Raw genomic sequence first — 72,089 nt, 5'->3', positions numbered from 1 at the left:
TACCATTCTAGGCACTGGAGATATACAGTCACAACCCAAACCAGCTAAAAATCCCTACCCATGGAAGCCTACAGTCCAGGACTGAGGGGTGGGGCATAGATGAAAAGCAAGCAAACAAGCGAGTATATTATACAACATACCAGTAGGCAATAAGAGCCATAAATAAAATTAAAAAGGGAAAGAAAATACGGAATGTTGAGGTTTCAGTTTTTTATAGGGTGCTCAGAAGGTGGTATTTGAGTAAAGATTTGAAGAACGTGAGGGAAGAAATATTTTGGGAAAGAGCGGTCCAGACAAAGGTACCAACAAGGGAAAAATCTTGAGCGTGCCTGGTGTGTTTACAGGCAAGTCATAGGAAAAGATGTCATAGAGGTGATGGGAGACAAGGCTGTGTGGCCCTGTGGGCCATTGCAAGGGCTTTGGTTTGTGTGACTGGAAACCGTCGAATGATTTGAACAGGGTAGTTACATCATCACATCTAAGTGCTAGCAGAATCGTTCTGGTTACAGAGTGAGAGTGGTCTGAAGGGGAGGTGAAGGCGGGGCGGGGGGGGGGGGAAACAGGGAGACAGTGGGAGGCTTTTGTGCTAATCCAGTCGAGAGATTGCAAGGCTACTAGGCGGTAGCAGTGGAGGGGGCCAGAAATAGTTCTAGCCCAGATATACATTGAAGTCTCTCTGTCATCTCTGCCTGTACTGTCATTATCTCAGACTTGGCTCTTTATCTCCCTCCTTGCCTCCTACTCCAGCTCCCTGCTTGCAGCCCCAGCTGTCTTTTTGTCCCTTCCTCACATGGATCTTCACTGGTCCTTGTGCAATTCTGATTTTCTTCACTACTTGACTCCCCGTTTCCAATAGGATAAAGCCCCAGTTCTTAGTATGGCACATAAAGGCTTTTCCTGCTCTCAATCTTTCCCTCCTAGCAGCGTGCCACATGTTCTGGGCAACCCAAATTGCACTCACATCCCCACACTGGCCATAACCTCCTCTCTGCCTTTTCACATTCTGTCCTCTCTCTCTAGGATTTTGTAGAACTTTAGTTTTGAACACTTCAATAGTTCCAGAAGTCTTCTCTGACCCCTCTCCACCCAGGTTTTTTGCCCCTCCTCTGACTAATTATTGCACACATTGTTCTCTTAGACACACATATATCCACACATGCACCATATTGTTAAAGCCTGTCTCCCCCTCCCCCCACCCCCCACCGCTAGACCGAGAACTCTTTGAAAACAGTATAATGTGGTTTTCATCTCTAGATTCACACTTAAAGTACTTAAACATTATGGAGTGAATAAACTAATGTAGTAAATGAGAGTTAAGGGTTATTCCCTCTAAGACTGATGCCCCACACACAGGCTTCTAGAAAGTGACTGTGCCCCAGCGAAGTTCCGTGGAAGTCATGTAAGGGCCAGAGCTAAATCAAGGTGGGTCAGCTCCAAGACCTAGATCTCTGCATGAGGATTCAAGCAAGAAAAAATGAGGGAGAAGAGTCGTTTCCTGGAAATGACAAATTCTGCCAACAGCTTGGTACATTGTATGGCTGTAACCTAGAGGTTTGTACCCCAGACTCTTGATCAAGACAAAAGTGAGATTTGTTCTCCCCCTACAAGAAAGTGCTGAGCTAGCAGATGAGACAGGAGCCGATGCTATATTATATGCCATGACATATTGTCATTTTATCCCAGCCCCGGGCATATCAGAGGAGGGGAGCTGGTGCTTCGCTATTCGTATAGTATGAGGGCCTCACTCACCCAAGCTGAGCTCCTTTCCCAGGCTCTGAGGTCACACACATATACCTTCTAGATCTCTTCTGGATCTAGCTCTTCTAGATCTCTTGCACTGATATGGAAAGCAGCGGATCGTGGGGCCACCCTCTTATCTGCTACAGCTCCCATCTCCACTGGTCTTGGAGGAAGACTGCTGGGCAATGTGTCCCTTTTTGCATGATATTAAGTTCATTAACAAACAGAAATCATCTAAACTTCTGATTTAATTTGAATAAGATAAACAAAAATTTCCAGTTGCTTTCTGTTGTGGAGATCAGACTATTCTTCCTTGCATGTCATTTAATTTTATTTGAGACTTATTGAGATAGGTAGGCCAGGACACCAGATACGTTATAAAGACCCCAGGGAAAGCCTTTAATCCATTATGGAGGAGTTATTGCGCAAAATTTTAGTTATTCCTAAAAAGCTCAGTTTGAGCCATGAATATGCTGCTAAACATTTGGTTGGAGTTCCCTAACATGACTATTTCTCCCCTTTAAGTCTTAGACTACCCACACAGATTTTGACTTATGGCTTTACACGGTCGCCTTCCTTAGCATTCAGTCTCCCATTAGTGTTGGAAACTGCAGGCCAAAGTGGTGGGAGCATGTGACAGAGCACCAGATTCCATCCATAGCTCAATGTGGGAGCCCAGGTAGACAGCAAGGTTCGCAAAGGGAGTCTGCATGAGGCTAAGCCACATGTTATTCCAGTAGGAATACCCAGGACAGGGGTGAAACTGGCTTGGGATGAGAAATTTGAGTTGACCCTGCCAGCTTCTTATAAAATGCCTTGTTGCTATTGAAGCTGCCTTTCCAATGGCTCAGGGTTGTAAGGCTGTGGTAGCTCTAGCCCTGGGAGTATCTTCTTCTGAAATAATTTAAATTAAAAAAAATGTTTTTAAAAATGTTTCTTTATTTTTGAGAGAGGGAGTCAGAGCACGAGCAGGGGAGGGGCAGAGGGAGAGGAAGACACAGAATCCGAAGCAGGCTCCAGGCTCTAAGCTGTCAGCACAGAGCCCAATGTGGGGCTCAAACAGAGGAACGGTGAGACCATGACCTGAGCTGAAGTCAGATGCTTAACTGACTGAGCCACCCAGGTGCCCCTGAAATAATTTAAATTTTGATCCAAGAAATACAAAAAAGAATCAGATACTGAACGAGCTAGAAGGTTTATGAACGTAGTAATCTTTACCCTTAGCTCCTCACCTCTGGTCTACTCTCCAAAGGCAAATTCCTTATGGTCGTTTAGTAGCTTCCTCTTGCATTTATCTTCATATTTTGTATACTATGTCTTGATTTGCCAATTTTAGACATTGTTTTATAACTTTTGACTAAGGAATATTAGGATTTAGACCTTTACGTGGATCTGCCAGCCAGCCTTCACACTCTCTACTTATGCTGAGACTCCTCTATATCACAACGTGGGGTAATCGAGGTTCAGAGTTTACATTTTTATGACCAGAAAAATTGTTCAAGTAGCATAGTATAATTTCATTTCTTTGCTTGAACAAATGTTTGTTTTCCTGGAGTTAATCATTGCCTTGTTTTTTCATTTGTTAAGTTTTTCTTTGCACCTATTGCTGAGTAGTTTCATAATCTTCCACAGCCTCTCAATGCAGTTTTCCATGTTTCAAATGAATCAGGTCACTCATCAAATTCCTGTTTTCCCTTAAAGATGTCCCTGTTGGAGCCTTTCTACTTTTTGCTTCAGTCTAGATGGTGTTCCTAGTCTGCTTCATAGCTGGTATCCTGGGATTTATCTTTGAGTGTTTTCATTGGATTCCTGCTTCCCATATCTTCTATCTTTTCCTTTCTTCATTTTTTTTCACTTATTTCAGTAAAGCCCTATCCTTCAGTGTTTTTTGAGAGAAGTATGTGGGAAATAAATTTATGAGATATTGCATGTGTGAAAGTGTGTTTATGTTCACATCTAATTTTTAATTTCATTAAATTTACCCCTAATTGCATTAGGGGTAAAATTTGGGATTTAAAATAACTTTCTTTCAGATATTTGAAGAATTTATTCCATTGCTTTCTTCCAATATTGTTAACAGTTGGTCATTCTTTCTCTGATTTTTTTGTATGTGATTTATTTTTTTCTCTCTGGAAACTTTTATGATTTCATTATTTCACATTTCAAAATGATGTGCCTTGGGGTTGGGCCATTTTTTATTCAATGAGCTAGATAGTGGGTGGGTCCTTTAAATTTGCAGACTTCTGTATTTAGTTAAGTGAAAATTTCTGGTAGTTGTTCTTTGACCATCCTTCCCCACTCTTTTATTATTTTCTCTCTAGAACCTCTATTAGTAGAGTTTTGGACCTCTTGAATTCCCATATCTCTTCTGATTTTGCCCAGCATTTAGTCCTCTCACTTCATTCTATGAAATCTGTTGGCTTTACCTTCAAACTATTCCACTGAGTTATTATTCTAACTGTTGTATTTTTAATCTCAAGAATGTTTCTTTCCTTTGTAATTGTTCTTTTTCTATCTCTAACTTATTCTGGGATGAGGAAGGGAGATGGTCCAACCGTTCCTTAGACGATTCTCAACCGCTTTCTGAATTTTCACCACAACACGTCACAACTTCTTTGAGTTGTACCTGACGCTCACGTGTCCAGGCTTTCTGTGGGTGAACAGCACTGTTTACTATTAGGGCTACAAATCTGTGGTCACTCATGTTCCACTCTCTTTTACCCTCAGCTATTTGCCACTCATCTCCGTTTGCTTTTGATTTTCAATTTATTGTGGTTTAGCTGTCTCCTGGTTTTACCAAAGATGAAGGTTGTGTTTTGACTCTTACTGCTTTATGCTATAATTTCTCAGAGAAGAAGGGGCCTGAACTATCTATTTTGCCATCATATAACCAAAAATCCTTGGAATATATATTAAAGGCATGATGCCCTTTTTTACCTAACAAATATCAGACTGAAGAAACTGCCCGTGACTCCGTTTGTTTGTTGAGTCTAATATAGAACTACTAACTTTCTGTTTATTTCTTTTTATAAAGAAGCATCAGCTTTATTATTTCTAAGATTGCATTAGAGAAATGGTTGATACTGTTGGGTCTAGGGGAAAAAATATACAGGATGAGCTCAGAATATCTTGTCATACTAAACAGCAAGACCATTTTGGCCACTCTGCCCTACCAACTCATCACTTTTCGGTAGCAAGTAATATGTCTGAAATTCAAAATGAGCAACAAAGTGGAAGGAAATCTTTCCAACATACATAATATGCAAAGAATTTATAGCAATAGAATAGGAAGAGTTTCTAAAAATCAGTAAGAAGAACATAAGCAGCCCAATAGAAAAAGAAGAGATGATAAAAGAAAGAATTCAATGAATTGTCTATAAATATAAATATATGGAAATAAATATATGGAAAGATGTTTAACTTTGCTAAGTATCAGAAGATTCCAAGCTAAATACAAATTACAACAAAAATAAGATTGACTTTTTAATCCCCAAATTTAAAAGACTGATATTTAGTATGGGCAGGAGTGTGAGCAAATGGGTACTATCATATCCAGTAGTGGAGATGCAAATTACTGTAGCCTTTTTGGAGGGTCATAAGACAGTATCCTCTAAAATTTTAAAGGTGCTTGGGGCGCCTGGGTGGCGCTGTCGGTTGGGCGTCCGACTTCAGCCAGGTCACGATCTCGCGGTCCGGGAGTTCGAGCCCCGCGTCAGGCTCTGGGCTGATGGCTCGGAGCCTGGAGCCTGTTTCTGATTCTGTGTCTCCCTCTCTCTCTGCCCCTCCCCCGTTCATGCTCTGTCTCTCTCTGTCCCAAAAATAAATTAAAAAAAATAAATAAATAAAAAATAAAAATAAAAATAAAATTTTAAAGGTGCTACCATTTGACCATTTCAAATGAAGTGCCACTTCAAGGTATCCATTCTTTTTTAAAATTTTTAATTAATTAATTAATTTTATTTCATTTTATTTTTTTATTAATTTATTTTTAATTTACTTCCAGGTTAGTTAGCATATAGTGCAACAATGATTTCAGGAGTAGATTCCTTAATGCCCCTTGCCCGTTTAGCCCATCCCCCCTCCTCCAATCCCTCCAGCAACCTTCTGTTTGTTCTCTATATTTGAGTTTCTTAATATATTTTGTCTCCCTCCCTGTTTTTATATTATTTTTGCTTCCCTTCCCTTGTGTTCATCTGTTCTGTGTCTTAAAGTCCTCATATAAGGGAAGTCATTTGATACTTGTTTTTCTCTGACTGACTTATTTTGCTTAGCATAATACCTTCTAGTTCCATCCACGTAGTTGCAAATGGCAAGATTTCATTCTTTTTGATTGCTGAGTAATACTCCATTGTGTGTGTATCCATCACATTTTCTTTATCCATTCATCCATCGATGGACATTTGGGCTCATTCCATACTTTGGCCATTGTTGATAGCACTGCTATAAACATTGGGATGCATGTGCCCCTTCGAAACAACACACCTGTATCCCTTGGATAAATGCCTAGTAGTGCAATTGCTGGGTCGTAGGGTAGTTCTATTTTAGTTTTTTGAGGAACCTCCATACTGTTTTCCAGAGTGGCTGCACCAGCTTGCATTCCCACCAACAATGCAAAAGAGATCCTCTTTCTCTGCATCCTCGCCAACATCTATTATTGCCTGAGTTGTTAACTTTTTCCTTATATATGTGTAGCCTGATATTTATTTATACAATAAAGAAAAATTGTAGCAACACAAGCTTGCCTCAACTTAAGGGATGAAATTGCAGCTTGTTAAATCAAGATATCTGCTTATCTGAATCTACCCATTTCTGCAAAACTGGAGAAGCTTTGTTCTTATCTTGTACCTAAGCTTAGGCTCTTGACCAGGTGTTTTCCACAGCAAGAGACTAATAATTGGACACTGGACAAGAACTTCTCTGTTTACTCACTATTGCTTCATGTCATGTGCAATCTAAGCCTTTTCTTTTTCTTCTTCTTCTTTTTTAAATATAAGCACACTAGGGGTGCCTGGGTGGCTCAGTCAGTTGAGTGACTGACTTCGGCTCAGGTCATGATCTCACTGCTTGAGCCCCGTGTCGGGCTCTGTGCTGACAGCTCAGAGCCTGGAGCCTACTTTGGATTCTGAGTCTCCCTCTCTCTCTCTGTCCCTCCCCCACTCATGATCTGTCTCTCTCTGACTGTCAAAAATGAATAAATGTTTAAAAACCTTTTTTAAAAAAGAAATCTTTTGATAAAATGCAATGGGAACTAGGGCCGGATGAGGTAATACTTTGCCATGAGTTCTTATGAGAAAACTTAATTCAACATGTATTTTCAGTTTCTTTTTGCTCAATCCTTTATGTTTTTTGAAGAGCAACAAAATACTGACTTCAAGTATAAACAATTTCTTGCTGCTTTGTAGATGCAGTTCAGGAGGTTAGGAGGGTCCTCTAGTCTCCAAACAAATGGTGAGCACTAAGGAATTGCAATCTACTGCTTGTGCCAGGGGAGGTACAAACTACCTGATTATTTTACGCCAGCCAGTGACTCAACCCTGTCACCAAGACTTTGTCTCTGCTGTGAAATTGAGCCATTGCCTGTGATTCCCACCTTTTGCTCTGCAGTTCTGAGCCTTGAGGAAAATCCCTCACTTTTTTTGCTCCTTGGGACTCCTTGGAGGTAGCCAGTCAGAACTGATTATAAGGGGTACATATTTGGGGCACCTGGGTGGCTCAGTCAGTTAAGCATTTGACTTCAGCTCAGGTCATGATCTCACGGTTTGTGGGTTCAAATCCCACACTGGGCTCTGTGCAAAGAGCTCAGAGCCTGGAGTCTGCTTCGGATTCTCCCTCACTCTCTGTCCCTCCCCTGCTCACACTCTGTCTCCCTCTCTCTCAAAAATAAACATAAAATTTTTTTTTAATTAAAAAAATAAGCAGTATGTATTTTCTTTAGTTCTGTATTATAACTCAGGGTAAAAGTATCTGAACACAGCAACCCAGGAATGCAGCGAATGTTCTGATGACTGTTTGCATTGCATTTGTAGCGTATTTTAAAACCAGTGGTCTCTAAAATTTTCTAATTGCTTCTTAAACATGTATCTTCAATATGTGTATAGTATTATGTATAAACTTTATGGATTTGCTTTTTACAATGCATTATATGTATATATATATAATGTATACAAAAAGAAGTAAAAAACAGGTTACATTAAAATTAATATAAATAGAAATTTTAGCCTTTTCTTCTTCTTCCCTGATGGATTGTCTTATGTGTCACTTGGGAGCTATGCATCCAGCTTTGGAGATGGCTGTGCTCATCTACATGTGGACAGGGGAAACAGGAAATGAGAGGTCTGAACATCTCTCAAGGAAACATCCTAGTTTCAAAAGGGTGACTGGTTTGGATATGCTTCATTCAACAAGGATAAGTTTTTTGACCTTGTACTTGCCTTACCATACTTACCATACCGATCTTACATGGATTCCTCCTATTACGAGGGAAGTGGAACAGCAGAATGGAAAAAGAGTTGATAAGGCTCTTGAAATTACAGCTTTGCCATTAATTAACCTGGAGATTTTGTACAAATAACCTGACCTATTTTAGCCTTGGTTTTCTCTGATGAAGAGGGCTCAAGCTGGAAGAATCTATGATGGGTTCATGAAACACATTCTTTTCCTGACAGTGTACAGTACTGTCAGATCTCTGATGAGAAGTTGGTGGATAAAGAGAGATATTCCTTGGTTGGGAAGAAGGTAGTGTTGGAACGAGGAGACTCCACTGAGCTGCAGACACCTGTGAGTGACTCTTCTGCACAAGTCACTATGTCGATGCCAGAATATCATCTACTACATTCCTGACAGAGGGTCATCTAACTTCCAGCCCTTGCTATGGAAAACTCATTTGTTCTTAGAGGTAGACCATTCATTCAATTAAAAACTTAATTGAAATGAAAGATTAATTGAAAGATTTGAACTGAGACTACATATTTAATGCTTGAAATCCATGAAACCATACGTAAATGTAGCCTAAAATAATTTATGTTTATAGATGCACAAGGCAACCCTCCAAAACATCTAAAGACACCTGCTATAGTCCTCTTAGTCTCTTTACCCTTAAGATATACATGCTTGATAATTGAACAAGTCCTTACATGCAATGATTTGTAGACCCTTTGTTATCCTCTACTACTCTGGGAATGCTCTGGAATAGGTTTGGGGGTTACTGATGCTCAAAAAGTAACTCCCGGAGTTGGTTTTTCTGAGCATGCACAGGCTCCTGGAGAGCACTGATTTAGGGTGGGAAGCATCCATTCCTACTCCTTCCAAACTACTCACTCCAAGGAGTGTGTTTGAAAGCAGGCAAGGCTTTGAGCCTTTGGAATGGAACCTCATTCTTCACTTGTTTCTAGATGGCTGGCTTGAAGACTAAAATCGTAGTACTGGATATATCTTTAGATTTAACTCCCACTGTGTTTTCTGCCTGACTGGGATCTCTAAAAGCCATATCTTGTCAGTTCTCTTGGATACTGAAAATCATGTTATTCAGTTTGCCCTGATAACCTGGATTCTGACCTCATCTTTGCCCTCAGGACACCCAAGAACATTCTGCTCCGTGTGCCCAAATTCCAGGCCAAATTTCTTAGAATTGCTTGTCTTATGGTCATCTCAGGACTGGAAACAGGCTCTCCTTCTTCCCACTCCCTCCACCTCTAAATGGCTGCACAATTGATTTCACATTTAAAATACACAGGCTTGAGGGGCAACTGGGTGGCTCAGTCGGTTACGCGTCTGACTTTGGTTCAGGTCATGATCTCACTGTTCGTGGGTTCAAGCCCCGCATTGGGCTCTGTGCTGACAGCTCAAAGCCTGGAGCCTGTTTCAGATTCTGTGTTACCCTCTCTCTCTGCCACTCTCCGGCTTGTGCTCTGTCTCTGTCTCTCTCTCAAAAATAAATAAACCTATAAAAAAAAATAAAACACACAGGCTTGAATTGTCAGTTTCCCTTATAAGCACACACCTTATTTACTCGCCTGGATGATATATATATTCTGTAGGTAGGAACTAGAGTTTTTTGCATCTTGCTATTGTATATAATGCCTAGTGCAAATCCTTGAACATATTATATGCTTACAGTTATTTGTTGAGCTAAAACAATGGCAAGGTATTACTTCTACTTCAAGGGACTTTGGAGTAATTATTATTACTCCAAATTTTTGGAAAATTATTCGATTTGTTGGATCCATCGCTATATTTATACCTTGAAGAATTTGCATGTTTCCTCTTTGCTGACTCTGTAAGTTGTATGACAGATTAGGTATCCCTTTTAGTTTTGGCTGTCAAGAAAATTATAGCTAAGTTCACTTACCATGTTGGCTCCCTGATCTATTTATCCTCCTCAATGCTAATTTCCCATTTCTGTTTCTATACTATTTTTGTCTTATGCTTTTCTCTCTTACTTTTTAGTATAACATCTTAAATCCTTTTTTGAGCAGGAAGAATACTATAAATACACTTGTATAAAGCTATTTTTAATAGAAATCAAATTATTTATATTTCTTTTCCATTTTGACATTGAGAATGTATTAAATGAAGTGAACTGAAGTTATAAGAGGCAGAGAAGGTCTAGATGCCTACCCACTAAAGAAATATCCATCTTTTCTACAAAACAAACTAATTGTCACGCTTTTTTTCTTTTGAAAAGCCGTGTAATCTAAGATGAGCTGAATAACTGGAACTGAAAATGGGAAAGAGACTTAAAGATTCATGTATTTCAAAAAACACTACCATTTTTTCAGAATAGAGCCATCTGGACAAAGTCCATGTTAATATATGAAAGAAAGACAAGTAATTTCCTTGAAGCATACCTGCATGAAATACCTTCCAAAATAGAGAAAATATGAATTTGGTGACCAATGAGAAATACTGAACTTAATGTTAAATGACTCTAAGGAACATGGAGTAACTATAAAATAATCAGAAGTTTGGAGAGCTGTTTTTGAAGTTGTTCTCATTGGAGTCCCATCTCCATATTACTGTAATGCCACGACAAGGTGAAAATGGCAAGCTACATATAATCAGTGCCAGAAATGAGAATATATTTCTTACCCAGGTTTCATAGGAGTTTATTTTATACTACTTATTTGGGGACTTTAGTCTGACATTGTTCTCTAATTGACTCAATGGCATGTTTACATACAGGAGACACAAGTGGGAAAGACCTAGTCATTACCCTGTAATAGGGGAGCTCATGGCCTGTAATCTAATTATACTAGTTGTATTCCCCTCACCTATTCAAATATCTGATGTGCGGCCCAAGAGAAGTATGGTCATGAGCTATGAACCATCATCACAGATCCCAGTAGATCAGACGTTTTGGTTGTCATTCCAGTCTTGGTGCCTGTTGCAATAATTATATTCATCTTGCTTCTGACAGTTAAGTGCTGCCGTTTTCCCCCTGCATTCTAGGATCCCACCATCCCCACTGATATACGGAATCCAAATCCACGTAGCATCCACACCATCATCTCCGGACTACAGAAGTCATCTAGAACAGGATTTCTCAAAGATGCAGCTGCCCTTTTCAAATGATTATAGTAACCATCGTTGTGAAGAGTATGTCCTACAGACCCTGTCCTGGAAAAGATCTAGATGGAGGCCCTTAAACCATATACAATAATTCCATTTTAACATTTTTACCTCCCTGAGCTCTTTTCTTCAATACCATGCCAAAGATGTCCTATCACTCCTATTTCATTTACTGTAGGACATAATTAAGTGTGCACTTCAAAGAACTTCCCTATGAAACCATGTAGAACTCTTCCATATGTTCTTGCCAAAATATTGAATCTTGAGTCAAGGGTTAGTGGTCCCTTGTTAGTAAATTCTCCCCTATCTTGTCCTATATTCTGTGCCCCCATCCCACTCCTCATTGTTGAAATCCACTTCTACACATGTTCCCCTAATTTCTGCCAGGAAATATTTGTGGGTTCTGCAATTCCTTTGATGTACAGGCTATTTTCTTTGGAGCTTACACTTCTCTGCTCAAGCTATGTTAAGACCTGACTCAGCTTGTAGCCAGGAGGCAATGAGGAAGAGGCAAATTTTGTGGAGAACCAGACAAATTTCTGCTGTCATGCTGTTTTGCTTATTCCCTAGTAAAAAGTTCACTTAATATACACTCACAACATGCTCATATTTTATGTCAAATTGTAAAGATATCAACTTGGTAATATTTCGGATATATACTTTTGGCCATGAGAAAGTTTTTGCAGTGGTAATTGTGGAAAATTGATCACAAAACATATGATTCCTAAATAGTAATCCCTTCCAGAAAGTTAAACTAATGATTGTTTAGTAAAAGAATATACTGACAAAACAAAATGATATTATCACTTTCCTAGTCTTTTCAGTGCAATTTTATTCAGAGACTATATTCCTATTGATCAAACGGAAGAAGAAGACAAAGATACTCATTTGGGATTGTTTTCAGCTGTGTTTCCCCAGAGGTGGAACCTAACAGAAGGAATGAAGTAAAACTGGCTTGTTTGGGACCTGTGTTCAGAAACACAGACTATAAGTGAGACTGGCAAGGGAAAAATGCTGATTCAGAGGTACATTGATGAGCAGTAGCCCGGGGCGGGGGGGGGAGGGGCGGCAACTGGCACCTAATCCCTGTGGGATCTCTGGGAGATGATGTGCATATGGAACCCCTCAGAATGACCTAACCCAAGGAGCAAGGGAGTTGAGGCACTATTCTGCAATTCTCAACTGTCACTGAAGGCTGCCTCTAAGGGCCTTGAGTCCCTAGCACTTCAGGCCATCCCAGGTCACCTTCAAAATGTCCTTAGGTGGAGAGTTAGTTACAAGTGCCTACAGTTCGGCACTGTTGCCTGGATGAAAACGAGTACCAGGGGTTTGAGGCAAGATCTCAATAAATTTCACTTGGACAAATAAGTGATTCCCACGTTGTTTAGCATTTAGCTCTCAAAATCACAATTTAACGATATTGGTTGCTCTTTTATCAGTGAAGCACAGAGAAGTGAATAGAAGGATACTTTAATACCGACATGCAAACTCTTCCCCTACCAGATTACAAGTACCAAGAGAGAAAGGAATTTGTTTCCTTTGGTCACTGTGATAGTCCCAGGAGTCAGTAGAACACCCAATTAATATTTTTGACAGCATTCTAATGTCCACTAACATTACTGAAATGGAAAGTTTCTCTCTCTTTTTTTAATTTTCAAAATTATGGTTTAATATTTAAATAAATACTTTCTACAAAGTATTAAGCAGCTAACCAGAGCTTGGTAAAAAGTAAGCACCCAGTAAATGTTAGTAAAATGAATACATAGACCAAAAGATGTCATTTTTAGTTCTGCTATATTTATTTTAATTAATTCTAATATTTAGCAATTATAAATATTATTATATTAAATTTTAATGGGAACTGGGGTACTTGATCTGCTGATAAATACCAGCAGATACAATTCTTTTATAAATGATACATGAGTATTTAATCTGCATATACTTTCTATTATTTTTAGTATATTTAGAATTTCAGATTATCCAGGTTCGGTCTACACTACTGAGTATTTTGGCTTCAGAAATGCAAATACACACACACACACACACACACACACACACGCACGCACACACACACACACCCTTAGCCATTTTCCTTTATTCTCTCCATAGAGATGTAGAAAATTCTGAGTTCAGAATAATTTATGTTTGTCACTGAATTGTATTAAATAATTTTTTCTTGCAAAACTTTTTCTTAAAGCTTTTCCCCGTAGGTTCTGCAAGTTGGCTTGTATGTAGTGAACATGTATCAGTTGAAAGTGGAGGGGAGTCTAACCCAGAAAAATTTGGGGTAGAGAGGAGAAGTCAACCTGAAATTAAACATGGACTTCACGTGATCCACAAAATACAGATCCACGAAAGCTATATTTTCTTTGTTTTGCACCTATTTTAGAGCTTCTGGTATCTTCTTCATCTTAATTCCTCCCCCCACCCTTTGGCCAAGACTATATCTGTCTGTGCACAGTTTTATTGGCCTGTGACCTGGCTAATTCCCCTGATTCTTTCCAAATAGGAAAGTAATGAAGCTAATTCGATGTCTGTTACCCTGTTGAAAGGGGGTTCTCTGCGGGATAAGGGTACATAGATTTTTCTCTACTGTTTCCACCCCCCCCAAGTATCTAAAAATAATTAGCAGATTTAACACTGGCACCTTGAGCTCAAGATTGTTTCCAATTACAAATTAGCTACCTAAAATTATTGATAAATAACACTTCTAGTGGCACATTTATTGCAAATGTTTGTGGCTGTATTATGCATATATATATATATATATATATAGCTTTATAACAAGTTGTTATGTGAAAAATAACTATAAGTTCAACACAGGATGAATCTCTGTTTCGTGGAGCCCAAAGATTATAATTTTGAGTGCCCTCCCCCGCTCTGTTAGAATACACTGTTATAAATACAAAATTAGGTACAAAAGCAAGTATTTATTTAGAATGAGAAATTACAATGTATTATAAATTTATCAAAAGTAAAAAATCCTACCTAACCACAAAATTTGGAGAAATAGCATAACCTGTTACTATTAACTACTTGACACATATGTATACTATTTTTTCCTACATTTTTGACTACACACTTTTGCAAGTCTCATCTCACTATAGCTATATGATTTAATTTTTAAATTCCTTATTCCTTGGTTGTATTATCAGTTACCTTTATATTTCTTCAAACCATAATATTGATAGTTACTCGATATTCTGTTCTCATCACCCCAATACCTGAATTTTTTGCAGTATGATTCTGTTCACTATCGATTTTGTTGCTTTCTGTGTGGTGCCATATCACTTGTGTGTTTTGGTTTTGACTATAAGCTCGCATTTTCTGGAACTTTATCTAGGGGAATATTTTAAGACCTCCATTGAAGGTGCATAGATTCAGAGAAAATTTTTGTTTGCTTCAGCATAGTCATCAGAAAACTTAGGACTACTGTAAATTTAATTCTCAGTTCAAGGTTTGATTATTTTTATTTTTACTTTCTTTTTCTCACAAGTAATGTGAGTTTGCATAGATGGCAGCTTGTGTTTCTGACTTCTTAGGGAGGAATTCCCCCCTTGACTTAGCACTAAAGTTAGGACAAGTATGTTATCCCGAGATCCCCTTCAGCATGTGGGCTCCTTTCTAGTTCTCTCTCATATTAAAGGTGAATTTCATTGACATCCTATGTTGTGGGGGCTCCTTATTGGACTCCGCATCTTGCATTGGCCCAGCACTGGGTCTTCTTTGCCTCATTCCCAGGGCTGTCAAAACTCAAGCTCAAGTTCACCAGGGCTCAGCTGATACTGTCAGCATGAAGTGTGTCAGTGGTCTGCTTACCCTTCGCAAATTTCCCTTTCACTGGGTTTTCTACCCTCTGAGCATCACTTATTTCGTTTCCAGAACGGCAATACTTTAAACATGATGTTAAAAATGTCCAGTGTATTTATTGTTCTCAGCTAGAGAGAGTTTTTCAGTACTGTGTAAACAGCCATCTCTTTGTGTTTAAAATATGAAGGCTGTGGAACTAGGATGGGTTTTGGGTTCCCCCAGCCCTGTGTTTGGATCCCAATTTCACTAGTTACTTTGCACCGGTCACGTCTCCTCTGAATCTGTGTCCTCAAGTTTGAACCAGAGACAGTAATATCATCTATTCCACCTGATTGTGACAATCCTTATTGATAATGTAAAGTACCTAACTCAGTGTCTAACATATTGAAGATATTCAACAAATGGTAGCTATCACCCTCATCATCCTGATATTACTATGTACGTAATTCCTTACAAGACTTACTGTTACGATCTTATTGTGTGTTTGTACATATAGAAAACATTTTAACATTTTATTGTAAAAATAGTATCCGTACTATTTTATATAGTTTATATATAATATATAATGTATGTAATCTCCATACAAGCATGCATACATACATATATAAATTTATCTTAAATGTCTTTGGTTTATGACATACAATCATAGACAATAACTCTGTAAAACAACACTTCCCCAAGTAATATTCCACTACCATTGCCCTAGTCCAAGCCACCTTCAGCCCTCTTCTTTATTATTACTACAGCCTCTTACATCACTGTTTCTACATCCACTCTTGGCCACTCTCAATCCATGTTGTATACCTCAATGATAATTACCCTTCTGAAATGGAAGCCTGTTCATTTGACCCCTCTGCTTAATGGCTGTCACTGCCCTTGGGACAACATTAAATTCCTTTACGTGGCTGATGAGGCCCTTTGAGACGTGCCCCCACTCCTCCTCTCCAGGCTCCCCTGGTGCCCTGTTTCACCTTCGATGCTTCAACCACAGTGAAGTCTTTCTGGTCCTCAGGCTTCCTTTCACTTCCAGGTCTTGGCACAAGGTTTACTCCTCTTGTCTGGAATATCCTTCCCCCTCATTTGCTTTATGTGGATAATTCCTATTCATTGTATAGGTATCCTCTTAAAGGTTCCATTCTCCAAGAAGCGTTCCCTGAATTCTTGTCCACTGAGTTAAAATTGGGTGCTCCTGCTTCCTATTTCCACGAAACTCCACTCTTCTCATCCCATGACATTGTGTGAGCTTCGTGGGAGCAGAGCCATGTGTATTTTGTGGAACACCAATGCTAGCAAAGAGCCTTCTACAGTGTGGGTGCTCAAAATCTCAAAATGCATGAAGCACTGAAGCAAAAATCATCACGGCTCTCTGCCTCCAGCCTCATTTCCCACCCCTTCCCACCTCCCACTGCTCTCCCAAACTACACATAGGTTCGTTCCTCAATGGGGCCATGTGCTCTTTCTCTCCCCGGCTTGGCATAGGCTGTTCCCCGGGACAACACTCTTCTTCTTCCTCCTTGCTAAGTCCTCCTCAGCCTGCAGCTGTGGGCTTACACGCCCCCTCCTCCGGGACGCCTCGCTCGCCCTCTGCTGCTCTTCGGTTGGATGTTGTGCTTTTACCTCCTAACACTACCCACAGGTTTATCAACACTTGTTGAGATACTTCTTCCTGTTCCCTCTTGTACCTCTACTGCCCATCCCTGTGACTGCCACAGACTCTGTGCACCGTCAATTTTGGTGGAATGAATAAATGAGCGAGTGACTCAGTCTTCTCCTAAACACTTTGTGGAAGAAAACCCTTTAGAAATAGTGGCCTCGGGGTATTTATTTCCTGCGTTTTGAATTCGTGGGCAAACAAAACCATAAACAAAACCTATTTATTTCCTGCATTTTGAATTCGTGGGCAAACAAAACCTAAAAGGAATTTAAATTTGATTTACAGGACATAATATTTCATTCGGAGTGTGAAGTAGTAAATCATAAAAAGATTCCTAAAAACTTTGGATTGGGTATCTTGCTTGTAAAACAATTTTGAGCATGTGTCATGTTTTTATATGCATGTGTTTATACAAAAACAGGCATTTAAAAAATTATTTATTTATTTTGAGAGAGACAGAGACAGTGTAAGTGGGGAACGGACAGAGAGAGAATCCCAAGCTGGCTCCGTGCTGTCAGCACAGAGCCCAAAGCAGAGCTCGAACTCATGAAACTGTGAGACCGTGACCTACCAAACCCAAGAGTCAGACACAACCTACTGAGCCACCCAGGTGCCCCCAAACACAGGCATTTTTATATACATATGCATACAATATAAAACACAAAAACAAGAATAGGATAAACTATTAAGATAAATACAAATAGAAGTTATAATTTTCCCCTGCACTCCATCTCGAATACAGGCTAGAGATGAACTTAAGGATACTAATGAGACCTTGGCTCTATCAGTAGGTACATAATTCATAAATTCACAAGAAGAATGACTTAGGTCAGAAACTCTAGGCCTCAATTCAGTATGTGTAAAATCGGAATAATAGATATTATGTGTGGGTTTTCAGTGATTAAAGAAGGTATTGTATGAGAACATGTTTGGTAGCATGCTAGGCACACAGCAAGTGCTAAATATTATCTGACTTAAAATATTCCTTCTGACAAATTATTGTTAGATAATTTCAGGTATTCTCAACTTATTTCAGAGGTAACGTGTGTCCATGTACTGCAATGCTCATTTTCAGTTAGTGAAATATTATATCATGAAGTGGAAATACAACTATTTCATTAGCCAATCTTATTATGCTATCAGGAAATAATTGGAATAGTGCAATAATCTTAATTGTGTGACATGAAACATTTTAATTCTTTTGATATGAACTACAAAAATAGAGTACAATGTATGCATTTCCTAAACATATAGATATGAAAATACAGAACTATATTTTATTAGTATATGCAAATATCTGCCTTTTTAAAAAGAATATGGCAATGGAAAAGTTCTTTGGTAAAACTATAATAATATTTTATTTTTAGTCAATGGATGATCTACAAAACTCCTTCTGAGCTAATGGAAAATTAAACTACATTGCAGGCTTATCTATAGATTTTAATATTCCATGGAAAAACCTGTGTAGATAAAATAGAATTTTTAATGCCATCAATTTTTCATTTAGATATAATTTGGTCATGTGGAAGTTTTTTGGAAACACAGCAAAAATATCTGTGTGTATGCAGAAGATACAGGACTTGATTACTCGATTAAAGAGAAAATTTTAATTTGGACATCATGACAACATTGCCTAGTGTTTTATGGTCATCATACTTCTGTATATTAGTCTTGAAAAATTTAAATTGCATTAAAAATGGAAACCTCTCTACAAAAGGTTGCAGGAAAGTTTACAGACATGTGGAACAGAATGTGTGACATAAACACTTATTTATTTATCATTTTTTAATTCAAAAGACTTTTTGTGAATATCAGTGGGTCCCAGGCACTGTTCTAGGCCCTGGTGGTACAGCAATGACCATAGAAAATCATAGAGCTCACATGAAGAGGCAACTGGTTTCAAATAGTTAACAACACTCAGACAAACATACCATAGTGTCATGTAGTGAAATATACTTTGCAGAAAACTGTATCAGGTAAATGGATAGAGAATCAGGGGTGATGGAGGAAGCTGTTATTACAGGCAGGTTGGTCAGAGAATACATCTTTGACGAGGAGAAATTTGAGCTGAGACCTAAAGGAAGTGAAGGAACAAGCCATGCAATAACCCAGGCAATGGGGAGAGCAAATGCAAATGTACCTGAGGTGTGAAAGCTCACCTGATAATGTTGAAGGAATAGTAGAGAAATCAGAGTGGCTGGAAGCAAATAAGTGAGCGAAGACTGGTACATGATGTTGCAGAGGTATCTAGGGACTAAATTATGTCAGGCCTTGTAGTCCACGGCTAAGCACTTTACACCTTACTTTAAATGTGATGGGAGATCACCCTTAGGTGATTTTGAGTAAGGGCAGGAAGAAATAAGATGCAGGCTTTAAAAGGATTTCTCTAGGTGTTGCTTGGCCAATATACCAGGGAGGGGGAGAGGAGGAGTAGAAGCAGGGAGACAGCAAGCAGGGAGATAGCATAAGGATTCAGGTAGGAGATATGGTGGCTTGGATTGGGAGGGTGGGGCTGCAGTGGTGGGAAATCTCTGCAGCCACTCTATGCGTCCAATGCGTGAGTGTCTTTTAGTGGCACAGCCATCAGAATTTGCTTTTGGATTGAACACGAAGTGCAGGAGAAAGGGAAGTCAGACATGTCTCCAATATTCTTGGCCTAAGAGACTGAGTGAATGGCGGGATCATTTGCTGAAATAGCACTATGAGGTTAAAAATTTGGTTTTGGGTATTTTAATATGAGACGTTTCTTAGGCAAAAAAGTGGATAGGTCAGTAAGACAGTTGGATACATGTGTCATGGAATTTCAGAGCCATCCATGACTTGTTAGTGTTAAAAAACTGGAGACTGTGAGATACCACAAGACTTCCTTTTCTATCACGTTCTTCTTGTAAACACTAAGTAATAATTCACATGATGTGAAAACATATGAAAAGGAAACTTGTACCACTTCTACCATAGAAGAGATAATCACCATTAAAATGTTGATGTTTTTATTTCAAGGCTTTTTTTTTTCTGTGCATGTACATGAAAACACACATACACATACACAAACTTTTTTTTTAATGTTTATTTATTTTTGAGAGGTACAGAGACAGAATGCAAGTGGGTTAGGGGCAGAGAGAGAGGGAGACACAGATTCCGAAGCATGCTCCAGGCTCTGCGCTGTCAGCACAGAGCCTGACTTGGGGCTCTAACTCACAAGCTGTGAGATCATGACCTGAGCTGAAGTCTGACGCTCAACCGACTGAGCCACTTAGGTGCCCCAATACACACACAAACTTTAAAAAAAAAAAAAGACAAATATAGAAACATGACAGAATGGCAAGGCCATAGTATGCAACAGACATTTAAACATAGGGACTAATAAGTAGAGATCGATATTTTTTGCATTAACTGCTATTACATTGGTAGGAAAATCATCACTTACTTAGCAAATCTCCAATTGGTGGATATTTCAATGATTTCATTTTCTTCCATTAGAATCAGTCATATAAAAGGATACTATATACATTAAAAATTTTGATGTCAAGTGACAAATTGTCTTCTGCACACTGCGCCAGTATATATATATATTCTTATTGGTCTTATTGGTAGAATATAAAAGTGCCCATTTCCTCCAATACTTTCCAGCATCGTGTTTTATGATTTCTGTCCATTTTACTCAGTGAAAAAATACCATTTCCATATCTTTGGTTAAATACGATTTTTCATTTGAGCCTGGCAAATTAGAAGTTATTCCTTTGTTAATTTGTAGACTTTGTCCTCATTTCCTTGTGACATTTACTTCTTTAGTTTGTTTGCATATCTATGAGAATTTTACACAGTAAAGATACCAATCTTTGGTTGTCATAGATTGTAACTATCCTCCCCACCCCCTCCATCCTTTGTCTTTTATTTTGTACATGGTGTTTTGGTCCGTCAAAGTTTGTTTGATTGTTTGTTTTTTGTTTTGTTTTGTAATGTTTCTGCTTTCCTGCTGACAATTTTCTTTTAAAAAGTTTTTTTATTTTAAGTAATCTCTGCACCCAATATAGGGCTTCAACTTACAACCCCGAGATCAAGAGTTGCATGCTCTACCGAGGGAGCCAGCCAGGTGCCCCCAATGGCCCATCAAAGTTTTATCGTTTGGTGTACCTCAATCTCTCTTTCATACATTTTTTGATTTGATACTGTATTACTTACTGTTTCAGTTTTAGTCTTTGGTGTCAAGATTTAGCACTTTCATTAAGCAATATAATAATACCCTGTGGGTCTTTTTTTTTTAATTTTTTTTACGTTTATTTATTTTTTGAGAGACATAGAGAGACAGAGCACAAGTTGGGGAGGGGCAGAGAGAGAAAGAGACACAGAATCCGAAGCAGGCTCCAGGCTCTGAGCTGTCAGCACAGAGCCCAACACGGGGTTTGAACTCACAAACTGTGAGATCATGACCTGAGCCGAAGTCGGACGCTTAACTGACTGAGCCACCCAGGCACCCCTCTTTTATGTTTTTAGAAGTGCTTTCTTGTATAGCATCTCATTTTATCTTTACAATAACTCAGAGAAGTAGGAAGAATAGGCATTATTTTCTCATTCTATTGACGAGGAAGTTGAGACACAGAAAGGGAAGAAACAAACATGAGTTAACACAGCTAGTAAGTGTTCAGACTAGAAAAAGTACATCGACTTCAACTCCTATGTTCTCTCCACATCAGTGAAAGTCTTGTTCAATAACTATGTGTGCAAGACTTCCAGTCTGTGTCCATGTCTTCTAGTCCTATTTTGTCCTTTTAGCACTTAGCAGCAATTGGAGGTACACAGTAGGTACTCACTAAATGCTTCATGGTGGATGCTCTTCATCAGTGACGACAACGGTTTCACGCTGAGTGACTATCACACCAATTGGTAATGGCTGCCTCGAAGGCCATGAGAACCATTCTGAAGTTACATCTGGGCTCAGCTAGAAAAGTGTGTTGACTGATGAGTGACATCTGTAGTTGTGTAGTGGAAGGCCACGTATTCATGCTATTGAAGAGAATAATGATGTGTGCAATTTATGTTTTGCTCTGGAATCCCTTATCTGATTTTTAAAGCAGTCTTTCTTCCTAGTGCTTTTTAATTTATGGCATAAATTTATTCAACTCTAAAAAACTTAGAAGAGATCCACAGTTGTTTCAAAACAATAATTGTGTAACTTATGCATACTCTGTGTGTATGTGTGTGTGCTATATAATTGAGTTCCCTGAGGGAAGGTTCTTGGCTTTCTTGTTCACTACTACATCCCCAGAACCTGCATACATTAGGTACTCAATCAATACTTATTAAATGAATGCATGAAAATCTAATGATTTCCATTTTTCAAAAAAAGCCATGGTTTCTTTATGTGCTGCTTTTCACTGATCGGTACGCTCAATCTATCCTTGCCTAGGAATTAGATGGGCTCTGAAACTATGAGAATAAAATGAGTGAAATAGGACATTTAACTTTAGTGAATTTCCAGAGTTGTCTGGAATCACAGAGCCCTGTGATTACATGGATCACAATTTTAAAACTAGTTCCTGACCTATTGATTAAATTAATGCATATGTAGTAGACTCACATAGTTTAGTTTTAGCCTTGGAAGGAGCCTGATAGTTGATTCATTTGCCGTTCTCTTCATAAGGATGAGCTGTTTGAGGGTTGTAATACTGTTCTTTATATCACTGGCATATGGCCTGGTACCTCTTTAGGAGAGAAATTCTGTAGTTTAAGTTCATCTTCCTTCAAAAATGGAAGAAGAATTAGTAAATCAATTGGTTAGAGCCACATGTTATTACATGGTTGGATTAAAGGACATTAAAACCCAGCACTGAACTCATATCCTATGTTATTCATATGTCTATATGCACATCTACACCTACACCTATGTCTCAATCTGTATTACATCTGCATGTCTATATGTATTTTCTTCCTGTCTCTTTCTTAGGAAAGTCAAGGCCATAAGGTGAATGTTTTTCATTTTCTTTTCTCTTGTTCATTGCAATGAAGTAGTTAGATGGATTCAAGGCCATCCTGTGGCCTGATCATCTCTCTTTCTCTGAAGGCAACTAATACACACCAGACCCCAAATTTAGATTAGAGATAATGGTAGTAATGGAAAATAAAGTGTCCCAATTGGGTCTCCAAATTAAGCGTTTGATGAAAGAGTATTGATAATAAATTGACATTTTGCTTTCTGTTCTGCTACTACCCAAAGTATTCTGCTATTGATGAGCGTAGGGTGGTTGATCTAAAATCCTTTAGGGAGGAAAGATGAGTAACAGGGAGTTATTGGGGGCATTCCAATACCGTTGGTTTTCCTTTTTGGCAGCAATGAAACTAGCCTCATCATCTATTATAGCTCACCGTATTCAATACATAAATGTTTGTTGAGGGGTGCCTGGGTGGCTCAGTTGGTTAAGCTTCGGACTTCAGCTCAGCTCATGATCTCACGGTCTGTGAGTTTGAGCCCTGCGTTGGTCTCCGTGCTGACAGCTCAGAGCCTGGAGTCTGCTTCGGATTCTGTGTCCCCCTCTCTCTGCCCCTCCCCCCCTCCCCACACACTCTGTCTCTTTGTCTCTGAGCAAAGAATAAACCTTAAAAACAAAATTAAAAAATTAAAAAAATGTTTGTTGAATGAATCAATAGTTCATATCCAGCTTGTAACCTGACACTTTCTCCCTTCAAGAATATCTCTCCCAAATGATTGGCCTCTGCTTGAATGGTAAAATATCACCTACGTTAATAAGACTGAAATTTTAAGTTAGAAAGTAAGCATTCTGTACTCTTTATTTTAGGGGAAAAAATGATCATTGTAGAGCCAGATGGTAGAATTCTCACCTTTAAAAAAAACACAAACAGGAGTTTTAGGAGCCTAGTGAGAAAAATCACATAAGAATAAAAATTAAGGAAGGAAAGTTGTAACCTAAGGGATTATTTTTATGCACTTTAGGTATTTCCAATTCTCTAAATGATGATTGAATTTATCAGTCTTCAGTCGCAAGTACATAAATTTTGTAAATGGACAATCAGATAATCTCTAAATTATCAAAGAATGAAAAAATCCCATCCAGCTGCTGAAAGCACCCCAGCCCACGTGGAAAAAATGAAAATAAACATGAGCAAATGAAATGAAAATCACTGGATTAAAGATATGCTTTATTACATTCCATGAGGAAAAATGTGAATGTCTGATACAATTGAAAATAACGTCTATTGACATTGCAGCAGATATTTTATAAGAAAAAAAAAGGACTACAATAAAAATCAAGGTATAAGCAAAGCAGGAATTTTCACATTTTATTTTACCTCACAGTTCCATCTTTCTTCCCCTCTCGCCACCCACCCCCAGTTTGAACACTGTAATTCGGTGATTGCTGTAATTCTTATGACCCATTGAATCACTCTACCAAAAATGTTTAGAGACTTCCATCCATTTGGAATGAAGACAGTGATGATGTGATTTCTATTGTTGGAGAAACGGGGGAAAGGAAGCAAATGAGAAGACACTGGGGAGGATCCAGGGAGAGGGTATCATATCCTGGAAGAGAGGCACTTATCAGAAATGGATGAAGGCAAGAGACCATGAACACAAACAGGTGTTTCTTTTCGGCCTCCTTGCCCTTAACTTCCCTCAAAAGAGTTTCCTTCTAAGTAGGATGACTATATAACTTACTGTCAAAACAGAGATCCTTTTCCGAATGAGAAGGAGTGCTACATTAATAATTATGCCTGGACAATGGTGTAAATCCAACCTTGCTACACAAACAGGAATGAATGTCCACTCCACACCAGGTTTCCTGTGGCGTGATCTCCACCTCCTGTGATTACTACCTTCATCCTCTCTTGTAGACATTATTAGAGTTTGATCAGTGTTCTCAATCACACAGACTCCCGAAGGGTGGATGCTCTGCCTTTGTTACCTTTGTTCTTCTCATAGCACACAGCCTAATGGGACTGGAATATAAGATGCCACCTTTCCAGAGAAACACCCAAAATCTTATACTTTGGCTTCTTCTTTGCATTTTTATGACTCTTTCAATGCTCAATGCTCTGGAGCAAGCCACTCAAAGGAGGGGCTCTCCCACCCGTGGGCTGAGAGCTATCTCTGCAAACTATTCTGCTATTGATGGTATGTTTGCTCTGGACAGAGCTTTCTTCACCAGATGTCCAAGAGGCAGTTGTGAGCTTATGAAAGACACTAAACCCATTTCGCCTGCCATTGCTTTAGGTAGTTGGGCTCATGTAAGCCTCAGCAAAAATAATGCACTCGATGGGTGAGTCTAGTTTATCAGGATCCTGCACTGAGATTTGAGATCAAAATTCCAGCTGGTAATAAATTATTCCTTTACCTAACTTCTATATAAAATAGATCAATATATAGCGAGTCTTTTCACTTTAGCTTCCTTTCAGTTTCCATTTTAACTATCCTGGTGCTCATAGTGTGATCTTCTGGAATATTCTGCTTTTACCTGCCTAGAATCTTCAGGCAATATCAAAAGTTTCTGAAGGTGTTTTAACTGGTCTGTATCACTTTCTCAGAAGCCTGTAATTCTCCAGCTGGGGGCTATTCACAAATATTTCAGAGACAAGGGTAATTCTTTTTATTTACTTCCAGACATCAACTTTTTCTGCTCAGCCATATATCTTTGGTTGTATTTCTCTACTGGTAGATTGAACATTGTTTCCAGCTCTTTGGGGATACCTTTTCTTTCCATTCTGTTTATTCCATATGCATCTCTCCAATACATGCCATTGATTTTGCTGTTTGTTTTTTTTAATATTTTTATCTTTACTTTTTAAAATATGAAATATACTTCTATAAGGATGTGTAAGCATATATGTACCTTTTAAAGAATAAGAATAATAAGTCAAATAATGGGTACCCACTCCAAAGTTCATTGGCTTAAAATAATATTTGCTCATAATTTTTTAAGTCAATAAAAATAGGTTATTTAATTGGGACATTATGCTCTGATTTTTTTCTGTATAAAACACAATCTTTCTTAAAAGATAAAATATAGTCTTTCTATCTGTGATTCCTCTGGACATTATTCTCAAATACTTTTATTATAATATAAAATATTATTGATGAATGATGTGAATTTTTTTCACAGATGAAAAATTGACATCATAATACCATGGTCTTGTAATAAAACCAAGCCAAAAAAAAACCAATAAAAACAATGACAGAGTGAATACAAATTGCTTTTTGGTATGATATGTTTAAGCTTTTTTCTTCACTTAAGTTTTCAAAGACAACAGTATATACTCTGATGTGATCTTAAGGCTAAAAAACCAAAAACATTTTTGTACACTTTGAAATAATACTGTATAATATTCATGTGCTATTGCCTCATTGGATCTTTCACATTCCCCAACTTTCTTTGTGTTTTTTTTTTAATTTTTTTTAACGTTTATTTATTTTTGAGAGAGAGAGAGACAGAGCATGAACAGGGGAAGGGCAGAGAGAGAGGGAGACACAGAATCTGAAACAGGCTTCAGGCTCTGAGCTGTCAGCACAGAGCCCAACACGGGGCTTGAACTCACGGACCGCGAGATCATGACCTGAGCCGAAGTCGGACGCTTAACCGACCAAGCCACCCAGGCACCCCACCCCAACTTTCTTTGAATAAGCTCTTAAAAATTGCATTTAACAGTAGAAAAGTTGAAGTCTTTTAAAAGAGTTTTTTTTTTTAATCTGAGTGTAGTTGACACACAATATTACATACGTTTCAGGAGTACAACATAGTCAACATAGTGATTCAACTTCTTCATGTGTTATGCTGTGCCCACCACAAGTATAGCTACCATCTGTCACCATGCAACGCTATTACAGTATCATTGACTATGTTCCTTATGCTGTACCTTTTATTCCTGTGACTTATTCATTCCATAACTGGAGGCCTGTAACTCTCCCTCCTCTTCACCCATTTTGCTTATCTTCCCACCCCCTTTCCCTCTGACCACCAGCTTGTTCTCTGATTCTGCTTTTGGTTTGTTTGTTTCTTCATTTGTTTTATTTTGGATTCCTTATATGAGGGAAATCATATAGTATTTGTCTTTCTCGGTCTGACTTATTTCACTTAGCATAATACCTTCTAGGTCCATCGATGTTGTCACAAATGGCAAGATCTCATCCTTTTAAGGTGGTAAAAATTCCTGTGTGTGTGTGTGTGTGTGTGTGTGTGTGTGTGTGTGTATCTTGGCTATTGTAAATAATGCTGCACTAAACATAGGGGTGCATATATCTTTCTGAATTACTGTTTTTGTTTTCTTTGGGTAAATGCCCAGTAGTGGAATTATTGAATTATATGGGATATGCATTTTTACTTTTTTTGAGGAAACTTCATACTGTTTTCCACAGTGGCTGTACCAGTTTACATTCCCACCAACAGTGCACAAGGGTTCCTTTTTCTCCACATCCTTATCAACACTTGTTATTTCTTGTCCTTTTGAATTTAGCCATTCTGAAAAGTGTAAGGTAATATCTCAATGTGGTTTTGATTTGCATTTTCCTGATGAGTAGTGATGTTGAGCATTTTTTTCATGTGTCTGTTGACCATCTGTAGGTCTTCTTTGGAAAAATGTCTAGTTAGGTCCTCTGCCCATTTTTTTTAATCAGATTTTTTTTGGTATTGAGTTGTATAAATTCTTTATACATTTTGGATATTAACCCCTTATCAAATACATTATTTGCAAATATCTTCTCCCATTGCATTTTTGTTTACACATTTTGGATATTAACCCTTTATCTAATATATCATTTGCAAATTGCCTTTTTGTTTTGCTGATGTTTTCCTCCACTGTGCAAAATATTCTTATTTTGATGTAGTCCCAATAGCTTGTTTTTGTTTTTGTTTCTCTTGCCTTAGAAGACATATCTAGACAAATGTTGCTACAGCTGATGTTAAGGAAATTACTGCCTGTGTTCTCATGAAAAGTTGAAAACTATAAGAGCAAAATCAAATAAGACAAAAGCTGCTTAAAGTCTTATGTCGATGTTCCAAACATCACTTTTTTGCCCTCATCCAAAAGTGAATGTTCCATTCTGAAGTTTTTATAAGCACATACCTCCTTCTCTCTAGCTCTCGCTTAAACACCCACACACACACACACACACACACACACACCGAAAACACTAATGGATTCCACATAGGAGAAATGGTTTAATTGTTTTTTAATAATAGGATAAAATTAAGAAGATACAAAAGCAGCTTATGTTTTATATAAGATCCCAAGAGAAATTAAATGGATCCATAATGAGCTGATCACAGGAATTGCCTTCCACATTAGAGGCTAAGCATTGATAGCTCTCTAGAGTTTTTGAACATAATTAACTAATCCGAATAGAATAGTTGAACTATAATTTTAGGTAATGTTATCTAAACTGAATAAAATATAAATTACATTTCTCTTTAGTCATATTAATGTTGATTAAGAAAATATAGATTTGCTAAACAGTTGTGTAACCTGTGAGGGCTCCCATTACAAAAAGAGTGACATCATTTTGCAGAATTATTAATTGCTTCCCTTGATGCATGTAAGTCTTGGCTAACAAGTCATTAACCACTTTGCAAAAACAAGGACAGGGAAAAACAGCAAGCCTGAAATCTACACATTTTGTGCCATTGCTAAGAAAATAATTCAGCAATGGAGCTAAAGCATGCCTGAAACTATAAGGCAATAAAAAATACATTTTCGGCAACAAAATTGACTTCACACCACATCTTCAGAAATATAGCATTCAACAAATCCTTTTTCAACTTTCCTATTCTGTTCTACATTTTAAGGGGTCTTTCTCTCCTCTTGTTTGAGGGTAGTTATATGATACTGTCGTGAAAACCTCCTACTTGGGTCCCTACCTGGGACCTAAGATCCATTTTTCTTCTTAGAGAAACCAATGAACAAGTGGGTGGTGACTATAGCATATTGTTATTCGAAAAGGAGTAAAAAGGAGACCACATACCATCCGATAATCTGTTGTTCAACGTTCTCTTCGTTTGGAGACAATCCTTATTTTCTTTTTATACTCTTTTGGAAAAATAAGATAAAATTTGCCCGTCAGTGTCCTAACGTGACGTGAAGTACAGTGGAACATCTGAAACCTGGACTATCCCAAAGGGCCATACTTTTTTTCAGTGAAGATAATAATACACTCGTACTCTGTACGGTGGTCACCCTGGCTTTACTGCACAAGGCCGTCGTTGCTTCTGTTGTCTGAACCCACTATTCGGAGAGCATCCTGCTGTGGATTCTAAGACTCCTCAAATAGTTGACCTGATCCTCCTCTCAACGGAGGGCAGAAGCTGTGTGGGTTTTAATGATCGGAGTACTACCTGTACTGCACGTGGTAGGAACCGAAAGGAGCATAAAGACTTTGGGCCACTCTTTACCTCTTAGTCTCCTCAGATTTTTCTCCCAGTGTTAATTAAAGGACTCAAAGTACTCTCCTGTCCCAGTTTGGGGAGGCATCTTAAATGTGATAGTTATTAAGGCAAGTATACACTGAATTCTTATCTGGTAAATAGGAAGAAGAATGTAGTATGCCACAACGGAATAAAATGATCCGAAACCGATTGTATGTGCGATTGTATTTTGCCTCGAATGCACAGTGATTTTGTCCTCATTTCTGTAAATGGCATAATAACACAAAAGTTCTTGGGATAGGTGTTCAAAGGGAGAAATTATCTAAACCAGAATTATGGGCATATCCTCTCTACGAGGCTCTACGTCTTATGTATGGTGGTGATAGAAAAACAATGAAAGCATTGGATGCATCTTACTCTGTAAGAGGCAACTGTTTACATTTTTTATCATTATTATTTTACATTTTCTAGCTTTCAGCCTTCCATATTTCAAAAAAGTAAATTTTTTTTTCTGAGGAGCAGCTAATGGATATCTTAGAGTACTTATTGGGAGAGAGAAAAAAGAGAAAAGAAATATTCACCTTGAAAGTTGCAACATTCACTTGAAATTTGCTTCATTACTATGCATGGTACTCTTCATATATTCCTTTTCTTAGATAGGAATGGTTACATAAGACTGGATATATACTATGAGGTGAAAGCCAAATAAGAAACATTTCTCTATGAAAAAAGTAAAATTACTTTTTGGTTTTTTTCTAAGGCATAAATAGATGTGTATATCTAATGTATAGGCTTACAAAATAAGCTAGTGATGGAAACAGTTGGAATAGCAAAATCTGAAAATATGTATATGTAATTCATATAAACATGTAAAATATTCCAGTATTTATCATGTTCATACCTTGTTTTCTTCTTGAGCATTAAATGACTTGATCTCAGTTTAGAGGAACAGTTTCTTGTCCTGACTCCCAGAATCCTTATATCTTAGAAAAAAATTACAAACCATATGAAACAAGATAACCTGATTTGAGAAATCAACTGTCTTATTATCCAGACTGAAAGCCTGTTGTAGATTCATCATGAAAGGCTGAGAGGCATTTTTGCATTCTTGTCCGTCTTGCAGGGTCAGCCAAGCATTTGTATTTGTAGGACCTAGGCCCATGTTTCTCCAAGTGTGGTCCGGGAACCACCTGTTTCCACTTCTTGCAAATTTCTGGGATCCACTCAAAACTAAGACATACTTGCTAAAAGATACTTCAAGTGATTCTAATGCACAGTATGTTTTGAGAATGATTTATCTCTTTCCTTTTGCACATCATTTCAGCTTCAGCCATATAGCTTTTGTTGGGGAAGTCAGGCTCAACAGGAGATGGAGTGAAGTTGCCCAGAAGAGAGTTGATGAGGGGAGAGAGGCTGATACTTGGAAAGAAGAGAGTGGCCAGAGGAGAGATTCACCAAACCAGGTTAAGTTGATAGGGAATAGATTCTGTGGACAAAGATTTGCATAGCTCCTCAGGAGGTAGTGGGCTGCTGATGGCAATGACTCCTGGATGCTGGAAGATTGACCCCTATGGCCAGGCTGGCGCTCTGTGAAGACAAATGCTGGGAGGGCACCTTTCTAGCTTGCTCTGAGAAGCAGTATCATCAGGGACTTGATGGTGCCATCAATTATAGCAGAAAGAAAGACAATAAATATGGAAACCACCATCGATGAAAGATCAGGTAAACCTTCAATTTCCTGACATTGCATAAGGATTCGGTGAATGGTGGGGGATTGAGAACAAACATTAAAACTCAGTTACACTCTTGAGTTTAAAATGTTCCAAAGACACTCCCAAGAAGACCAACTAACAACTCTCCATAGACAAGACACCATTGTGAAAATCCCAGAACCCAGGGGTGTGGCTGAAGCGCTCACTCAGATGACAGACACCAAGAAGGACTGATTTAGAAAGGTAGGAGGAACAGTTTCTCTTTAACTACATTGCCCCTCCCCCATGCTGGCACAGCACTGCACCAAGAGCCCCCCCTCCCCCAAGGCCTGCAATTTCTTCAGTGGGAAAACAGAGCTCAATGTGGACACCCAGCTTCCCAGGCATTGCAGGACACTGCCCAGGAGGCCCACTCAGGTCTCACTTCGTGGGGATGACTGGGGGAATCTTCAGGGTTTGACCACTAAGGATCAGATAGAGATGAAGAAAGTGGGGCTTATAGCAACCAGGGTTCAGATCTCAGTGGACCACATTCCTGCTTGCAGCAGTGCCTGTGCATATATCTCAGCCAGTAGGACCCCATTCTGGCCAGATGAGCAGATCAAGGCAGTGGACCCATTTGGCCAGGGAGCTTGGTTGGCAGTTCTACCTGATTTGAGTGCCTAGCCAATGAGCCCTACCACCACAGAGTCTATTCTATGGTTGCACTTGGGCAGGGAAACCAGTTCACAAATCCACTCAACTGCAGAGCACAGTTTCCAGTCCTTTCCAACCAGGGACCCTGGTCAAGGAATCCAGGTAGCCCAAGAACCCATCATACATTCCCACTTGGGCAAGGAGCCAAGCCAACAATCTTGCCTAACTGTTGAGAATAACGTTTGGCTCTGTACAATCAGAGAGCATCAACACTGACCCTGGGAAGCCTTGAAGCTCAGCCTACAGGTCTATGCAATTGCTGAACACAGCCTGTGGCCTTGCCCAGGTAGGGAGCCCAGCCAGTGACCTCACCCAATTATGAAGCATCGCCTGCTGCCCCATCTGACCAGGGAACCTGGACAGTGACCCTCCCAAGTATGGAGCACAGCCTCCAGTGTCATCCAACTGTGAAATATAGCTAGAGGCCCTGCCTAATCACAGTACCTGGCCAGCAACCTTAACCAACAGAACAGCACAGCCAGTAGCCAGTAGCCAGTAGTCTACCTGTGTGCAAGGCCCAACCTGTGGCTGTGACAAACTTTGGGACACAGCCTATGAGCCCCACCCAATCACAGAACACAGACTGTACCCTGTCCATGAGGAAGGCCTGCTCACATCCCACTTGAACTAGAAGTCCAGCAAGCAGCACCATCCAATTGAGGCCCCACCAGTTTAGGAGCAACTGTGGAGCCCAGCCTGCAGCCCTGCCCAATTGCAGAATTCAACCAGTGGTACCACCCTGCCAGGGAACACAGCTTCATGCTCCACCTGACCACAGGTGATTGCAGAGCCCAGTCAGAGGCCTCACTTGAGTGTGGAGCACAACCAGAAGTCACTCTCAACCAGGGAGCTCATCTTGTAGTCTTGCTTCAACAAAGAGACCAGCCAGCAGGCTCACTTAACTATGGGGCTCAGCCAGAGGGGCGTGCTCCCTCCCCTCCCCAAGTGCAGAGCATAGGCAGTGGCCTCACCCAAATAGAGACCCTGATAGCAAGCCCTGTCTGCCCATGGGCTCTAACAGTTAACCCACCCAGTACCCCAAGCTGAACTGACTAATGAAGGGCTTTCCTGACAATGTGGGCCTGTAAAGTCTGGAAGAGGAGACAACTTACATGAATGTGCAGATACCAATACAAGGATATAAGGATCACAAAGAATTAGGTAGACATGACACCACCAAAGTAAACTACTAAACCTCCAAGTACTGATGCTAAAAAAAAAAAAAAATGGAGATCTATGAACTGTCTGACGAAGTATTCAGAATAATCCTTGTAAAGAAGTTCAACAAACTATAAGGACACACAGAGAAACCATTTAACAGAATTTAAAAAACAATGCATGAACAAAACCAGAAGTTCAACAAAGGAATAGAAACCACTAACCAAAACCAAACAGAGATTTTTCCAGAAGATAGCAAAGTGGGAGGATCCTGAGCCCACCTCCTCCCACAGACACACTGATGCTACAACTACATATAATGCAATCCACTCTAAAGATGACCTGAAGACTTACAGAATGGCTTTTTCCAAAGAAAAAGTCATATCAAGAAGGGTAGGAGGGACAGAGATGCAACCAGGAACAAAAACCCCCACATGGCAACTCGCAAGAGGGAGAGATATTACAGGCATGGAGGGCCTTCCCGGGGAGTGAGGAAATCAAAGCATACCCAGCCCTGGGGACCTGCACCAGGAAGATGAGCTCCTATAAGGTCTGGCCTTGAAAATCAGTAGGGCTCACCTCTGGGAGAGCTGGAGGTCTATAGGAAACCAAGACTCCACTCTGAAAGGGCCAATGCACTATTATCACTCAATCCGAGACCTGGCACGGATCAGCAATTTGAAAATCACCTGGGCTATATGTGAAAGAGCAAACTTGTCTAATTTTAGAGCATGTGCCAGAGGGGCAGGGATCTATAGGAGTGTTCTCCAAGATTGGAAGCGTTGGTGGGTGCCATTTTTCTTGCCCTCCTTCAGCCAAACTGGCTGGATAGTTCTTACATTCTTCCATGTACCTTGCTAGCGCTGCTTGCCCTGCCCTGGTGGAGCGCTGTAGAATCACCTCATCCAACACACCTGCCCTCCCCAAAACAGCTCCTGCCCCCCCATGCCCAGCGGGCAGCCTTGACCTGGACTGGCATCCCACAAAGTGACTCCTGTCCCAGGGCATTGGGAAGGTTGCCCTGCCCGCCAGCACACCTGCAGCAGTTGCAACCAGGCCTCTCATCCAGCTGCATCAGGTGTAGACACCTACTAGTGTGTCCACAGCTGCTATGGCCAGGCATCTTAGCCAGCTGAGCCAGGGGGCCAACCCCTGCCCACCAGTGCGCCCACAACAAACGGTATCAACAATGGTCATTGCAGCTAGCCACAATGAACATGCTACTAAACAACCAATGGGTCAATGAAGAAATCAAAGAGAAAATTAAAAATACTGTGAGGCAAATGAAGATGGAAAACAATGGTCCAAAATCTTTGGGATGAAGCAAAAGCGGTTCAACAGGGAAGTTTACAGCCTCAAATAAACAATGTAACCTTACAGTCTCAAATCTTACACCTAAAGGAACTGAAAGAAGAACCAACAAAACCCCAAGTTAGTAGAAGGAAGGAAATAACAAGGATCAGAGCAGAAATAAATGAAATAAAGACTAAAAGAAAAAAAGAAACGATAGAAAAGATCAACGAAACTAAGAACTGGTTCTTCGAATTTCAGTAATATTTCAATATCTTTGGAAAAAGCATCATGTTATCTCTTAGGGATTTATCTCTCTCTCTCTCTCTCTCTCTCTCTCTCTCTCTCTCTCTCTCTCTTTTAAGTAGGCTTCACACCTAGCGCATAGCCCAACATGGGACTGGAACTCAGGATCCTGAGATCAAGACCTGAGCTGAGATCAAGAGTTGGACACTTAACCAACTGAGACACCCCAGTGGCCCTAGCTATCTCTTAGGCTATTGATTCAAGAACCTATATTTCTAAAACTAAATAGTATAAGCATACAATGAGGTAACTAAAATACTCTTTAGATTTCATTTTCCTCAGTTCTTATATAATAGGATGGAAACTGAGTTATTTTGATTATACTAATAAAATCATTAAACACTTTCCCTCTATTATCTGGACAGTTGGAAATTATTCTGAGAGGCTTTATCTTGAACTCTAAATAACTATAAATTCTCTGGTTTGTGTCTGAAATATGGCCCAAATGTTCTGACCAAGGTTTATGCCTGATTTTTTTTTCTCTTTTATGAGAAAGGCAATCTGAATCATGGCATTCTAGGCTATTCTAAGCTTCCCACACACCACCTTTTTTGTGTGTGAGTATTATGGAAAGCTTCAATTAATTCCTTGAGTATGAATGGAAGCCTTTGATTTGAAAAAACAAATGTTTCTAGCTGGTTAGGATGTCATCCTAGAAAGAGTAGCACATGATGAGTAAGAGAGCCAGGCTGTTTGTCCCAGCACCGACACCCATTAACTATGTGGCTTTGAAGTAAGTCACATCATGTCTCTGTGACTTAGTTTTTCCATCTACACAACAGAGACCATACCTTTTTTATGCTAATATGCAGGATTATGGTAAGTGTAATGATTATTGTTAAGTTAAGCTTCTCTCCAAGGGTCAAGGACTTCCTGAGATAAAGACAACATGGATATCAGCAGTGGAGAGAGGAAAAATTAACGAATGGACCTAGGATCCACAGGGGCTCCAACAGGCACCAAGAGATGAAGAGTCAGGACACGCTGAAGGCATGGATTCAAATCATACAGAACTTGCGAGAGAAAGAGAATGCAAAGTCAACAGCAGCAGGAGCTAGGACCCCAGACAATGGGAGTTGGGGTCTCTGGAGCCTCAAATATTCTTTCCTTGGGTTTAGCCGAGGACATCGTCAGTGGCAAGTATCAACTCCAAATGGGAGTTTTCAAGGATCGAATGACAAGAAGGAACTGAGAAGTTGGAGGTGAAGAATATAAAGGCAAAAGGAAGAAAGATACTTCTGGTTGTTCCCATTTCGTCTTCTGTTAGGGCTCCAGGATGAGAGAAGGAGGGGAAAAACAGAGGAAGTGAGACATACGTGGCTTCTCTGAGGGAACAGAAGTAGGGAGACCCTTCCAGGGAAAGATATATTTAGTTTTAAGGAGCGGAGTAGCAAGAGGATATGTAGTGGAGAACTGACTATATATTCAATCTGAATGAGCACAAGAAGCATATTTGCTATAATCCTAATTCTGGAAACGGGAACAAATACATTTTCAATCACCAGAGAAGCTAGTTCTAATTTGAACATCAATTTAAGAGAGACAGGACTAGAATCCAGAGATCTTGGTGTAAGACTTCATCATCAGTCAACCTAGACTGACTAGCGTAATGGTCTCTATTTCTTAGTTCCTATTGCTAGTCACCTCTTGTTATTTATTCTAGGCATTACTGTCAGAGTGATCTTTAAAACACACACACACACACACACACACCACACACACACAACACACGCAAACACACATCTGATCATTGCTTAAAAGTATTTATTACCTGTAGAATAAAGTCCAGATACTTCAGTGTGACATTGGTAGTTTGGGTCATACTCCATCCAGCCTTCCTTTCCAAACCCCTTGATCACAGAAAGTTCAGTCTATTACCAATCTTCTCACCCCACAAAGCTACTGGAAACTGCGAGAGCAGATCTACTCTGGGTGTCTTTTGCAGACCCAGCACCATCCAACTCCAGACTTCTGGTCTCTATGCTGCCTGTTTAGTCCACATAAGATCACTTTCTATCATCTCTAGAACAGTTTTACTCGGATTGTAGCTGATGTTAAGTGTGCAGCTGTGAAGAGTCTGAAATGTGACCCTACTTACAAGCTAACAAGTTCACCTGCCATAGTTTTACATCTCTATCTCTATCTCAGTCAGCCTGTCTCCTCCACGTCCATGTTTATCATCTCTGTCTCTACCCATAAACATGACATCTCAGGGTCAAGGAACAGACCTTTCTTATAGAACAGCTTGCATTGGGTTCCCAAGCCCTAATTCTTTGTGGGGTGGCACAGTGAACGCTCTCAGTACCTGCTCCTGTGGGATTTTGCATACGGGGGACGAACCTCCAAATTATGAAACTTGGAGTTTATATCAGAGTTGTTGGCACATCTGCCCATCTCCACCACACCCCTCCCCCGCCCCAGGAGGGGGCTTGGAGGGACATGGGGGACAAGGAAAGGAGAGAAAGTAAGAGAGAGAGAGAGGCAGAGAGAGAAGGTAAAGGAGAGGGGATTTTTTTTGGAATGTAAACAAATCCTCTCTGGGGAAAGGAGGGAAAGGTGTCTCCACCACTCTGCAGTGTAAACACATGGGTCCCGGGAGATAAATCTCTCTGTCTCTCCAGATGTTTCTAATTTTAGTTGCTTTTCATTCATCCTTTAACATAGGTACCAACACTCTTTTCTCAGAAAGCCCTGACTGGAGAAACAGGAAAATATTTATGGAGACTTGTCTCCCAGCAGCTGCCCTGCCTTGTACGATTTCATCTCATTACTTTTTTGTATCTTGTCTTATTTCTGTTGGTGAAAGATGAGGCAAGTCTATAAAACTCAGCACGATTTTAATGGAGGTTTGGGGATGATGGGAGGGAAGCACGACGCCGAGAGTAATTTATGATTGGTTCTGAATGTGGTCACTTTCAGAATCCAGACCCTGAAACAGGCCCATCCTCCAGGAATGCCTTTCAGATGATTTGCTGCCTACATCACAGAAACCAGGTGCCTGGGACCATCCCACCTTCTGCAGGTAAGACTGCTATTGTGCTCGTCTCTCACCAATAACATAGAGACGGTCAAACAGTGCAGTGGGCATAACAGAGCATGTCTCAATTTCAGCTTCATATATGATAAAGCCCACGCTGCAGGTCAGTGAGGGAGAGACATGTGATTTAATAAATGGCTTTGGAACAGTTTTTCATATGGAAGGAAATTAAAATATATGCCACTTCACACCACAGTGTCAAACATTAATTTCAGGTAGGTTAATTAGGTGCGAAAGGTAAACATATTCTTTTTTTGGTAACTATTAACAAATCTGTCTCAATACCAGACTGTTTTCTGTCACATAGTATGTGCTTATTATACGCTGTTTGAAAATATGTTTTGAGATTCAGGAAGATGTCTCTATGTCTCTAGAGCTCTTTGACTATATATATGTGTATATATATATATATATATATATATATATACACACATGTATATATACACATGTGTGTATATATATATATATATATACATATATATGTGTGTATATATACATATATATGCGTGTGTATATATATATAGTTTCATATTTCTCTATTGCCTTCATTTTTAAATTGGTGATATTTTCAATATGATCCATAAGAATTGAAGATGAACAAATATCATAGATATGAAAAAACTTGGAAAGAAGGTAAATACAAAAAAATTCAGGGGCGCCTGGGTGCCTCAGTCAGTTGAGTATTCAACTCTTGATTTTGGCTCAGGTCGTGATCTCACAGTTCGTGAGATCAAGCCCCAGGTCAAGCCCCGGAACAGAGCCTGCTTGGGATTCTCTCTACCCCTCTCTCCTTGCTCCTCCCCACACTCTCTCTCTCAAAATAAATAAATGAAGCTTAAAAAAAAGTCATGGGTATAGTAGAATTGTAAAACTGTATTTTTTCTAAATTTTTTTCTTAATAAGTAATTTTAGGATGTTTATAAAATCTTTATGTAAGGCATTCTACATTGCTTTTCAGCTCTCCTAACTCTTTATTAGTACTAAATACCACGAGTTAAGTTTTTCACTTATAAGTACTTACTGAGTGGATTGAATTCATGAATTTAAAGACATTTTTCATGACAATGAAATTTAATTTAAATTTAAATTTAAATTTAATTCATCAGATTTAAATTTCTATTCATCAGACAATTATATTGCTGTATCTCTTGGTTCCCTGGTAGAAAATGAAGGTTATGGTAACAAGACTAACATTTCATTGTCTTATAAGACATCACCATATTCAGGGGCACCTGGGAGCTCAGTTGGTTGAGCCTCTGACTCTTGATTTCAGCTCAGGTCATGATTCCAGGGTTGTGGGATCGAACCCTGCACCAGGTTCCATGCTGAGCATCAAACCAGCTTGGGATTCTCTGCCCCTCTCCCCCAGTCATGTTCTCTCTCTCTCTCTCTCTCTCTCTCTCAAGAGAAAAAAAAAAACACAACCATATTTAAAATGATGTTAGAATGTGCAGTGGGGATTTGTCACTGTTTAATCTATCCAAATTCCTTCTCAAGTTTGGGGGTTCCCCCCTCAGCAGGAGTGGGTTGGTGAGGGGGGACTGTGGGCTAAGACCTTCTCCCTCTAAAGGAGCTGTAAGTGCTCCCCACTGGCTTGTTGGGTCTGCCTCGCAATTAGACTGCAGACAGATTACCCAAGGTCTGCCCCTCAGAAACCCTCACATCCGATGTCTCAGGAGCCAGTGACATGAGGGGGGAGGGTCGGCAGCTCTCTCTGTGGACACAGTAGAGGCAGTAGTAACTACAAGTTTGGGCTCCTGACTGTGGAAGTGCGTCTGGTGGTGAAAATGGCTGCAGCAAAAAGTGATTGATGAACTGGTGCTGGTAGGACACTCCCTTTCCTGAGGGGAGCCTCCTCACAACTCCGTCCCCACCTCCACCCCATCACAGTCTTGTCCTGGGGCCTCCAAAGATAATCACACCCAACAGTGTCAAATAATAAGTATACTTTCCACATTCTGTGTTATTCCCTTCTGAGCAATGCCATGTATAGAGCGTTATATTTCCAGTTTCTTTTTACAGTGTCTTGTCTGCCCATAGTAAATATCATATTTCTTTAATTTTTAGAGACTTTGCTCCCAAATTGCCTCTGAGAAAGTGCTTGAACTTGAGTACACACATACACACACACACACAACACACACACACACAACACACACAAATCTCCCAAACAATAATACAACGACATAGGGCAGTTTCTATCCTTTCAGAAAAGAAGAAATATTTATCTCCACAAGCCAACTAAATCTTCAGAGACATAACTCTACTAGAAACATCTGTACTCAGGATGGATGCTTGAATAGAGGTGGGCTTTTTCCATGAAAATGAAGGAGGGATTTGCCTCAAAGTTTAATTCGATTCTTCATCTGTCAGGAGACAGAAGTACTTGCAGTTTCAAATGGCATTTTTTCCAGTTTCTAGCCACAAGATTAAAAGGAAAAAAAAAAGCCGGCTAAGCACCGCTTATAAAAAAGGAAGTAGAAAAGTAAGATTAATAGGACTTAAGGGGCAAGAAAGAACATGGTGTTAATATAATGGATATATGCTTCTTTGGGCCAGGCAGGCAGCCCAACACCCAACCAGTTTGATTTTTAAGTGATCTCATTACGTGGGTCTCAGTGGGAAACAGATCCATCCATACCTTTCACTATGGAAATTGAAAAAAGCCAGAAAAAATTCCCTGACCCTATCTCTGGCAGCCAGAACATGCACACCTGATTTCAGCTCCACCATTAGGTTACTCCTGCCTCGGAACCTGACCCTTGAGAAAAAGCTGTGGAGCTGTGAGCTTTGAGCCAGGCATGGTCAAGGTTGCAGCCTGCTGTTGGCTTCCAGACCCCCTTACCTCCTGTTTACGTTTCAAACTTACTCCTCTACTTTGTGAACACCTGTACGATTTTATTAATCTCACCTATGCACTACCGAGCCAGAGTTCCTTTCTACTGCTTGCAACCAAGAATGTAGACCAGAGAAAACGATAATAACTTTTTTGAGCCCTGAAATTGAAAACTCTATGACATGGTCATTGTTGGGATAAGAGGGGATAATAAAATGGCACCTCTGTGGTTCCTTGCCCGAGTTCTTGACCAACAAACTTTTATTTTTATCTTGTTCATCTCCCCCAAGCTTCACGTTAGCACCATAGATCAACGAACGCAGTTTTGTTTTTTTTTGTTTCGTTTTGTTGTCTACTTTGTTCATGCTGTATCCCCAGCATGTTACATAGGCACGATCTAGAACAGGCTTTCAATCGTTACAGGTTGAATTATTTATACAGCTTTATACAGACATAGATTAAATCAGAGAATTGGGCAGATGTATACTCTTAGGTGCAGACCTTTCACCACTGGCAGATAGAAGAGCAAGACAGGTTCTCCACAGGCAGACCAGCTGCCAGGAAGAACAAGGAGGAGCAGTGCCAACTATGCCAACTTATCACTCCTAAATCTGCTTGCTGACAGTTGGGGAAGGGTGGCCAGGGGGTGGACAGAAGCCACAAGCGTTATAAAAGGGAAGCTCCTGCCACAGGAAAAAAAAAAAACACCAGGGCTGGGAAGCACTGCTCTCTGATAATTAGCGGTGATGTCCAGATTTACTGCTGTCCAGGTGGTGTTGAATGGGGTTACAAGGATGGGTCTATTTACATTTAGAATTTGATTTACATTTGGACCCTAAGTAGGGAGGAACTTTTCCCACTAACATGGCTTTAAAAGCTCCCTTTCCCCGAAACTATGAGCAATAAAAGAAAAAACAGATTAAAACTTCATCAAAATGAAAACTTGTATGCATCAAAAGACATTATCAAGAAAGTGAAAAAAGCAACCTACAGAATGGAAGAAAGTATTTGCAGGTAATATATCTGATAAGGAAGGGTGTAGTATTCAGAATGTGTAAAGAACTCTTTCTGTTCAACAATAAAAAGACAAAAACCCAATTAAAAAGGGAGCAAAGGACTTGGATAGACACCTCTCCAAAGATATGCGAATGGCCAATGAGCACATGAAGAGATGCTCAACATTGTTGATCAGTCCTCAGTCACCACAATGAAATGCTTCACACCTTGTGGGATGCTATAATAAAAATTTAAAAGTGGAAACTAACAAGTGTTGACAGGATGTGGAGAAATTGGAACCCTGGCACATCGCTGGTAGAAATGTAAAATGTGGAAAACAGTTTGGTGGTTTCTCAAAAAGTTAAGCATAGAATTACCATATGGCCCAGCAACTCCACTCCTAGGTATACCCAAAAGAAATAAAAACACCCAAGAATTGTAGCACCCAGCACATGTATACACATGTTCCTAGCAGCTCTTCATAATAGCTAAAAGGTAGAAAAAGCCCAAATGACCATCAATGGCTAAAGGATAAACAAAGTATAATATATAAATGAAATATTATTCAGCCATAAAAGAAATGAAGTGCTGATACATGCAAAAATGTGGCATGTATCAAAAACATTATACTAAGTGAAAGAAACCCACATAAAATGCCAGGTATTTTACACTTCCATTTATAAAATATCCAGAATAGGTAAACCCACAGAGAAAGAATGAAGATTGGTGGTTGCCAGGGGCCGGGAGCAGGGGGAATAGAAAGGGATACCTTAATGGGTATGAGCTTTTCTTTTGGTGTGAGGAAAATATTTTGGATCTAGATAGAGGTCGTGGCTATGCAACATTGTGAATGTACTAACTGCCACTGAATTGTTCACTTTGGAATGGCTCATTTTTTTATGATTCTCACCTCAGTAAAAATGACAACAAAAAAATCCTACGTTTGGCAGAATACACAAAAATCTTTTAATCTCCTGGGAGTAGTTAGTCACCAAGGAAGATAGAACAAGGAACAGAGTGTCCAGGTTAGAGAGACAGCACTACCAAAGCCAAATATTCAATGGATATTTATTGAGCACCTTCCATGCTCCAGGTTCTATTTTATGTACTTGGGATACATTATTGAAAAAAAGCAAACAAAGTCCCTCCTTTCATGGAATATCTTATAATCGGGGGAGATGCATAATAAATGAGATAATTTATGTAGGATAGTCAAAGAAGAGAAGTGCTATGAAAAATAAAAAACCTATATATAGTAGAGCACATGAGATCAAGAGTACTAAGTGAGGTTTTCAATTTCAAATAGGTGATCAGGGTAAGTCCCATTGAGCAGGTGACATTTGAGCAGATTCGAAAGAGGTGAGGGAGTTAGTTATATGGATATCTGGGGAAAGAGTGTTTCAAACAGAAAGAAAATGCTTGGAATCTTCTAAGAACAGCAAGGATCCTGGAATGCAGTGAGACTAGGAGATTGAACAGTGGGAAGGTCAAAGCCTATAGTGTTCTGGAGATGGCTATACGATTTGGACTTTTACTACATATTGCGCGAGAAGTGTTTTGAGCATAGGAATGGATAACCTGACTTTATGTTTTATGAATGACTCTGGCTGCTGAACTGAGAACAGACTAAAGGGAGGCAATGATGGAAACAGGGAGACATGTTAGGTATCACTTGCAGTTGCCCCAGTGAGAGGTGAGAGTGGGTAGGACCAGGATGTTAGCAATGCAGTGGGGATAAGCAGTCAGATTCTGGATATATGTTGACATGGTGTTGACAGGATTGGCTTGCTGAATTGGCTATTCTTTGTGAGAGAAAGAAACAGTCAAGGACCACTTGAAGTTTGACCCAAAGACTGGAAAGATATGGAGTGACCTTGAATTAATGTGGGAAGACCATGGATGGAGTCGTTTGGGGAAGGAAGATCAGGGGTAGAGTTTTGGACATGTTCGGTGTAAGGCATCCTTTAAATAGCAACAGGAGTTGTCATATAGTCTGTTGGGTATCTCAGGATGGAGCTTGGGAGAGAAATCCAAGCTTGGATGTATAAATTGGGAGTTGTTGGAATGTAAGTGGTATTTAAAGTCAGAAGGTCACAAGACTGGATGAGATCACCAAAGAGCCTGAGTGTAGACAAAGAGTGAGGAGGACTAGGTCATGGCTTTGAGAGAGCTCCCACGTTAAGAGGCCCGAGAGATAAAGAGGCACAAGCACAGTAGATGAGAGGAGCAACCAGTGAGATGGGAGGAGCAACCAGTGAGATGGGAGGAGCAAACAGTGAGATGGGAGGAGCAAACAGTGAGATGGGAGGAGCAAACAGTGAGATGGGAGGAAAGACAGGAAAGTGTGGTGTCCTGGAAATTCCAAAGGAAATCACATATATAGTCACAGATGATATAGTGATCCAGTCTGTCAAACACTGCTATCTATTCAGTCAGGCATGGACTGAGAATTGACCATTTTTGTCAATGTGATGGTAATTTGGGACTTTTACAAGAGAAGTTTCAGTGTAGCAATGGGGGAAAACCCTGCTCAGGTGGGCTTAGGAGATAATAGCAGAAGAGGGATTGCAGACAATGAGGGCAGATGATTTTCTGGATAAATTTTTCTACAAAGCAGGGCATCAGTTGGCAAAGGAAGTGGTTTCAAGAGAAATTACCTGAAGATGGGAAAAATAAGAGCATTCTATAAGACACATTGAGGAAAAGCAAAAATAAACCAGGAAAGATTGCTGTCTTAAAGACTATAGTGGTTCATTAAGTAAAGAGTAATATCAGAATTAATCAATTAATGATTCAGAATTAATATCCAAAATAGAAAGAACTTTTGCAACTCAACACCAAAAAATAATAATAATCTGATTTAAAATGGGTAGAAGGCCTGAATACACATTTTTTCCTAAGAAGATAAACAAAGGGCCAACAGACACATGAAAAGATGCTCAACATCACTCATTATCAGGAAAATTCAAATCAAAACCACAGTGAAATATCCTTACACCTGTCAGAATGGCTAGATTCAAAAAAGACAAGAAATAACAAGTATTGGTAAAGATGTGGAGAAAAGGAAACCCTCATGCACTGATGGTGGGAATGTAAACTGGCACAGCCACTGTGGAAAACACTAGGTTCCTCAAAAAATTAAAAATAGAAATACCATATGATTTGATAATTCCACCACTAGGTATTTATCCAAAGGAAACAAAAACACTCATTCAAAAAGATATAGGCACCCCTATTTTTATGGCAGCATTATTTACAATAGCCAAGATATGGAAGCAGCCCAAGAGTCCATTGATAGATGAATGGATAAAGATGTAGTATACATATATACAATGGAATATTGCTCAATCTTAAAAAGGCTGATATCTTGCCATTTGTGACAACATGAACAGACCTAGAGGGTATTACACTAAGTGAAATAATTCAGACAGAGAAAGACAAATGCCATATAGTTTCGCTTCTAGGTGGACTCTAAAAAACAAAACAAATGAACAAACAAACAAAAACCTGAAATAGACCCATAAATACAGAGAAAAAACTGACGGCTGCCAGGGGCAGGGGGTGGGAGACGGGCAAAACAGATGAAGGGGATTGAAAGATACAGACCTCCGATTATGGAATGAATAAATCAAAAGGATAAAAGGTACAACACAGAGAATATGGTTAGCAATACTGTAGCCGTGTTGTAGAGTGAGAAATGGTAGGAACACACCTGGTGAGCAGGGCGTAATGTATAGGCTTGTCGAATCACCATGGCATAGACTCGAAACTAATGTAACATTGTGTGTCAACTATACTTCAATTTTAAAATAAATGGCTGAGGATTAATAAGGAGGGCTTGAAGAAAGAACTGATCTTCGTACTGATTAGATCACATGGGACACGAACAAGATGGAGATACTATGGAGAGACTCACGGAGCCCATTCTACTGTCCTAACCGCATAAACATGGAGACTTGGGAAATTCTCATCAGAATCTGCTGCCTAATAAGTTGTATATTCTCATTTCAGTTGGTAAAGATGCATTTCTGGCAACATCACTTATTATCTCTACGTTTTGGCTTCTTCAGCTATAAAATAGAGATAATAATAGGGCACACCTCATAGGCACACTGTATGTTCCTTTCTCATCTTTATAAAATCCTAAAATAAGAAATTTCTCTAATTTCTGTATGATGTACGTAGGACCAACACTCAAAGTAACTGCTGATTCATCACCTACTGATCAGTGCGGCCACCAGCTGTGCTGCTGGAGCAGGATTCTGGGGTTCCCTGTGGTGTGAGGCATTACCCCTTTAGCGGATGAACTGTGCAGAGGTCAGTGTACAGATGGAATCAGGGTGGGGGAACTTGTGGGGATCAACAGACATTTATAAACACGATGGGATATTTCACTGTTACAACAGCCTGGTGACTATAGTGTCCCCAGCTGAATATTACCCCAGTGGATTCTATCTGAGTCAGGAAAAAAAAATTCTGACTTCCGGAGTGGGAAAAATCAGGTAAATAGCACCCCTTACAGGAATGTGTGGTAAGAGAGCTTATTTCTTTCTGGCTAGCCTAACTTTTCAGAGGCAGGGAAAGTTAGCAGAAGTAAAAACTTCAGGAGAATACAAAATTGCCTCCACATGGGGAGGGTGGTACGCGCGCGCTGGTACGCACATATGGGGGCTGTGGTTCCTTGCCAGCCCTTTCTGCCTACTCTCTTTCTTGCTCCTCTCTAGAACATTCTAAGGGATTGCTTCTGGTAATGCTGAGATCACGCTGTGTAAAAGTTTGTGCATTTACCTGTGCGTTGTTTCTATTCCAGCTTCCATCGGGTAAACATATGCATGAGGTCATCTGTCTTTCTCCTTTTTTTTTTTTTTTCTCTCGGCTTTTGGTTTTGGGCCTCAATGCACTAGTCATTCTTTAGAATTAGGTGATAATAAGAGCTGGGGTTGCATTGTGATGAGATTTTTAGTCTAGATCAAGTTGTTCTGCTTCTGCCTTTGCCTGATTTGGAACAGTATCTTGTACACTGTGTTGTTTAATTCTTTGAATTTTTGTTTTTTATGGGGGAATCCATGGGCCTAGAGTGATTGACTGACTAGACATAATTAAGGCACTTCTAGTTTCTCTAATTAACACCATTAAAATTTCATTCTAACTGCTAACAAATAGAACAACCTTTAAAATATAAGAAGGTTGATAAAAGGAAGACTTGGTCCTTTCAAAAAAGTGACAGAACTGTCAGGGGACATATTTAAAAAACGAGGAGTAAATCAAGGTGAAGAAAAAAATCACAGATACTTTAAGGAACACAGTAGATAATTCTATAAGCTAATGCAATCAGTGGAGATTCTAGATGGATATAAAAGGCTAAAATAATCGTATATAGGGAACATCTGAATATAAAGAAGGTAATAAAGTTAATAAAAGGAAGACAGAAAGTCAACAACAACACAATGAACAACAAAGTGCACAACAGGTGTCCTAAATTTTCAAGAAGAAGGGAAGATGAATGGTTAAATTAAGAGATAAGAAACACTGGTCAATAAGGCATTTGCAAAGAAACGATGGAGAACACACTCGTTATTAACTAAACTATTAGTGCACACAATGTGGATGATTGAAAGTTACAAATATGTATTATAATCACTTTGTCCTTTTCCACTTTAAAGGTTTAGAAGTCGATATTTATAATACTAAATGCTTTCAGAGCTTGGCAATCTCCTAATCTAGAGTGTCTACAAAAACACATAATACCAGAGGGGCACCTGGATGGCTCAGTCAGTTGAGCCTCCAACTGCGGCTCAGGTCATGATCTCACAGTTGGTGGGTTCAAGCCCCTCATTGGGCTCTGTGCTGACAGCTCAGAGCCTGGAGCCTGCTTCTAATTCTGTGTCTCCCTCTCTCTCTCTGCCCCTTCCCTGCTCTCGCTCTGTCTCCTGTTTAAAAAAATGGTTCTTAAACGTGTAATACCAGTTATCTCAGATGATGTTCCCTGGAGACCAGACATGGAGATACTGAGAATGTGCGTGCAGGGAGTTTAGTGGGGGTGCTCTTGGGACTGACACCATTGAGGGAGTGAGGGAAGCAGATGTGGGCAAAGGAAGAAGTGGAACTGTGGTATAGTTTCCACAGAGGCCTCCACTGGAGCTGAAGAAGTGTGGAATCTGCGTGGCCCTGTAGAGTTGTCCAGATTCAGGGCAGGAGCAAAGCGAGGAGTCTGACTTTCTCTCCGTATCTGCCAGTCACTGCGTGCGGCTTGTCCTCGAGAATGGTGCATACACTTGGATGAGGCAGTGTTTCCGGCCCAGGGAGGGTCTCAGCTGCCATTGGTCAACACCGGCTCCCCCGCAGCTCATAGAATGGGTACCCTGAGCTTGAAGGGGGGATCTGGGTGGCACAGCACAGTACTCACCGTGTCAGTTTTTATGAAATTCTCTTGGGGAGGAGAATACTTCTTGATATTCCTTCTCTCCTAAAGAATAGTATCTGTTACATTAGGCAGCCAGGCAGATTATATTGAAGGAGATCTTGTTATGACTGTCTGAATAATGTATAAAGGAAAGAAAATAAGATTAAAAAATCAAATTACTGCTGTCCTAGGGCATATTCTCCTAATAGATACATTTCTGGACATTCAGTAATCTGTGTTTATTCTCTTATCCATTTACTACAACATCTGACCCAGTGACCTGAAAGATTGAATACAGTGACTAAATATGCCTATTTTCACCAGGCAATGGCTGAAGCATTATCATTGCCATGCTAATGTTATGCTATGCTAATGTTGGTTTTACCTGTGGACCTTCAGCTTTATCAGTTAAAACAGAGGTGATGTATGGCCCCTATGAATGTCATTATTCCATAGCTGTGAAATAAGAAAAGTCATATTCTGGAACATTTGGAATATATTACCTGTTCGGTGATGAAAATTGGGCTGAAGAGAATAAACTATTGAGCTGAGAAGAAATTAAAACAGCTGCTTAACTCAAATCTTCCATATCTCACACTTGGTTTTCTTCCCTTAGTAAAGCAGGAGAAAATCCACCAGAGGATTTTGGTCCCATTAACTAGACTTCTGTGAGTTTAATGCTGGATCCGTCCTCTCTCTTTCTGGAGATTTCTTTCCCTTGCCTTCAAGACATTAGTTTCTTACTGATTATTACAGCATACAACTCCATTCTGGCGGCTCCTTCTCAGCTCTGTTGGGTCCTCTTTCTTTCTCCACTGGTTTACATGTAGATGTTTCCCAGTTTCCTTGTCATTTTCTTCTTCATCCACCGAATACCTGGCCCCATTGTGTGATCTATTGTACGGCTTACAGTCTACTGCAATTATGGCGATATTTAAAATACCTTTCTCCAAAGTTCCAGACCAGTAAATCCAATGACTTGCTAGACAACTTCGTTGCATGTTCCACAGACATCTTGACTCAATGCATATAAAATAACATACCAACTAATAACAATCCTCCGGTATTCTTATCTTGGTCAATATCTTCATCACTCATTGCCCTAGTAAGAAAATAAAATTATTTTGACCCCATCACTCCTTCCCAAAGCTGGTAACCCAATCCATCTTCAACTACTGTTAATTCTGGCTTACTATCTCTTGAAACAATCTTTTTATCTGCACTGCTATTGTGTTAGCCTTTTTAAATGTTTCCCTTGTATTTCTGCACCAACTATTTCTTTTTCCATTGCAACTTTGCCTCCTTTCAATCATTTTTATAACGATGAAAAAAATCTAACTCTCCCAACAATTGTTGTGAGAGTTTCTTCTGAGAAAGAATACTCTTTATGAGAATATGCCTTGCCATGGGGTCAGCTGAATCACCCCAAGACAGAGATGTCTGCAGGATTCAGACAACAAAACAGAGGGCACACTGGTCAAATAGAGGGAAAGTCATTCCTAGTTCCTGGAATATTCCAAAAAGAAGTGTGGAAATCACAGTGGTCCAATAATGAAAAAGCAGAGATGCATGCTCAAGGCAACCCGGTAAAGCTCCAGGCAGTGGAAATCTAAGGGTGTTTTGACAATAAGGCCTCTTTTTCCCATCAATTTTGCATCACTGACATGTAACTTTTCTGTGTCTTCCCTAAGAAATCTTCAGGGCAGCGTTCAAAACCAAACCAAACCCTCAAAAAACTAAAAAACATAGCAACAAAAATCCAAAAGACTGTGTAAATGAAGTGAAACTGTTGTTTTACTGTGTGTTTGAAACCGAGGGAGAGAGAACTGGATGTCCGATTAGGATTGATGTTGAAAGAGAAGAGAGGCCTGAGGGACTGGGGAGGCCAAACAGGAACTCCCTGGGAACAGCAGAGGTCTATGAGAGAACCAGAGATTTGGGGCGACCCAAAGGCATTTCCATTGTGTCACTAGTCAGGGTCATGCTGCTGACATCTGGGTTAAACACAGGTCACTGTGGTCAGAGCCATTATGCTTTCTTTTTTTTTTTTTAATGTTTATTTTATTTTTGAGAGAGAGGGAGAGTGTGCACGCACAGAAGTGGGGAAGGGGCAGAGAGAGAGAGGGAGATGCAGAATCTCAAGCAGGCTCCGGCTCTGAGCCGTCAGCACAGAGCTCAATGCAGGGCTTGAACCCATGAACCGCGAGATCATGACCTGAGCTGAGGTCGGATGCTTAACCAACTGAGCCACCCAGACACCTCCTGTTATGCTTTTTAAAACACAAATACATCTTTTCCAAAATTCTATGACTCTGTAGCTTCCAGATAGAACCTAATTTCTTACTAGGGAACACATGATCTTCAACCTGCACCATCATCTCCTGTCATTTCCTCCTCAGCTTCTAAACTCTAGTTAGGTACTGGTGACATGTTCTCTGGGCATTGATGTTCACCTTCTCTTCTATGTATAGCTAAGCTCATATTTTGATAAATATAAATATATTTCCCTATCCTTCCCCTCTTCTTTTACCCTTCCTCCTTGTTTCATTCATTCGGCATGTGAATCATCTGCTTCTGCCTATTTGTCAAGGTGGGAGTTAGAGAAAGGGTATTTTCATTTCTTTGAATGCATACGTACCAAAATGTTGAATATACATGTAGCAAAACAGATAATGGTGACATCAGATGGAGAAAATAACATCCATTGGAAATGTTTTGTAGGAAACCTCGTATTTAGAAGAAACTTAGTAGGTATACTCATATAATTAGAGATGGTAGCTAGAAGTCAAAAGCTAGTTATGTATATGTAAAAAGACAATTACAGTGGCTCTCTCTCTCCCAGGCTGTACAAAGAATAGGTCATATGAGTACCCAGCCCCAAGGCGGCCATCTGTAAGAGCTCTCACTGGAACCAAAAAAGCTTCCGCCTTGTTTTTGGACTCCTCAGCCTCCAGGACTGTTAAGTATAATGCCTGTTGCTAAGCAAAAACTAAAAAACAAAAAAACGATAACTCCAACGCAACATGGAAATGTGATGGAAAGAGCCTGCAGAAAGTCCTAAAGGATTAGGTAAAAAGGGCACCTGATCCAGTTTCATGGACCAGCAAACTCCATTGTTTCAGAACTAGGTGCCCAATCTACAGGACAAACTGGAAGCTATTTTCGGTATTTCAGCATAAAAAGCCAGGAGAGATGACTCATTTACTATGGCGAAGTTGCGCATGCTAATTAAGAGGTCAACTTTCTTTGCTTCAGCCTGGAATTATAATTACCACACTGTGGATATATTAGTTATCCCAAGCTCATGAGAGGCTTTGATGGGCAGTTATATCTTTGATGAGTAAAAAACTCAGCAAATAAACTGATTTACTTAATAAATGAAGTTTGGTAGATAAAGATCTTTCAGAACAAGGGTCTCATTGTAACTATAAGGAAAGAGGTCCTTATAAAATTTTATGTCAACTATACTTCAGTTAAAGAAGAAAGAAAAGAGCTCCTTGTTGGTAGACAAACTGGAAAAAAAATGCACTTACACAACCATTTTTGTACCTTGGAAGCCAGAAAAATGGCATTTGTTGATGTAACAGTACTTTGTACATATCAGCTGGACTTCGCCTCTCCAGAGTGGGTTTGGTTCTTCTTTTACATTTGGATCCCTCCTGAGCAGTGACACAAAGCTGCCCAAGCAAATCCTCCACTGACCTAAATGTCCACTGTCTCACTTCAAACCTACACTCTAACCCTGTTTCCATCCCTTTGAGCAGCAGTGGGAGCTGGGGGTGGGGCCCTGTCCTATTACCAGGCATTTTGCAGTTGATTAACTTGACCGTGTGTTCACCCTGTAGGAAACTACAAAAGAAGAGACTTAACTGCTTGGTTTAACATGCTTGAGAGTCACCTCTCTTGAGATAGACAAGAGTCAACGGTCCCCGGGTGGGTGACTGTATCTTCAGCACCTGAGCCAGGAGTTATGGCTGCGCTAACACTGACACTCACTCGTGTGCACCACAGGACACTTTTCTACCCTGCCCCCCATCCTCCACAGCTATCAAAATGGAGATTCAGTGATGAATATAGGAATGGGGAGAAGAAGGATTTGAGGAATCACTAATGTTTTTAGGGTAGCGTTGAAGAGTCCTGTTTCTACTTACTCCCTATGTGACTGGAGTAATTCATCGCTCCTAGGCTTCACTTTCGTCTATGAAGCGGGGATTCTAATATCTATGTTGCTCGGGTTATTTTAATCAATGTAGGAGAGTCCCTTATGGATAGTTGGACTTTGTTCTTAACGTTCTATCATGTGCGTCTACCCTCACCAAGCTCATTTGCCATGTTAATCCCCCTTTATTAAGTCTGACCCTCCCCTCTCTTGGCTGCATTCTATCCCTAGGTCTTTTCCTCCTGCACAAATTCTGTCTATTTCTCTAAAGACAGTGCCTACTTCTTAGACTTCTATTTTAACTGCTGTGATAAGGTAGAATTCAACTGATACTTCTCTTTCCCAGTTCTCTGATTTAGCAAAACCTATCTGTTTCATTACCCTCCTGTTGAGTTCTATTTGCCTCTCTATAGATCACAGGTGGCAACTTCCATTTGTGACAATGGAGTGTTCTTCCTGGGGAAATCATTCAAAGGAACCTGGCTGGGGAAGAAAAGAGTCTCAGGGAAAAATAACAACAGCAGAGACATTTGCTTTTTAAGGATTTTCTGGGCCTTTGATGTTTCCTTGGGAGCTATTTTGGGTGGAGGTGCCCTCAGAGGGGACCAAAGTGGGAATGACGGGGATCTTGTGTTTTTAAGACATTTAGAACTAGTTTGCTATGATTTCATCTAATATACATTTCCAGGCATGCAGTAAAATGTTTAAAGTGGTTTCGCATCTTATCTGATTCTCCCAGCAGCCCTTTCCAAGAGCCGTGAATTCTGGGCTGAGAGGTAGCTTGAGGTCATTTAGGTAATGTGTTCCTCTTACAGCAAAGGAAGCCCATTCTAGAGACATTAAGTAATGAAAATCTAGGACAAGAACCATTGCTGACAGCTCTAGGGCCGTGTCCTTTATTGGAAAACCTGCTTCTATCTTCCTCAAGCTGATCATCAAAGTCTCACATCCCTCCATCCTCCCACTTCCCATTATGGAAGAGCACACTCTGGGTTCTAGGTTGGTTCTAGATTTTTGCTGGAAGTGGAACCAAAGGCTTTACATTTCTTCTACTAAAAAAAGGTTTGATTAAGTATTCTTGCTCCAGGACGTGTTTCAGTGCTTTGCATTTTATTTTATTTTTTTAAAGTTTATTTATTTTGAGACAGAGAGAGATGGAGCATGAACGCGGGAGGGGCAGAGAGAGAGGGAGACACAGAATCGGAAGCAGGCTCCAGGCTCTGAGCCATCAGCCCCGAGCCCAACGCGGGGCTTGAACTCACGGACCTCGAGATCATGACTTGAGCTGAAGTCAGACGCTTAAACCAACTGAGCCACCCAGGCGCCCCAGTGCTTTGCATTTTAACCGTGTGCCAGTGATACCTTACCTAACCCAGCTATAATTTGGTTCCCTCATTTGACTCCTGGAGAGAGAAAGTCTTTTACTGTTAGGGAAATAGAAGGAAGGTAGGTTTGGTAATCTGCCACTCATTCTAATTCCCAAAGGAGTTTCTAATCAAGATACTTACTTGATTAGGAAATACCCAAAATGGGAACTAAGGAGCCACTTTATAAATATCTGGAAGAGTTCCCAGTAACCTACATCCTGGATGCCGGTAAAATCTCAGATGAAAATGTGACATGGTCCAGGGAGCGTACGTGAGGCCTTTTATTCCTTGGCTTTTCAATGAATTAGCCGGACTAGCCACCCTGTCTTGTCATGGAGGAGGTGAAAGAGAAAAAAATGGCTGGTGATCTGACTCAGGAGACAGACTTTGTCCAGGTCACTTTACCACAAGAAGTCTCATGGGGGTCCCATGGTAACTTTAAGGAAGTGTAATCTTATCTACTGTAAACAAAGCCCTGTGCCTCTGGTTCTGAACTCAGACCAGCAACTCCTCCAGCACAGGAGAGGGGTTGGTTAGACCAGGGTGGGGTTAGGAGGGGAACAGTGGGGCAAAGTAGCTCCCCACCCACCATCAAGTCTGACCTCAGCAGTTGTGAGACTTGAAAGCGTTAATGCAAGCCAACTCCTTAAGAACATAAGAAAGGCCCACCGCGGTTAGTTACTCTCATTTCTGGGCGCTCCTTATCCTCTAGGGGAATGTGAGAACACCACCATTACTCCCAGCGCGCAGGAAATGCAAACATGTGAACTACACTAGGGAAGTGAGTCCACAGATAAGATGAAATCTTTATACTTACTATTACGGAGGATTCTAGTTTTGGGTGAGCAGTGATAAATGAAGCTGCAAGGATCTTTTCATTTTACAGATTGATGTAACGAGAAGTCATCTACCATTTTCTACAGTTTTAGCAGGTTTTTGTTCAGTTAGAGACTACATGTTTACCCCAGAAATCCTTTTAAAGGGCTTATCTCCTGTTCTTCTTGATGCTTTTGCACTAAAATATTTATTTTGTATGTCTCCTGAATCATTCTAAGTTGATAGAAAACTCTCCCTCCTATTAATACCCCTGAAGAGTCTCTTCTAATAATGCCTTCTCCTATTAATATCCTCTCTAAGCTATTAATATCCCCTGGCTTTAGGGTATACAAGTGCTCTATTAAGTTCTGGACATTTATTAAAAATTCAGGGGTTCATGACTCCAAATGTGTTCTAGATCTTGCCATAAAACATCATAAAAAGGAATCTAAAAGCACATACACGGAGCCAGGCAGCTGGAGTCACTCCAAGCTCTACTATTTACTTGCTCTGGGGCCCAGGGCAAGTTACAAAGTCTCTGTTTGTGTTAGTTTCCACATCTGCAAAATGGAGGTAATAATAGCACAGTCTAATAGGATTAAAGAGTTAATTAATATAAGCATGCCTAATGCTTATAGTAAACATTACCATTACTCTTATTTCATAACTAAAAATAATACTAAGATCCCTTCTCTGATTCCTTATAAGAACCATGTAATTTATGAAATATACTGTGACCTTACTTCCTTGCCTTTTAGCAACATCCACTCTGGGTTTTTGGTTACTTTATTGATGAAAGTTGCCACTCAGTACAAGGAAATAGCAAGCAGTTTTGGAAACAAACAGTATAAATAAAAAAGAAAAAAGGGGCACCTGGGTGACTCAGTTGGTTAAGCATCCAACTCCAGCTCAGGTCATGATCTCGTGGTTCGTGGTTTGAGCCTGTGCTGACAGCTCAGAGCCTGAAGCCTGCTTCAGGTTCTGTGTTGCCCTCTCTCTCTGCCCCTCCCATGCTCATGCTCTGTCTCTCTCTGTCTCTCAGTAATAAATAAATGTTAAAAAAAAATTTTTTTTAAAAAGAATAAGAAAAGAATATAGTGGCAAAGTCAAGGAAAGCCTGAGACCTGAAACATATTACATGTCTGTCCTAGCGTGTTCCATGTATGCAGGGTAACAGAGGAGCCTGACATGACAGACTAAACTCTGAGACTAGGAAAATCCTGAGATGTTTAGACATCTGTGTCCAATTGGACTGTACTTAAATCATCCACGTTGAATCCAATCTATGTCCATTTTCAGAGCAATAATCTGTCTATTCTTGTGGTGTATAAGGTTTTACCAACCTCTAGTGAGTTTCCGTGTAATGTTCCCTTAAGTGCTTCTTGTTAGTTTTATCCCACTAGCACCTTGAGTGGTCGTCTATGAAAAAGATAGAGGTCCTGGTCAGCACCAACCACACATTTTTAAAATATATATTTCACTTATCTCTTGACTAAGAGCCTTTACTCTGACACAATCTTAGTTTTAAACTAATACTGCCGTTAGCCCTCAAGAGGTTATTAAGTTTAGTTTGGATTCCAATCTGGCAAGAAATGGGAAAAATCGAATGCTGAAAACATTGGCAATATAAAATGTCACTAATCAGGGGCCATTTACGTAATTATCTAGAGCCAGGCCTGGCGGGTTGAGTAGTTGGTCTTGGGAAGTCAATGTATGAGTTTCAAACCCACCAGCTAAGTGAGGCTGAATAATTTTTGTGGCTCTGTTTCCTCTTATGTCAATAGTGATGAGACCACCTACTGGGTAAGAAGGAGCCATCCTAGTACAGTGTTTGGCACAAAGGGAGCTCCGCTCACCAGCAGGCATGCTGAACCAGACTCTATCCCGCTCCTGCCGAGTCCACCGTCAGTGGCTTCCCATTGGTCTTGGAATTACATCCAAATGCCTACTGTGACCCACATGTCCATGTGATCTGCCTCCTGCCCACCCCTCACTTTCATCCTGCCCCTCTGTGCTTCATGGATGACTTTCTATTGATCAAACAGCCACGTTCTTCCCTGCCTTAGGAATTTGGCATGTTCCGTACTTGGAAAGCCTTTACCCATGCTCTTTAAACAACAGGTTCTTTCTTATCTTCAGGTGTAAGTTCAACTATCTCCTCTGGGAAGCCTTCCTTGACTTCTCTGCTGAAGATGGTTCCCCTGTTCCATCACCCATGTTACTTCTCATGTCTCCTGTTTGTTTCCTTCTGTGCATGCGTTACAATCTGTTATCCATATTAATTGTTTGTCATTTCTTTTACTTGCTTATTGTTGTCCTCCAGCTTCTAAGGAGGTAATCCATAAAGCCAGGGATCTTGTCTTCTTTATTCACTGCTGTATGTGCAGCACTAAGAAGTCTCTGAAACATAAAAGGGGCTCAATAAATAATCTTAAATTAATATTTTTTGAATATTCTATATTCAAAAGTAAATCAATTGCTAAATATTACATTATAATTTCTTACATTAAAAATGTCATCCTTCATAATAATGTTATATTACCATCCAAATAATGGTTGGGGCGCCTGGGTGGCTCACTCGGTTGAGCGTCTGACTTCGGTTCAGGTCATGATCTCACAGCTCGTGAGAGTTCGAGCCCCGCGTCAGGCTCTGTGCTGACAGCTTAGAGCCTGGAGTCTGCCTCGGATTCTGTGTGTGTGTGTCTCTCTCTCTGCCCCTAACCCACTCACATTCTGTCTCTGTCTCTCTCAAAAATAAGGAACATTTTAAAAAATGTAAATAACAGTTAAAAACTAATAAAATACTTTTAAGCTGTTGTAACAACAGTTAAACTTATTTTCAGGGCTTATGAAGGAAACTTATTTCCCAGGATTAAGAAGGAAAGCCAAAAATGCCAACACTTGGCTGGGTAAACCAGTTGAACCAGTCATTGTTGCAGTGAAATCAGAGGGTTGTTAACTAGTGGATTGGGTGAGGGAAACAGGATACTTGGGATATTACAATTAGAATAACAATAGGTAACCCTATTATTGTTGGGGTACTGAGAGAGGCAAATAGATTTTCATTCGTTTTTCTTCCCAGGGATTAGGTTGTTTTAGCGTTATTGCAGATTTAGGTTCTGGATTTCATGGATATGAATGGTTTGACATTTTTGGTTGAAATATAATGAGCAGTGTTATATTATTGATATAATAGTGATAAATCAGGTTGGTGTATCTAGTTGTGACATGTCATTAAGAGGAGCTTAGACTCCCCATCTTTAACTTAGAAGGTTAATGCTTATTTAGCTTCTTAATGATTTTACCGTATAGATGCTGATCATTTTTCGAAATATGGTAGTGGAACCAATTCAAGGACAACAGGTATAAAACTGTGGTTTGAGCCGCAGATTTCTGAGCATTGGCCATAATATAACCCAGGCCGTGTGCCCACTAGGGTTGTTTGGTTTAGTCTGCCTGGATGGCATCAGTTTTTAGGCCTAGGGATGGAACAGCCATGAATTCTGGACATCTTCCGATGAGATTAGTATGCAGACAGTCATTTCTACTGGCGGTGCTACTCAATTATCGACTTCTAGTAGTCGGAGTTCTCCGGGTTTTAATTCTTGAATGGGAATTATGTAAGGAGTCAAAGTTTAAGTCTTCATAATCAGTATATTCATAGTTTCAGTATCACTGATGTCCTATAGTTTTCACAGTTAGGGAAGGGTTGTTCATCTCATCTATCATATATAGGATTTGTAGACAAGGTAGGGCAATAAGAATTAAAATGATGGCTGGCAGAATAGTTCAGATAGTTTCTACTTCTTGAGCACCTATTGTGCTTGTATGTGTAAGCCTAGTTGTCAGTATTAGTGAAATAGAGAACTAAGGAGCTGATTAGGAATGCAGTTATTAATGTATGGTCATGAAAGTGAGGAAGTTCTTCTATAATAGGGGATGCAGCATCTTGAAAACCTAGTTGATATGCCATAGAGATACAAAGGATTTAAACCTATAATTTAACTTTGACCAAGTTATGTAATTTTTTACTAATACCTCTTTATTGAGAAAGACATAGTGGTTATGGTATTGGCTTGGAACCAGCTAAAAGGGTTCGATTCCTTCCTTTCTTATTTAAGGGCACATAAGGTTGGCTCCTCAAATGTGTGATATGGAGGAGGACATCCATGCAATCATTCGAGATTAGTTGTAGTTAATTCTACTATTGCTACTTCTTGTTTAGATGCGAAGGCTTCTCAGACTATGAAGATTATTAACATTACTGCTGTTAATGAGCTGAAAAAGAACCTATTGAGGACATTGCATTTCAGGTAGTGTATGCATCTGGGTAATCGGAGTATCGTCGAGGTATCCCTGATAAGCCTAGGAAGTGTTGTGGGAAAAATGTTATATTAACACCTACGAACAAAATCGTGAGGTGGATTTTTGCCCAGGTGTTGCCGAGGGTATACCCTGAAAACAGGGGGAACCAGTGAACAACACCTCCTATAATAGTGAATACTGCTCCTATTGACAATACATAGTGGAAGTGGGCTACTACATAATATGTATCGTGAAGAACAATATCTAATGAGGAGTTTGCTAGTACAATGCCCGTTAGGCCCCCTACAGCAAATAGGAAAATAAAGCCCAGGGCTCATAAGATAGCAGGAGACCATTTAATATTTCCTCTGTGAAGGGTAGTGAGTCAGCTGAATACTTTTTACTCCAGTAGGAATAGCAATAATTATAGTGGCTGATGTGAAGTATGCTCATCTGTCAACGTCCATTCCTACAGTGAACTTGTGGTGAGCTCATACAATGAAACCTAAGAAGCCAATAGATATTATTGCTTAAACTATTCCTATATAGCCAAAGGGTTCTTTCTTACCTGAGTAGTTGGTGACAATATGTGAGATCATTCCGAATCCCGGTAAACCTAGTTAGACTGAAATAATTGTCATTCCCGAAGCATATGAGTAAATCTAGTCAGATGAATTGCAAACTGATATTTACAACAATATCCAGAACAATGTAATGCCACAATATTTCTAATAACATCTGGAACCAGGTAATGCTGATATATGGGCATGCATAAATAGAACCATTAGGTAAATGTTTGAGAGGCTGATTTCTTGCCTATTTTTAGCAAGTGTATATGAAGAAGCAAGTAAACTTTTATATTGTACTTAGGGTTTAACTTGATGACTAAATGTCAGATTAAAAAATTTTTTTAATATTTATTTATTTGGAGAGAGAGAGAGACAGAGAGGCAGAGTGTTAGTGGGGGAGGGACAGAGAAAGAAGGAGACACAGAATCCTAAGCAGGCTCCAGGCTTTGAGCTGTCAGCGCAGAGCCTGATGCGGGGCTTGAACTCATGAGCTGTGAGATCATGACTTGAGCCAAAGTCGGGCATTCAACCGACTGAGCCACCCAGGCGCCTCTCAGATAGTTTTTTAAGATATACAGAGGCAAGAGAAGGACATAGAGCCTTAGATTCAAAAGAGCAGTGATTTATTTCTGGTATCGTTTTTCCCAGATGCACGGACCAAGGTAAATGACTTCATCTCTTAAAGTCCGAGTTTTCTCATCTAGGATGAATATCATAAAATTATTATAAGAATTAAATCAGACAATGGATAGGAATTTTCTTGGTCCATAGTAGTTTTCTTCTAATGAGGTGATAAAGGAAAAATGATGTATTTGACTCTTTAATATACATTTCTTATTAATAATTTTTCTTCTTTCATTGTAATATTTCACATGTCATTTTCTATTTGACTACAAAATAGCCCTTGGCCAAGAAACCAAAAGCAAAGCAAAGCTCAAATGTCATATGAAAACAAAAATAATTCAGTAGTTTTTATTACACCAACAATTGTTACCTGTGAAAACTGAACAAAGTTCATTTAACTTAAGAACTGATAGAATTCTTCCAACAACAAACCTATTAATAAATATTAGTGCTATAGAGATTTTCTAGTAAAAGAGAATAGAGTAAGCTCTCAGGCTCTCATTCATGCAGTGATTTCAGTGTGTTTTTTAAAATTTGTTTAATGTTTATTTTTGAGAGAGAGAGACAGAGCGTGATCTGAGGAGGGGCAGAGAGAGAGGGAGACACAGAATCTGAAGCAGCACAGAGCCCAATGTGGGGCTCAAACCCATGAACCATGAGATTGTGACCTGAGCCAAAGTCTCAAAGTCAGATGCTTAACTGACTGAGCCACCCTGGCACCCTTCAGTGTTGTTTAAAAACCAAATGCTTTGAATGCTGGGTATTTCTCTATAGACTAAACCTTTTCCACCCTTCAGCCTACCTCAGTGATTCTCTCTCTCTTTCTCTCTCTCTCTCTCTTTTTTATTTTTAAATGTTTATTTATTTGAGAGAGAAATAGAGGAAGAGCATGCACACATGAGCCCACGGGGGACTCGATCCCACCGACCATGAGATCATGACCTGAGCCAAAATCAAGGGTCAAGCACTTAACTATCTAGGCCACCCAGGGGCCCCAGTGATTCTCTCTTTAATGTGCATAAAATTACTGTGCAGAATTCTATATATAAACCATGTATACTGTGCTTTGGGTAAATTTAAGGGATTTTTCAAAGGTAGTTTTAATTATATACAATTATGACTTTACCTGCTGAGAGGCAAGAATTAACTTGCCCAACACTGATCCTTTACAGGCTGGTTTCACAGTAAAAAAAAAAAAAAAAGATTTTCCTTGAAGCTCCCTTCAAACCAGCTTTGTATCAGTGCTTGAGATAATCAGTCCTAGTCAACTGCAAGTTTGGACACCAGCTTTCTCTTCCCAGACCATCATGGCCAGGAGAGACTGGAGTTACCCTCAACAGTGAATGCTTAAGATGGCAAGATAGGGTGGGAGCCAAGGTTCTGTCAACTAATATTGTTATTGTATCTTGGCTCTTGAACAACGAGGGGAGGAGCCATGCTTCCCTAATCATGCAATATAAAGCCATCGAGCCCAAGGGTTGGAGTTTCTTTCTTAGAATCTGCAATCCAGGCCTGCTAGACTTCTATGCACAGCCCTAGCAGGTCTGGTATATGGAATGATAGGCTATTTGCATTGATTTCCATGACACCCATTGACTTAGGGTCTCCTTCTTCCTTTATAAGATACTACTCTACTGTACTAACTTCTTACCACCTGTTCACCCCCTTCCCACTAAAATAATAGATGGAACAGTAAGTATAAACAAATTGTAAGCATTTACAAACTTTACTTTTTAAATCTTGGAGACAAAAATTTCTCCAATTCTTTATCTCTTTTCCAACAGAGTTAGAAAGTAGTTAAGGAATATTTGAGACTAAAACCCTAAACCTCAGTTTTTCAGCCTCCAGTACTCTTCTGCCTATATTGCTATGCTACTGAAATCCAGCTCTGGCACGTGATTAGATTCTATTGGATCAGAGCAGCAGTAACAACAATAACAACAATAATGTAGACATCATTTTCAAAAGTGCTTTTGACAAGAGCTTCAAAATATTATCTTATTTAATTTTCATGAGTACCCTCCAAAGAAGCTATTATATTTGTGTTTTACAAGTGAGTGAATTGAAGCTCAGAGAGGATAAGGAACTTGTCTGTGCATACATAACAAAAAGATGATCAATCTCTAAATCAAACCCAAATCTAACCTCAGATTCCAAGCATTAAAAAAAGATTTTCTACCACCTTTACACTCTGGAGGTGAGAGGGATATCCAGATCTGCCATGTTACCCCAGTCTCTATTTATGTCCTGAATATGTTGTGAAACCTACTTTATATTAAGAAGCTTATGCTTTATTTTTCTTTAAATATTTGAGGCATTGCCTATGTAGTTACTGGCCAAATTTTTTACAGAAATATTATTTCTTAATACTTCAGCCATACAAAAAAATCATTTTCAGTAATAAATGTATTTGAAGTTCATTTACAAAAAGACCAGTCTCAGAAGCATTGATTGAACATATCTACACCTCTCGAGTATGACCAGTTATCTGATTTCTAAGTTCACTATACTTTTGAAGCATCAAACAGCATAATAGCAGAGCTCATTGATGGAGGCTAGTGGTGGTAGATGACCACTCTTTTATCCTAGTAAAACTATCATTTTATTTTGTTTTTTAGGTTGTCTTGACAGATGAGGGAAGTGACAGAAAAATAACAAGAGCTGATAGGAAAACTTAAATTTGAGATACGGGTAAATACTTCTACTACCCTCCAGAGACTCTATTGTTGTAAATTATATTGTTGTACATCATAATAGCTAATGTTTATGTTGATGACTTGGAGCCATTACATTCTATATACATGCTCTCTTAAAAATGGTAAGAACACTTTAAATATACTTTAGAAAATTTTAATTACAGGTTAAATTGAATAGTAAACATTTTTATAATTATGAGGGCAAACCCTAAATTAGAAATCCATGATTCAGAGACACAAATTTTCTAGGGATCTCTACTTCTGTAGTAGAGTGTACCAAACCCCATAAAGAACTGAGGCTACCATTTAATTTACTCCCAAAGTATTTTGGAGACATTTGGTGGACCTAACTTCAGTCTTCTCTCCTTAGATAGTTTGACTGTCTGTTCCTCCCTTTCTTCTTTAGGGTAGGAGAGAGAATGGGATTTGGAGTCAGTTCAGGTGACAATGAATCCCAGCAATGTAGTCTTGGGCAAGATTTTCACTTCCCTTTACAAGAATGTGGTAACTACAGAGTTTGTTTGTTCGTTTGTTTGTCGCCAAACAATGGCGAAATGATTTCCTTTTCCACTTGTTATAGTCACTGAACTCTTCTGTGGGGACCTTCTTCATATGATCAGACCACATCCTCTCACCACAGAAGTGGACGACATGACCCAGGCCTGGGCAGAGCACATTGTTCAAGTGATTGGTTCAGATACGAGGATGTGATCCAAGCCAAAACAATTAATCTTCGTCAGGCCTTTTTTTTCTAGAGTTTTCAGAAAAAAAGGCACTCTTTCTCCCTGTTGGAATTACTAGCTATGGGGGTAATATCAGCCTGGAACTTCAGTGTTCATCTTTGATACACTGGGAAGAGCCTATCTGAAAATAAAGCCAACTCAGAGGGAAACAGAGCTGAGACACAAAGATGAAGTGCCAGAAAAATGATGATAACCTTCGACCCTGTGGACTCAGCCAGGCCTGAAGGCAACATCATAGGTTTTCCAGTTATTTGAGCCAACTAAATTCTCTTTTACTTAAAACAGCTGGCATTGGATTTCTGGCAATGTCATCTTAGGAATCCTTATTCATATATTCCCTAAATGTCATTTTCTAATTTATAAAATGGTGATGAAATTCACTATGTCATCGAGTAAGATTTAAATAAAATGGTGAATGCCAATGACAGAGCACACATTGCATCCTCAATAAATGAATTCTGAATTCAACAATGAAGTGCATTTTCTCTACAACAGGAACTTTCACTGTGATTTCATTCTGCTCACTTCCCAGCTGATAGACGTTCTTGCCTCCCGTGGATGGGCCACTAGATGTTGGGCCTGCCTTTTCCATGGCCAAGTTGGTCAGGATGCTTCATACTGCTCTTGGCAGGCAGATGTTCTTAGAAGAAAAGGTCTCCGTCCTGCTGTGCCCTGGAATTATGAGACATCTCACCTAGAGAAGATAGAGATTTCCCAAGAAGACCACATTTAAAGCACAGATGAGCTGATTTTGGTCCTGATTCAGGAACATCTGGAGGAACAGCTGTGGATGACAAGAACATGTTTATCTCTTTTGAAAAGAAAAGTAGTGAAAAGGCAGGGAGTACACCAGGACAAAATAAGAGATCTCTTTCCATCATCCAAACTTGGAGTGGGAAATGATGAGTAAAAACACAGCTTATTTTAATTTGTTAATTCGACGATAGTAGACACACAGTGTTACATTAGTTTCAGGTAAATCTACACCTGTGATTCCACAAGTCTATGCATTATGCTATGCTCTCAAGTGTGGCCACCGTCTATCTCATATGTAGATGACAAACTGATGGTTGTCAGAGGGGAAGGGAGGGGGGAAGATGGGCAAAATGGGTGAGAGGGAGAAAGAGATAAAAGCTTCCAGTTATAGTAGAGCTTGTGTTTAAATCAGATATTTTAATGAGTTGAGAAGGTAGAAAAGAGAACTAAAGTCTTAAAGCCATTAGCCTTTGTGCCTCCCACCCACAGCTAATATTAGTTATAAGGGTCTAGAAAGTATATCAGTATTTGATCTCCAAATATTTCCAACTGGCAAAACCTAAACTTCTTTCTTTTTTTTAAAGTTTTTTTGTTTTATGTTTATTTATTTTTGAGACAGAGAGAAAGAGACAGAGCACAAGCAGGGGAGGGGCAGAGAGAGAGAGAGACACAGAATCTGAAGAAGGCTCCAGGCTCTGAGCTGTCAGCACAGAGCTCGATGCAGGGCTCGAACCCATGAACCGTGGGATCATGACCTAAGCTAAAGTCGGACACTTAACCAACTGAGCCACCCAGGTGCCCCCCTAAACTTCTTTCTTATTATTAGAAGGCTAACTCCCTTAGGATTACATTTGGGCGATTATGTCCTAAAAAAGTCCCTAAAATGTACTATACTTTCGTAAGTCAGTAGTTTTTCCTTTCTTTTGGCAAGATTAAAAAGACCATATACTGTGACTTTTTCACAAATAAATTCAGTAGTTTGGGCTCAACTTCACAAACTTATGATCATGGCTTTTAAAAGAACTTTTTTTTAAGTGCCTGGCTCTATGGAGAAAGCCCAAATGTCCATTGAGTGATGAATGGATAGAGAACATGTGATATATATATATACATATATGTATATACACACACACACACACACACACACACACACACATACATACAATGGAATATTACCCAGCCATCAAAAAGAATGAAATCTTGCCATTTGCAACAACGTGGATGGAGCTAGAGTGTATTATGCTAAGCGAAATAAGTCAGAGAAAGACAAATCCCATGATTTCACTCATATGTGGAATTTAAGAAACAAAATAGGTGATCATATGGGAAGAGGGGAAAAAAGAGAGAGGGAAACAAACCATAAGAGACTCTTAACAAGAGACAGCAAACTGAGGGTTGATGGAAGGAGGTGAGTGGGGAATGGGCTAGACGGGTGATGGGCATTAAGGATGACAAGCACTGGGTGTTGTGTGTAAGTGATGAATCGTTGAATCTACTCCTGAAACCAATATTGCACTGTATGTTAACTAGCTAGAATTTCAATAAAAATTTAAAAAGAAAAGAAAGGTGATAAAAAAATAAATAATAAATTAGAAGTGCCTGCCTCATATTTACCCAAACTAGGAAAAATAAAATTTAAACCTCCCCTGGGGGAAAAAAAGAGACTAGTTGCAGTTTTATGGTCTAAACTCTATGTATTTTTTTTTACTGCAGCCAAGTTACTGAGGTGTTTTTCTCACAGAAAAGTTAGAACCTGATCATAAACAAACTGTAAAGGCATGTTAGATTAGTTGTTATTATGCATTTTCTAATCCTCCTTCGCGTGGAGACTTTCTAGAAGACAGTTCTAGAATACTCATCCATGCTAGTGAAAAGGAGAAATTCAGGTTTCTTTTCAAGAGGGAGTAAAAGCCTTGCAAAACATATGGGTTTAGCTTTATTGCAAACAGTTTCTAGACAAACATAGATGAGCGATTTCACAGCAGCAGGGCACCCATGTAAGTAAATACTGAACTGTGGGACTCAAAAAAACAAATTCAAAGAAAAACATTAATCAGCTTGAGTTTCTCCCCCCACCCCACAACATTCTAAAAGAATAAACAGATCAACATTAAGGAATGCTTTCAACAAGAACAACAAGCAAAGCACAGTTTCGTGTTGCCCTTGATAAGAATTTTCAGCTATTTAGAGACTTTCTCTTAGCTATTGTTCATTTTGGGTCATCATGTATGTGAAATAGTCAAACATCAAAATACTGTAATGTCCTAATTACTTTGCCTTTGAAATATTGCCTATTCAACTTCTGGTTGACCCAGAAAATATGCTGCACCCCTTATTGGATGAAAGTAGGTACTAAGTGTATACCTGACTCAGAGAGTAGCTTACATACCAATATTCAGAGTTCCTTACTGAGAAGTACTTTTTTTATAGAAAGACATGATAAAGAGTCTCAGCTTGAGATCTTACAGTAACTAAATATACAACGTAAAGCAGAGACTTAAAATATTCTGAGTAATCTAGGTTTGAAACATTTTCATCTAAATAATCAGGTAATGGGCAAGGAATAATTTTTGTTTCTTGGTTTATCACTGTAATTTTCTTCACTGTCTGCTTAGTGTAGCCAAAAATCTGTGCAAATGTAGCTGTTCTGAGAACCACACACCCAGACTCCAGGCACCCATTAGACAATGTTCAGCAGCTCTCATCTTACCAAGCAGAAGACAGGGTCACTGGCTCAGTTCCTCTGCAGCCAATCGTTTCCATACTTTTCTTCTTGAGATAATTTTGCTTACATGCAAACACATTCATTGCAGGGTTAAAATGGGGAGCAACTTTCTGACATAAAAGCAAAACTGTATATGTTCCTAAAATAGCATTATTGACAATGAGGCTAATGCATTTAGATTATTGAGTGGCCCATGTTAATTTGAATCTGTATTTGAATGTCGTTTTATACATGTCTTGTTTAGGGCTAAAGGTTGTATGTAATGGTAATTGTTAACGCCAGTGATGCTTTTATTTTATTCTCATAAATAAGTATAAACACATACAAAAGTTCAGTAAATTGTAATAGGTAAATAATTTTTCAAACACATTTTATTGGCATTTATGAAAACCTAACCCCTGTTCAAAAAGTTTTCTCACTAAAAAGATTGCATTAAAAAAAATAACTTCTCAATAAGACTACCATTTTCAGTGTTGAGATTAGAGATCTATCTGGTAGGTAGATATAATTTTCTAGATCAAAGGCTTGTATAACTTAATATTACTGAAAACTGATCATCTTAAATGTGTGTGTGTGTGATGGTAAACCCAACTTTAGAAAAAATAAGCATTATTGGGGCGCCTGGGTGGCGCAGTCGGTTAAGCGTCCGACTTCAGCCAGGTCACGATCTCGCGGTCCGGGAGTTCGAGCCCCGCGTCTGGCTCTGGGCTGATGGCTCAGAGCCTGGAGCCTGTTTCCGATTCTGTGTCTCCCTCTCTCTCTGCCCCTCCCCCGTTCATGCTCTGTCTCTCTCTGTCCCAAAAATAAATAAACGTTGAAAAAAAATTAAAAAAAAAAAGAAAGAAAAAATAAGCATTCTTATTGGCTTAGTTTTATATTATTTTTATGATTACTTTTATACTAAATCTTTACAACACTTAATAAGCAATCATTTTTCTACCATTAAGGATTCCTAGTAATAAGCATTTTCAACTATTTGAGAATATGTTACAAATGAGATTTTGTAAACTATTACAGAGTAATCCTTTGGAGAATGGTATTAGTTACCTAGTTTTGCTTGTATGACAAAAAACAATTAGCAACTTTCCACAGTCAAATAGCTAGTTTTTGAAAAGTATTTTAGTAGTTATGATCATGTTTACAGTTTAAAATGCCATTTAAACAATATTACAACAGTGAAAACTATTTTAAATCATTTTACCTGAATATTCTCTTTTCAACAAATCAAGCTATTTTAATTTTTTCTGACCTTCCTTCTAATTCTCTACCTGCTTACAACATTTAAGTAGATTTATTTACAAACCATGCTTTTGTGAGGAATCTGTATATACCATAAGGCATATTTAAATGTCTCCTATTATTATCTATGCTGTTTGCTATTGTGTTTCTGTGTTCTTGGAGAGTTCTGTATGTATTGGGAGAAAATAGATTCAAATATGGCTCACTTTTCTCTGTGTAGGTGATCTAGAGCTTTATGAGATGAAAGAGAAGATAACATTGATGCTACTCTTTTCTTTTTTTTTTTTTTTAATTTTTTTTAACGTTTATTTATTTTTGAGACAGAGAGAGACAGAGCATGAATGGGGGAGGGTCAGAGAGAGAGGGAGACACAGAATCTGAAACAGGCTCCAGGCTCTGAGCTGTCAGCACAGAGCCCGACGCGGGGCTTGAACTCACAGACCGCGAGATCGTGACCTGAGCCGAAGTCGGACGCTTAACCGACTGAGCCACCCAGGCACCCCGATGCTACTCTTTTCATGTCACTGCCCAGTATTATAGCTGCATGTTTAGCCTTTGTTATAAATGATGCAGCTAGCTCAATATAGTGAAGGTCCCAGAGCGTGTGTTACATGACATGTCTAATACTAGGAGTCCGGAAGGTCAAGGAAGGTCACCATTCTTCCCAGAGTGAGTGGATAGTAGTCAAATCATCATACATAGCTACTCTAGAGTCTAGAGCAATTTAAAGAAATATTTTCAGCTCAGCCTCTTAGGGAGTCAGTGAAGAAGAAAAGCAACAATTCATCTGTAACTACTTAGAATCCTGGAGTATGTTAATAACTATTCCTATGGAGAGGCATTTTACAAAAGAGTTTACTATCCATGAATACACTTCTTTTTAAACTAAGGACTAGAATTGGCAAAGTTTGTCTTTGTCTGGAAAGTTTGTCTTTGGTGGCTAAAAGACAGGTGCCAATACAGTTCTGTGAAGGCTCTTGAAACTATCTGAGGATGACAAAAAAAAAAATCAACTAGAAAAGCTATCAAAATTATGAGTTAGCTAGAAGTCATTCAAGAAATTACTAAGTGAAAGCTTTTTTAAGATGTATTTACAGATAGAAGTAGAATAAATTTAGCTAGAAATTAAATACAGATTTCTTAAAAATATCTTCATGATGTTCTGCATTTATGTATTGTTAATATCCACTTTGATTAATTTCTCTACTTGGTTCTGTTTACATAATTTTAAAATGTGTCTAACTAAAGGGATCATAATAATTACTCCAGAACCGTCAGCCCCTTTGTGTCTCCAGCAGCAAAGAATGGTATGCTTTAGTATTTTAAGTTATTTAATTTCTAACTAACAAAATATTTTAAAACTAATATAGATTTTATAGTCTATTTTATAGTCCAAATAACACTATATTTAATCATGGAACACATTTTTTTCAATAATTTCTTCTGAATATGAACACTCTGAGTAAAAGACAATCAGATAAAGGCATTAAATTTTTGTGAAGAGATTTCACTAGGAAACCATCTAAGAATTTATTGTGTGACTCATTAAGGATTTATTCAATATTTACAATGAATTGTCCGTTGATTTACTATGTAGAGGGAAAATGGCACTGGATTACATGATGGAAGTTTAGGGGCCCATAAAAATTAAGATTTCAAGAAATACTGTATATGCTTTCAAATAGCTTATCATTTTAGATCAGTGAATTAAAATCTCAGTGAAACACAATATGCTGTTACATATAAAGAGCTGATATCATAAACTATTAGTGTGGCATGCGTTGCACAGTGGTCTTGATTTACTTTGTCAAGAATCTAATCTTCAGTATCTTTAACAACTGGTAGCAGGGAGGTGTGAAACCACATACAGGTAAGGTAATAAGTTCTCTCCCTAAAGTCTTAGCTTTAGAAGTTTCTTGAACTGGGTTAGGTTGAGTGGGAAGTGATAAAATAGGTAAGGAAGTAGTTTAATTTACTAGATATTCTGAAACAAAGACTACTTCTCTCTCTCTCTTTCTCTCTCCCTTTTTCTCCCAATCATTGTTATTGAGTAATGCATATTTGTAATATGGAAAGATGTGTGGCCATATCTGTGTGGATTCAATACAGACATGTTCACTGTCAACATTTCATTTCTCTCTACATTCTTTCTAATTTAGACCTAAAACTGGCTTAGCATAGGATGCTGAGGTTGCCTATAAGAAAGAAAAAAAATTTCCTCTTCTTTCCATGTCTATGTTTGAAAATAATAAATCTATTGTATAACGTAGTAAAAAATAAATTAGACTGGGAATCGATTGAGTATGGATTTAATTTCAGGTCTACTTATAAGTAGCCAATAATTAGCAGGGTGACTATGAGCAAGTTATTCACCACTCTTCGTCTGGGTTTCCCTATTTGTTGAAGAGATTGGATGGAGAAACTTCTAAGACTTCTGTCACTGCTGTGATTCTCTGACTCTAAGAATTTACTGAGTTAGCCCTCTGTAAGCATTGTGGACAATACAGAAATAGTATTAGATATTATCTCTGCCCTCAAGGCCTTTGCAATCTAATCATGATTGAACAATAGACTAATATGACAAGTTGCTGGGAAAAAAAATACAAATCTAATAGATACAGCTGTATGCTTTGTCTCCTAAGAGCTTTGTAAAGAGCTCTCCTCTTTTCTGAAACACCCCTCATTCCAAGATACCCCACTCTCTTGGGGCGCCTGGGTGGCGCAGTCGGTTAAGCGTCCGACTTCAGCCAGGTCACGATCTCGCGGTCCGGGAGTCGAGCCCCGCGTCAGGCTCTGGGCTGATGGCTCAGAGCCTGGAGCCTGTTTCCGATTCTGTGTCTCCCTCTCTCTCTGCCCCTCCCCCGTTCATGCTCTGTCTCTCTCTGTCCCAAAAATAAATAAACGTTGAAAAAAAAAATTTTTAAAAAAAGATACCCCACTCTCCCGGTTTTCCTCCTACTTCACCAACTGCTCCTCTCATTCACTTTGCTGACACCTTTTTTCCTCACTAAGTATTCTGTTCCTGTGTGAGACCTCTTCCATCTTTGCATACTTTCTCCATATATGATCTTATTGATACTCTTGCCTTTAAATGCTATCTATATTCCGCTGATTCTCACATCTATGTTTAGCCTAGATTTTCCTTTGAGCTTCTGGCTCATGTTTTAAACTACCTACTTGATCTCTCATGTGGTTGGTTTATAGAAGCTTTGATTTTAAACACATCTTATACCGAATTCTTGCTTCCTCTCCTCTCTCAGTCCTCTTAGTAATATCAAGTCCATCCATCTTACCATTGTTGTTCAAGCCAGAAATCTTAGACCCATTCTTGATTTCTTCCTTTCTTCCTTTCATGGCCAAGCTATCAGTATATCCTGTTTCTTCCTCTGAGGTTTATTGTGCCCCTATTCACTTCTCTTCATCACCACCCTGCCATCTTGGTCCAGACAATTACTCTTTCTCATTTGGACCATCACAGAACCACTAATTGACATTTCACATCCACTCTTGTCATTTACCGTTTTTTCCCCAAACAGCAGTTGGAGTAATCTTCTTAATACAGAAATCAGATTATATCAAACATCACAGCACAGTCTGCACATCACTCTTGAAAATTAAGCATTTTGCCATGGCCAGTTAAAGCCTTGAATAATGAAGCCTTGGACCAGCTCTATGGTTTCATGTTGCAGCTCCTTCCCAGGGCCCTTTCCTCACACTCAAGCTCCACTAGCTTTTCTTCGTTCTGTGAACAACCCAGGTTCTTTTCTGCCTCAAAGCCTTTGCATTTTTTTTTCTTCCTTCTGCCTGGATTACTTTCCTTCTATTCATATGCAAGACTGACTCTTTCTCATCTTTCCATCAACTTTGTCACCTCTTTAAGAGGTTTTCTGGGGCCTCCTGTCTAATATAGTTCCATTCCCTATTAGTCTTAACAACATTGCTACCCTTTTCTACTGCACTCAGTACAACTTTTATTTATTTATTTGTTTGTTTATTTATTTTTGTAGATAGTCCTCCTGAGGCTGCCACTATTAGATAACTACCCAATATTCAGCCATACTTCTTTTTTTTTTTTTTTAATTTCTTTTTTTTTTCAACGTTTATTTATTTTGGGACAGAGAGAGGACAGAGCATGAACGGGGAGGGGCAGAGAGAGAGGGAGACACAGAATCGGAAACAGGCTCCAGGCTCTGAGCCATCAGCCCAGAGCCCGACACGGGGCTCGAACTCACGGACCGCGAGATCGTGAACCTGCTGAAGTCGGACGCTTAACCAACTGCGCCACCCAGGCGCCCCCAGCCATACTTCTTATTAAGAAAACACTTGATAGTCTTTGGGTGACCACTGCACCCAGATAAACAAAATTACCCACTCTCCTAAGCTCTCTTGCTGTGAGGGGTGGCAATGTGATACAGGTCTGGTCACTGAGTCATCAGCTGATGACTTCAGAGGAAGGTCCTTGCTTACCTGTACTTCTGGGGAGTTCTTGCTTACAAATATCCTCCTCCTTCTAGAACTCT

General features: G+C 39.5%; 3 long non-coding RNA genes and 1 pseudogene across 3 annotated transcripts; 1 reads left to right on the top strand and 3 right to left on the bottom strand.

The window, feature by feature from the left end:
- Positions 1-38,093: 38,093 nt before the first annotated feature.
- LOC115505188 lies at positions 38,094-57,194 on the bottom strand. Its single transcript, XR_003965941.1, has 3 exons — positions 56,914-57,194; positions 56,176-56,178; positions 38,094-38,110 (listed from the first exon to the last, which is right to left on the bottom strand). It is a non-coding gene; the product is annotated as an uncharacterized LOC115505188 (long non-coding RNA).
- On the top strand, positions 56,923-68,266 carry LOC115505189. Its single transcript, XR_003965942.1, has 3 exons — positions 56,923-56,980; positions 57,929-57,932; positions 68,254-68,266. It is a non-coding gene; the product is annotated as an uncharacterized LOC115505189 (long non-coding RNA).
- On the bottom strand, positions 57,213-62,743 carry LOC115505187. The gene is made up of 3 exons (XR_003965940.1): positions 62,729-62,743; positions 61,051-61,053; positions 57,213-57,415 (listed from the first exon to the last, which is right to left on the bottom strand). It is a non-coding gene; the product is annotated as an uncharacterized LOC115505187 (long non-coding RNA).
- LOC116737844 lies at positions 57,957-58,840 on the bottom strand (annotated as a pseudogene).
- Positions 68,267-72,089: the final 3,823 nt, after the last annotated feature.

Source organism: Lynx canadensis, chromosome F1 (genome assembly GCF_007474595.2).
Source record: "Lynx canadensis isolate LIC74 chromosome F1, mLynCan4.pri.v2, whole genome shotgun sequence".
NCBI lineage: Eukaryota > Metazoa > Chordata > Mammalia > Carnivora > Felidae > Lynx > Lynx canadensis.
This window is presented reverse-complemented; position numbering and strand designations above follow the sequence as displayed.